This window comes from Antechinus flavipes, chromosome 1 (assembly GCF_016432865.1).
Source record: "Antechinus flavipes isolate AdamAnt ecotype Samford, QLD, Australia chromosome 1, AdamAnt_v2, whole genome shotgun sequence".
In the NCBI taxonomy this organism is placed as follows: domain Eukaryota; kingdom Metazoa; phylum Chordata; class Mammalia; order Dasyuromorphia; family Dasyuridae; genus Antechinus; species Antechinus flavipes.
This window is the reverse complement of record NC_067398.1, coordinates 163,461,729-163,533,817: the sequence shown is the minus strand read 5'-3', so window position 1 is coordinate 163,533,817 and position 72,089 is coordinate 163,461,729. Positions and strand designations below refer to the sequence as shown.

The following is a 72,089-nucleotide window of genomic DNA, read 5'->3' as shown; positions in this document are numbered from 1 at the left end:
ACAAATATTGAATAAAAGCTACAAAGAGGTTATAGCACATATTAGAAAGAATATTCCCTATGAACTAGCAAATTTTATGCCAGGAATTCAAAATTAGTTCAACATTAAGAAAACTATAAGTAGTTTAGACCACATTAATAACAAAAACAATAAAATCATGTGATTAAATTAATAGATGAAAAAATTGCCTTTGGAAAAATGTAATAATCATTTATTCTTTTTAAAAATAGCTTAGGAATAAATGGATCTTTCCTTAATATTGTAAATAGTATGAGAGAATTGAGAGGAAGAAGACAGCAAGTGGATAATTGTGGGAACTGAGGAAACTACACTGAATCCATCTTGTGACTTAGTTATGGAGCTAGCTTAGTTTCTATTTAATTATAAATCTAGTTCAATTTCTATCTTGTGAGAAAATATTATCTGATTGTGGGAATTGGGAGAAAACCTTACTGTATTGTTTGACTTTGGCTCTGCATGTCTGGGAAACTGGATTACCTCTACCTGCTGCTTAGAAACCCTTCACTAAGAACCTAGGTTATGCTGACCTGAAATCTAGTCAGCCCCAAAGATTACAATTGTACATCTCAAAAAATCCATATGTCTTATCATAAAATGACCCCATACTTATCAATTATTGCTTCCATTTTCCTTTAATTATTTACTGACACTTGGGGGCAAGGATCTCAGGAAATTGCACCTGTTCACTCATCCCCTCCCAAATTGAAAAGTCCCTAGTTTTTCCTTCAATTAGAAATCATACTACTTAATTTTGTATCTGTGCTGATTGTTTTCATTAATTGGCCTTATTTGGCTAATTGTTTTTAATAAATCAATATGCTTAAAAGATTGAATCTTTGTGCAGTCATCACTTTTTACCTGCCACAATTTTTGGCAGTCATCCAAATTGAGTCAGAACTCAAAGACCCCAATGGACAGAATTCCAGAAAAATACCCTAGAAATCAGTTAAAAGGGATGGATGTTTTCATGAAAGATAGCAGCATCCTGAGGTCAGACTCCTCTCAATTCCTATTTCTATTGAGCTAAAATTAAGATTTAGGTTTATATAATTTGCCCCAGGGATCAGAATGATTTAGGTTTAGATTAAATTTGCCTCAGGGAGTAGGATGGTTTAGAATTAGGTTTTAGTTTTTAGATTAAATTTCCCCCAAGAAATAAAGAAGATGGGATCCAATAGTAGTATGATATCTGTGGGTCCACCTTTGGGTAAATTTTTGATAGTATGGGACTAGGGGATAATCCTCAATCACAGAAATAACTAAAGAGTACACAATTAGGGTATGTGGTTGTTAGCATAAAACTGTAAGAGATTTAAGTGATAATTTGTCCTCCCTCTTATTCCCCATTCATTGAAAATTTTAAAAAATTGAAAATTTAAAAGGAAATTAAGACTAGCCATTTAAAAATCTTAGTCTTCTCAAATGGACTTTTGATTTCTTATATTTTATCTATGTTTTTGTCTTTGTAAAATTCAAGAAAATTTTTGTCATATTATTTTAGTCTTGCTTTAGATTCTGTTACCTTAGAAAATTGTATAAAAGGAAAATGTAGCTAGCCAGAAAAACTGCTAAAAATCTGCAAAAAGTTTATATGCTGGAAAAGATTAATGAAGTTTTATACTTGAAACAGTTGTATCAGTAAGCATAACTAGCTTTCATTTTAGGCTTTCAGCGAGAGATTGGGTTTAAAAAAAAAAGTTGCTAACATCTAAATAAATTTTGGACATTTGGAGATTATTCATTTTAAGATTGTAGGGAAGAACTCCTGGGACTTTGGGCAATAATGGGAACGTGTCCCCTTCTGAACTATCTTAGTGAGTTTTAGGATCCCACTCTGAAAAATCTGTTTTAAGCAAAATAAGAATTATATCCTGTCAAAGTTTTAGGGTTAAAATAGCACTTAGGTAATTTTTCCCCCATAAGATTGATAGACCTTTTACTTTAGTGTAATGAAGGAAGGCAGCTAGTTTTTTTTTTTTTCATTTTTTTTCTTTTTATTTTCAAAACATCATTTGTAGAGGTTTCTATATAATTCTGCTAAAATCTTCCAGTAGAATTCACTTGTAAATCCATTTGGCCCTGGAAAGTTTTTTCTTAGAGAGTTCATTAATGGCTTGTTCAATTTCTTTTTTCTAAAATGGGATCAAGTAATTTATTTTCTTTTTTGTTAATTTGGGCAATTCATACATTTGCAAATATTCATCCATTTCAGTTAGACTGTCAGATTTGCTGCCATATAATTAAGCAAAATGGGTCCTAATTATTGCTTTAATTTTTTTTCATTAGTGATAAGATCACCCTTTTCATTTTTAATGCTGATGATTTGGCTTTTTTCTTTCCTTTTTCTAATCAAATTAACCAAAGGTAACTCAATTTTGTTGTTTTTTTCATAAAACTACCTCTTAGTTTTTATAGTTTCAATTTTATTAATCTCTCCTTTGAGTTTCAAAATTTCAAATTTGATATTTAATTAGAAGTTTTTAATTTTTTGGTGGTCTGCCCAATTCATTAATCTTTTCTTGCTCTATTTTATTCATATATCCATTTAGAGATATATAATTTCCCCTAAGAACTGCTTTGGCTGCATCCCATAGGTTTTGGTATGTTGTCTCATTATTGTCTTATTTAGAAAGTGAACTCTTTTGTCTTGTAAAATTATTAGACAGGTACTTTAAAATGGAAAAATGATTTCACTTTCTTTATAGTTATCAACAAAATTTTATATGTAAAATTCTTAACATAATTTTGAAAACTTATTAAAACAATGGTGGAGTTTCTATGGTAGAAACATCATATATATTTTGTAGAGAAAATAGTCTAATCCTGTTGATTTCTCAAAATTTACTATTACTTTTATTAGAAAATTTTTATATTGTATCTTTGTTTTATTACTTTAGTGGATCAGTGAAATTAGATATACATGGCACAAAAATCAAGCCCTTTAGTAATCTAGTATTTTATAAACTTACAAACTCTAGCTTCTGAGATAAGAACTCACTTTGACAAAAGTGACAAAATTTGCTAGGAGACAAAATTTGACAAAAATTGCTAGGAGAATTTGAAATTAATATGTCAGAAACTCAGCACAGACCAATATCTCACACCTCATACCAAAATTAGGTCAAAATGGTTACAATATTTGGGCATAAAGAAAGATAACATAAGAAAATTAGGAGAACAAGGGATAATTTATCTATCATCTCTGGAGAAGGGAGGAATTTATGACCAAAGAACTAGAGAACATTATGAAAGACAAAATAGACAACTTTGATTGCATTAAATTATAACGTTTTTGCACACACAAAACCAACAGAAACAAGATTAAAAAAAGAAGTACAAACCTGGAGGAAAAACTTTACAGCCAATGTTTTTGATAAAAGTTTCATTTTAGAAATCAGTGAAATTTATAAGGATACAAGTTATTCCTTAATTGGTAAATGGTCAAAGGATACAAACACACAATTTTATATGATAAAATTAAAGCTATTTATAGTCATATGAAAAAATGCTCTAAATCACTATTGATTAGAAAAATGCAAATTAAAACAACTCTGAGGTACTACCTCACATCTCTCAGATTGGCTAAAAAGATAAGAAAGGTAATAATAAAAGTTAGAGGGTATGTGGGGAAACTGGGATACTAATGCATTGTTGGTAGAGTTGTAAAATGATCTAACCATTCTGGAAAATAATTTGAAACTATGCCCAAAGGGCTATCAAACTTCATACCCTTTGACTCATCCACTATTGTGTACCTCAAAAAATCATAAAGGAGGGGAAAAGACCACATGGGCAAAAATGTTTGTAGCAGTTCTTTTTATGGTAGCAAAGAATTGGAAAACGAGTAGATGCCCATCAATTGAGGAATGGCTGAACAAGTTATAGTATATGAAGGTAATAGAATATTGTTCTATTAAAAATGATGAACAAGCTGTTTTCGAAAGGCCTGGAAAGATTTACAGGAATTGGTGCTGAACAAAACAAGCAGAACCAAGAATATATTGTGCACAACAGCAAGAATGTGTGATGATCAACTATGAAAGATTTGATTCTTCTTAATAGTTCAGCAATCCAAGGCAATTCCAATAGATTTTGGTAGAAAATGCTATCTGCATACAGAAAAAAAAACTAGGGAGACTGAACACATACTGTGTTCACTTCTTTTTTTTTCTTTTTTTTTCCCTCTTCCATAGTTTTCCCATTTTGTTCTGATTTTTCTCTCCCAACATGATTCATAAAACGATGTGTATTTAAAATAAATAATTTTAGAAAGGAAAAAAAAAAGAAAATGAACTTGTCTTCTAAAATTATTAGACAAGTACTTTGAAATGGAAAAATGATTTCACTTTTTAATAGTTACCATAATTTTATATGGAAAATTGTTAATACAATTTTGAAAACTTAATAAAGCAAACAATGCTTTAGTTTCTATACTAGACACATATATATTATATATATATATATATATATATATATAATGCATAGAGTTGTTAGATAAAACAGTCTAATCCTGTTGCTTTCTCAAAATTTACTATTTTATTTAATTAAAAAACTTTTACTTTGTCTTATTACTCTGTCTAATTACCTATTTAGGATGATAACAATCCCCATGTTAGAGTTTGGCCACAAATTAAAATTAAAATTGTAAGATTTTTTTATATCCTTTATCAGAGATGTTACAGTATCAGTCTGTTAAGTAATAAGTACTTTCAAAAAATTTTACTGCTTACTTGGCCTTACTATAGGAATTTGCTATAAAAGGAAAAGGAAGGACATAGTTATAACAATGTCATAATAGGAAGAAACTCACTTAGTTCTGTTTGACTCCAAATATGAATCATACCTGATAGTTGTAGCAACAAGGTATCAAAAGCAAGACTCAGGATTAACTAGATAGGAAAATTTCCTGTTCAGAAATAAAATAGCCCAACCTGGAAACTGCTTCAAGAAGACTTTACTTTGCATCAATTCATACAAGTCTTCCCTGGTTTCTCTGATACCGTTTCTTCCCTAAGTTTTATTTTTTGTTTGTTTGTTTTGATTTGTTTTTTATGGAGGCAATTGCAGTTAAGTGACTTGCCCAGGGTCACACAGCTAGGAAGTGTTAAGTGTCTGAGATCAGATTTGAACTCAGGTCCTTCTGAATTCAGGGCTGGTGCTCTATTCTCTGCATCACCTAATTGCCCCATCTTCCATAATTTCTTGCAAAAAAATAATATTCCATTACATCCAGACACCATAGTTTGTTCAGTTGTTCTCCAATTGATGGACATATCCTTAATTTATATTTCTTTATATCATAAAACTACCACAATAAATCCCTTTGTCGTACAGAGCTGGTAATAGTATTGCTAAGTAAAAGAGTCATAATTTGATAACTTTTTGAGCAGAATTCCATCTTGTTTTCCAAAAAAAATAATTTTTCACAGAGATTAAACTAAGAGTGGATTACCTTTTTGCTGATCAAAGGAACAGATATAATTCTTTTGTTTAAAATTCACAAAATGGAAAGGAGTTTATTAGAAAGAATAATTAGTTTCTCCAAAAGTATGGACCCACATCAGTATTGATTTCTCTACTTAGTAATTACTGATAAATGATGAATATAGAGAAGTATAGGAAAACTTACAAGAGCTAAAGCAAAGTGAATGAAGCAGAATCAAATGTTCTAATTTTAATTGAAACTGTGTATTTTTGTTTTACCAAACAACTGTTTGGATGAAACTGTGGAGTTTCAGCTTTTCTTTCATAATTACTTATGAAAGGCAAATTCTGATTTAACAAAAAGAGGAACTCAGGCATAAAAACTTTCTCTAAGAAGATGTTAGTTCATTTTAAAAAGAATATGTCTTTAATAAACTTGGGTAAAAAATAAAGTAGATTGTTTTTATTTCCATCATCCATTTTGTGTTTTAATTTATAATTGATCCTTCCTGTTAACAGATTTGCTGCTACAAAATAACAGATAGGAATTTTGAGACCTTTAAGGTGAAAACAGCCTGTATCAGATTTGATAAATCAGATTTGGAGCTGAAAATTAGAAAGAGCTGTATTCAAATCCTTCCTCTCACATATGCTGGCTGTTTAACCCCAAACGAATTCATTTAACCTCTCAGCATTTCAAGCAAATCTTTAAATTGCTACTAATTATCTTTTTCAGAGTCTTTCCTCACTGGGCGTTTCCTATGCCAATAAAATCATAGGACAGATTAAAAAAAGATATAGCCACTCAAAGCAAATAAATTTGTATTTGGGTAGATGGTGTTAGAAGTCTTTTATCAAAATTGTCATATGCAAGAAGAAGAAGAAGGATCATCCTTCCTTAGTTCCTCACCCAAGTTTTTCCCCTATGTATTGCTTAAAAGATTGAAAGTAAATATCTCCATCCTCTTGTTTAGCTATATTTACTTCCTGTTGCCTAACTACCCATCTCCAACATCAATAATGGCCTCAAAGCTCTTGAGCCCATTTATTTTCCATCTGTTGCCTGCCTGCTAACAGCAGTGTTAATGTGCCCCAAAAGAATTTGTTCTTATAAATTATAGCAGGAAAAAAAAGCACTCAAAGCCTTCGAGGTGTAATTTTCTTCCTCTGACTCTCATCTAGTGAATGGTACTGCTGCCACAAGAGGATACTGAAGTATTATCTTGGCCCATTGGGGTCCTTTGCTCAGTCCAGGTACACACCTCTCAGTTATCCAGGAGGTAATAGGCATTAAGATTGTTGCTACTATTGCCTGGTAGTAATAACAGGAGATCAAAAAAAAAAAAAAAAAAGTAATAACAGCAGATCAAGTTTATCTCCCAACCTAGAAGAAAGAAAGAAAAAGTCAGACTTCCTAGTTTTATCGCCACATGTAATGGCTGTTTAATGAGGATCTGTTGACATGGAAGGCAATCAGTCTTACAAGAGAGATTTCGGTCTTCTGGCCTAGCCCACTTTTAATCACTGAAGGAGCAAACTTCCCTCCCCCTTTAACTTGTACCCTGATAGTATCCATGGTGACCAATAAGCAGCCAATCTTTCTCAAGAGAGCGGTATCTCCTAGGACCCAAATAAGAAGATCTTTGGAAGAGAAGGATGTGTTGGTCACCAGTGTCAAGCTTTAGGATTTTGGAGTAGTTGGTAAATTTTAAATTCTTAAGTAAAATGACTAATGAGCAAGAAATTAAAAACTCAGGAAAAGAAAATTTATAAACTGAGAAATGGGAAATTTGGGGAAAAGATGATAGGAATATAAGATTCAGAGCTGGAAAGAACTTTAAAGATCATTTATTCTGACCCTGTTGTTTGACAAAAGAAAAAAAAAAAAAAAACAACTGATCCACAAAGAAGTCAAATGTATTGCCCAATGTCATACGGTCTAATTGGGATTTGTTCAAGATTCTCTAGTTTCTAAATCCAATGCTTTTTAGGCAGAAAGAAATTCACTGATAAATCCAGGGAAGCAAACTAAGGGAATGGTGAGAAAGATTGTGAAGCAGAGATCAAATAGGAAACCATACGTGGGCACAAGAATTAAATACAGAAGACTTTAAAACAGCAGTTGCCCAGAAGAGAAAGATCTGGAATTTATTTACTTTTTATATAAAGGAGATTTAAGGGTGAGAAGGATTTTCCCCATAATCCTTAACATTTAATGAATTTTCTTTTATTTTACAAGTGAGATTGTTTCTAAATTATATCAAGCTACCAATTATAAGTATTATGAATGAAGAGGGAAGTAAAATCATCTTCTTCCAAAATTTTAAAGAATAAGGGGTTAAGTTTTTAATTGATTAAAATGGGAATCATTTATACAATGGATGGCACCAACCAAATTAAAGCCTGTAGTTGGTTTGATACTTTATACCTTTTCTCCCCTTTTGCTATTTTGTCATCATTTCAGAAGCAAAAGACTAGGACCATTTTGTATTTTTCCCATTAATTACAAGCTGATTTACTTAAATGGAGAGCAATGACTTTTCAAAGTTCCTTTTAACCTTGTAAAACTATGATTTCCTAGGTTAGAGGATCACTAGGCTAGTTCTTCTTCCATGACAATCAAGTACTTTATTAAGGACCTTTGAAGTTGACTAGCCTTGAATTCCTTTCTAACTTGGGTCCATCTCCCTGATATCTAGCACTTTTGAAGTTCCATATATTATTATTGCATTTGATCCTCAAACAACCCTTTGAGATAGATACTGTTACTATTCCTATTTTACAAATGAACTGATTCGATGAAGACTAAGTGACTTGCCCAGTATCACATAGCTAACAAGTATTTGACGCAGATCTTCCTGACTCTAAATCTAGGCTTTATCAATTATACTACCTAGCTGACTATGTACCTGACAAGCTCAAGGTGATTTTCAAAAATTTTCTCTTTAACAAATAGGCTCTTTTGTGTGCTTTTTTTCAGATAATTTGATGAAATATTTTGACAATCTAACGTAAAGAGTATGAACAGGAGTAACCAAGATTGTTATAAGGAGTCACATAATCAACTCAACAAAGTTAAAGAATGAAGACCTTGTTCTGATTTTAAAGTTACCTTTTTATGTAAGATGTCACAATATCCATTAATACCACTTTAATATAACCTAAGATGTCTCCTCTAAAGGGGTGAAATACACAAGGTCTTCCTTATCATAGGTATTTTTTTGGTCCATTGACCACTCATTGAGGATAATTATCATCAGGTCACAAATCGAGAGCTGGAAAAGATCTTGGAGACCACTGAGTTCATATAACTAATTTTACAAAGGAAGGAACTGAGGCACACAGAGAGAGGGATTAAATGAATTGTTCAGAGTCACATAGCCAAAAGTTTGATAAGGGCAAGATATGAATCCAGGTGTTCCTGACTTCAAATCCTGGTGCTATCTATTATACCCCTGAGCCAAGCTGTACCCTAAAGAGAAACTTTGCACCATTGTACATAGAAGCAACAGTATTATATAATGATCAGTTATTCTGATCAAGAAAATGACCCAACTCAGTTACAAAAGACCCATAATAAAAGATGCTATCTACCTTCAGAGAAATTACAGATGAAATCTGAATGCAGATTAAAACATCCCTTTTATTTACTTTATTTTTTTTCTTTGTGTTTTCTTTTGCAATATGGCAAATATGGAAATGTTTTTCATTACTTCTCATGTACAATTCATATCAAGTCGCTTGCTTTCCCAGGACAGGGGGGAAAAGTAGGAGGGAGGGAGAAAATTTAGAACTTAAAAAAAATTTTAAATGATTTTTAGAAACTGTTTACATGTAATCAGGAACTATGTAACAAAATGAATAAAAATATCTTTTTTTAAAAAAAAGATTGAGACCAGAGAAAAAAATAGCAGATTTGACCATTATTGTTAACTGTAGAGAATAGTTTCAATATAATGATATATAAAAAAGCAGAGTTCAGTTTGAAAAAGGAAGGATATATATAGAATAATCACTTGAGTGGATGGTATAGTCAAGTATAGTGGCTAGGTTGGCATGTTTGAAAACAGTAGGAAACTAGTAGATAAAAAGAAATTGAAATACAGAAAGATTAAAAGAATAATTGGGAGCAATTTTCTAGAGAAGAAGTGGGCAAGATCACTTGTTGAAAGCTTTCTTTAGCAAAAAAGGCCACTTCATCAAAGAGTGGAGAAAAGAAGAGGATAATGAGTGATGATAGAGTTTTGAGATTAAACATAAGGAAGAAGAGAGAATTCAAATTGAATGGAATCAATTTTCTTTTTTTCCCTTTTTTTATTAAAGCTATATATTTTCAAAACATGCATGGATAATTTTTCAGCATTGACCCTTGCAAAACCTTGGGCTCCAATTTTCTCTACCCTTCTCCCACCCTGTCCCCTAGATGGCAAGTAATCCAATATATGTTAAACATAGTAAATATATATGTTAAATCCAATATATGCATACACATTTATACAATTATCTTCCTACACAAGAAAAATGAAATCAAAAGGAAAAAAAAAGAGAAATAAAATAAAATACAAGCAAACAACAGAAACAGAGATCCACACTCAGTTCACACAGTCCTCTCTCTGGGTGTAGATGGCTCTCTTCATCACAGTATCATTGGAATTGGCCTGAATCATCTCATTGCTGAAAAGAGTGAAGAGATTAATGAGGGACTATGAGAAATTTAAGGACAATTGATATATATGGTTTGAAGTCTTATAAAGTGCTTTACATATGTTGTTTCATCAAATGTCTAGAAATAAACTTGTGAAATAAACAAGGCAGGTATTTTCTCTATTTTGCAAGTAAGGAAAACTGAGTGTCAGAAACTTAATCATGTTTACACAGTTAATACAATAGTTAACATTTGTCATAGTACTATAAGGTTTGCAAAGTATTTCACAAATATTATCTCATTTAATCTCAACAACAACCCTGATTTACAATTATAGGATCATAATTGGCAAAGATACTAGGGTGATTAGCCATTTTCTTTTCCAGATCAATTTTCTTTCTCATTTTACAGATAAGAAAACAGAGAAACAAAATTCAAGTTAGTTCAAAATCTGGGTCCAAAAGATCTAGCAAAGCAACTATCCCAGCAAGATGATTCACTTGATAAGGAGCAATATAAAGAAATTATTAGAGATATTCTTGACACTGAAAATCAGATATTGAGGAAAATTTATTAAAGAAGAATCTTAAGAAATCATCTGAATGTTTCCTCTTTGGGAAGAGAAATCTCTGAGCACAGAAGTAGAAGAAACTTTATACTTGATAGTTTGTCACAATCCCTCCCTCTAGAGAACAGATTGGTCTGTTTCTTCCCTGGTTCTTTCTGATAAACTCATTACATGTTTCCCTTAAATATATATATAAACATGTTCCCTCTCCCTCATTGTACTTCCCATGTCCAAAAATGGCAGAAAACGCCTCTTATGGTGTGTGTTGTTTAATAATTCATTAGCTTATTAAGCAGATGCAACAATGATTTGGTCAAGTTAGATCACTGACCCCAATTAGTTTGGTTTGGAAAAGCTCTTATCTTAAGTTTGTGATTTTTCTCAAAACCTGATTGGTTGAATCTAGCTGTGCCTTTCCTAGCTCCCCAATTCCTTGTTTGCTCTAAGGCTTCTATTGCTCACTTAATTGTTCTATGGAATCAACCTTCCTTAACCTCTTACATTCTAAAAACCTCTGTCAGTGAAACCCACTTTGTCAGTGGTACCCATTATATCACACTATTTTGAAATTTGCAACACTGTGGAAACCCAACTTTTCAGCATTTCTTACAATATCAGGAGAGGATGTTAGAGTATGAAAATTGGCTGTTGATTACTGATTCCTTAATAATTAAGATTTTAGGAAACACTGACTAATTTTTAGGGCTTAAATTGGAATTTACTTTATACAGGCTTTAGCAAAAAAGTTTATGAGACAATGTACCCAAATGAATATGGTCTTATCCCTTGGAGAACATTAGAAAGATGGATGGAAAATGATAAACCTAGTCAAGAGATATTTTGTCTGATACTGGCTCTCTCTGCTACGTGGATAGAAGGTATCTGATGGGAGATTTTCCAGAGGATGTTGGTCAATTCTGTGTTTTCCCTGTTACTATGGAGTTTGGAGACACCCCCCCTTTTTAAGTCTGTTATTATGTACCAATCACAGCCTTAGTTTAATTGAAAATAGTGGACCTTATATAATAAACATATGTAACCAAACTGTATAAAAAGCTATTTTAATTGTAAAAGCTATTAAATTGTAAAGTAAATTTAAATTGTAATATTTAATTGTAAAGACAATTGTAAATTGTCTTTGGTCATTTAGGGGCCACCTGCTAGCTTTGCTAATTAAAAAAAAATTATGACAAAAGCTAAATGGTACAGTAAATAGACAGGTCCTAGACTCAGGAGTACCTCAGTTCAAATCAGGCCTCAGACACTTAATCTTCCTAACTGTGTGATCTTGGGCAAGTCACAATCCCAAATGCCTCAAAAAAAATTATGCTCAGACTTTTGTGATTCAGTTTCTCTTCATTGCAGATTTTTATCTCGATAGAAGTTTTGCAGAATCAAAGATGTATGTTATGGCCAAAGATGTTCCCTATATTTGTGAACTCTGTGTCCACTTATGAGAAGAGGTATATAGGGAAGGTGTTTTATTTCTCATTGTGCCGTTTTAGGAAATGTCCTTGCTTTGAATTAATAGTGTCAACTGGATGATTTAGAGGTAAACCCAATTCTAAAATCTTAAGAGCTATGGTTTTAAAACCATATTGCTACTGGAATCTGGGATGTTGTTCTCTCTGAAAATCCAATGTACAAATGTGAATGAGGAGAGAGGCAGTGTTGCTCAGAGAGGAACTACTCTGTTCCTATTTTTCTTGCTGCACCGTTTCAGCAAAAAGCTTTTGAAGTTAATTGACTCAACTGTTGAAGTCAGTGAAAGCTTATAGGCAATAATTTTAGGAGTGTAGACTCACAGAATCCACCTTGAATACAGGGTAATCATCCTAAGAAAAACCTAACCTGTAAAAATGAGTTTGAGAGGGTAACTCATCTAAGTACAACAGAGAATCCTGAGCATCACTCAAATTCTCTCAAGTCATTATTTGAAGATGTTCTAAGTTATATATTTAGTCAATATATAACTCCATAGAGCTGGCTTCAGAGACAGCACTTGACACATAATGGGCAAATATCCTTAGGCAGATTATTTAAAATTGATACATCTTGGTCCTTAATTCCAGTTCTTTTAGTATTAACTTTTAAGTGTTTTGGAGTAATTCAACACTCTTGATTGTAAAGACGTTACCAGCCTACAAAGATATAAAGAGTTTCCTCATTTGCAAATTCCAATATCATTTTAAAGCCAAGTCTACACCCTCTACCTCCAGACATAACCAGCAAGTGATAAACAAACCCAGAAGAGCCAGATAAACAAGCTAAAAGTAGGCTCTAATCTGCCCAAAGCATCTGAATCCAATTGTTCATTAGTCAGCTTCTATAGCCAATCAAGAGATTTGCATGTAAAGAGTGCTTTGATCAGCTGGACAGCAACTCCTACCACATTGAAAACCCCACCTCCAAACAAGAAAATCATTTTGGTTGCTTTGCAATTTCACATACATAGAATCCTGTCATAAAATCTGTTCCAATAACCAGGAATTTCCATTGCTGTGATATGTTTGCAGAGTTTGAACTTTATTTTTTACAAGCAGGTTTCTATAAAAGATTACTACTTTACCTTGTTGAGTTGCTCCGTAGAAATATTTGGCAAACCTTACATTGCTATCTAAATATAAATTATAATTTACATTGTAAATGACTTCCTGATGGTTTGCCTTGCTGCTCAGAATACTTAGGCAGATGGGAAACACTTGATCTTCTAGTTTTCTGATTTCTCACTATGTTATGTGATGCTTCTCTACTGACCCATCAGTCCTTTCTAAAATAATTAAGTACAATGAGACACAGGAGAGTGTGAGCCTTTGTTTTAGAATTTAGAATAAAGAGATTTTTGTTAAATATCTTGTTTTATATAAGCATGTTCTTTAATAGAAAACCAAAAAGAGAAGTACCAAAATTTCATTTGTATTTATAGTATATTCAAGAATAGGAAGACTGTGGGATGTGGGCAAACTATCAGCAAATCCATGACAACTGGGGTATTATTTTAAGAAAGCACTCCTGCATTCATTCAACAACTTCATATTGAGTGTCTGCTATAGGAAAGATGCAGTATTAGGCAGTTTATATAAATCAGGCACCGCTTTTGCCCTCAAGGAGTTGTTATTGTTGTTTTCCAGTGATGTCCTACTCTTCATGACCCTGTTTGAGAATTTTTTTGGTAGAAATGCTGAAGTTCTTTGCATTTCCTTTTCCAGATTATATATGGAGAAACTGAGGCAAACAGGGTTAAATTGCTTCCCCAGAGTCATACAGCTAGTAAGTATCTGAGGCTGAATTTGAATGCAGGTCTTCCTGACTCCATTCTATCAATTTTATCCCCTAGCTGCCTCAAGGAGTTTACAATATACTAGTGATAACAATCATTGTAACAAATTATCTGTGTGTACCACTTTAGGACTTTGCAAAATCCTCATACCAATCCCAGAAACATAAGTGGTATATTTTACAAATTAAGAAAGGAAGATATAAAGTTATTAAGTGAATTGTCCAATATCATAAGGATACTAGATATGATTGTGCAAATGTCATTAGTGCTATGATAGATATTTTAGCCTTTGTATATTGAATTTAATTCTATAAATAGGCTCAAGGACTTGGTCAGACTTTAAATTCACTTTTCCACCTATTGCTTTCTAATTATTTTGCTTTTGGCAAGTTCCTGCACCTTTTATCTTGTTTCCTTATCTATAAAATGATGATAAAGATACATATCCTCAATAACTCGTGGAGTTTTGGTAAGGTTCAAAAAAGATCACAAAAAAATTTTTGCAAGGTTCTGTGAGAACATGAGTTTCTTATATGCCTTTATTTTAAGAATCTTTATGGGTCAGGTAGGTTCCCAGTAGTGATTTCCTAGAATCATAAATCAAGACGGAATCCCAGATTCCTCATAACCTAACTCCCTCATTTTACAGATGAAGTAACTAAGATCCCCAGGGAAGTGACATTGACATGACAAGGTCAGGGAAGAAAGCAAATTTGGGTCAGAAATAAGATTTAAATCTAGGTCCTTGGACTCCAGAGCCAGTGTTTTTTCCACTGCCCTACTGGTTTAGGAACAACTGAAGAGGAAAACCTCTCTACCAATATGGATCAGTAGTTGTTCTGCAATTTATAAGCTGGGAGCTTTATATACTGGGAGCCTTGCCTGGGTCACCAAGAAATTAAGCAACTTGCCTAGTAGTATTACAAGTCTAAAAATGTCTGAAGTAGAATCCAGGTTTTCCTGACTCTGAAGTTAGGTTTCTACCCACTATACAACATCCCTTCCATTTTGGGGGGAGGTATTATTTGGTCATTTTTCAATCATATCTGACTCTTTACGACCCCATTTGGGGTTCTCTTAGCAAAAATACTGAAGAGATTTACCATTTTCTTCTCCATCTCATTTTACAGATGAAGATACTGAAGCAAAGAAAGTTAAGTGACTTGTCCAGGGTCCCACAGCTAGGAAGTGTCTGAGGTTGGACTTGGAACTTCCTGACGCTAAACCCAGCACTCTATACACTGTACCACCTAGTTGCTTAGTTACATAGTAACATTTAAATTTTGGCCTAAGAAAAACTGGAAACAAAAAATTATACCCTGCCATAGGATCACTTCCATTGTTGCTCCTATGGCAGCCTTTTGAATTGAGAAGCTACTCAATGAAAAACACCAACAAGCATATAGCAAGATGGCATAGAGATCTCATAGAACATGGGACCTAGACTTTTCCATAATTTCCCTCAATTTTAATTATATAAAACTAAATTCACCCTCTAACTCCTCTCGCTCTGGGATAATGCATTCCAAGTTCAATCCTGGAAGGGGAACCTGTTTCTTCCCACACTGCCTCATTGTGTTCTCCGCCCAGAGTAAAACTCTTGAAACAATCATTTAAATAAAACTTTGCTTTGGCTCATGTCTAGGGTCTCCTCAAAAACAGATTTCTTTTAAAAAAGGTATTCAAAGTACAAAATAAATCAAAGACAAAGATTTATTTCTCCTAGCACAAAAGACAAGACCCATAAGCACACATTGACAAAGCATGAACAAGTATTCACTTTTACCTCCAAACTGCCATCTGAGGAGCTCACTTAGGTCCATATCTTCTGGTAAACCAGGGCATGGCTTCAATTTTTCTTACTCCTTTCTATCTGTATTATCCTGGTAGCGGCACTGAGAAATTACTTTAAAGTTCACCTCTTGCTGGACAACCAGAACCTAAAACTAGAAGCTCTTGGATTTTCAAGGTTGTCACCAAGGCTAGAAACATCCATCTTCACAGGATTGCAGCCAAGGCTAGGAACATCCATTTTAAGAGAACTACTCAGTCAATGCTCAGAGAAAGAAACAAAAAGCCAAAAAGGCATCCAGAGATTAAAATTCTAGTATCAGTAATATACTTACTACCTTTTATATTCACATGGGTGAAGATGTTCAGGTGGGAGAGGAACAAGAAATTCTCGTTTTCCAACACACACCTCAAGAAGTCCAAGGCATGGCTATAAGATTCATTTTCAGAAGATAGAAAAAAGAATATAAGTTACCTCTCTTTTTCTTTAAAGTCTATCTAGTTTTAGCCAGCTATGATACAAGACCACCTATTAGCCTTGTATCTAATTCCATCATGAAAAAAGCAAAGGGATAATACATCATATAGAACCAACTAAAAATTTCTGGTTGGCAAAGAAAATGAGATATAATATATCTTGCTAGAAGTTTCCAGGCCCTACAAACTCACTACTATAGATAGATAGATAGATAGATAGATAGATAGATAGATAGATAGACAGAAAGATAGATGGATAGAAAGATAGATAAATAGATAGAAAGATAGATAGATAGAAATATATATATATAATATGTAATAATATATAACAAGCAATCCTAGCAGACTGCTTTTGCCTTTAATATTCCCAGAATTTTTAAATGTACCTGAAACATAGTAAATGAGTAATAAACTCTTGTTCACTGAATATTTTATATATTTTAAATTGATAAATTTAAATTGATTTTATATATTTTTAAAATTAAATGTTCAAAAACAAAATTTCACAATCTAGCTTCTTTCACCGTTTTTAAGGTGACATAATTAGAGTTCTAAATCCTCTAGAGGTACTTAGCTTAGGAGCTGATTTTTTTTTCAATATTTTGATAATTGTATTTCAATATAATTGGCTTCCTTTGTAATCCTATGTTTCATTTTATGCATTTAAAAACATCATCTTAAAAAGGTTTCCCCAGACTGACTCCCAAAGAGGCCTATGGTGAACACACACACACACACACACACACACACACAAGATTAAGAATATTGACCTAAATGTTGTTTGGTTTGATTTGGTCATTATTATGTGATATCTCAGACAAACATCATTCTGGTCTCTTTGTGCTAAAAATCAACCTACATACTTCAATTAGTTAATTTCAATGGAAAAAATGATATGGATTCTTTAACTTTTATTTTTTGATAAGAACTCCCTTAATAGAATCACTTTTTTCAATTTAGAATCATTTTCTTTTTTGCCTCAATGTCAAAATGTGGACCTTCTCCATATACTTCCATTCTTTCCCTCTCCACTTGGTTCCTTTATGATCTTCTCCTTTTTCTACAAACATTGTTCTACAAACTAAAAATGCTTTCATTGACCACTGTCAAGCCCCAAGTTAAGATCTTGTTCTATTCTTGTTTGATTTTCTCCTTTCTTACTCAACTTCTGCTAGTTCCCAGCCAGAATCGTGGAGAGGGAAGGGATCGCCTCAAAGACCATCTGATAATACAAGTTGTACCTGAAAAAAATTTTCACTATTATATTTCCAATACTTGATTAACCAGTTTCCATTTAAGGACCTTTATTAAAGGGGAATCTATCACTTTCCAAAGCAGAAACCATTACACTTTTGGACAGTTCTAACCAGTAAGAACTTGGAACTAAAATTAGCCTTTTTTTCATTACTACTCACTACTTCTGCTTCTACATGACAGTCCTAAAATATATCAGAAGAGCAATAAATGTCTCTCCCTTCAAGTCTTCTGTTCTCTGACCTAAATATCCCCAGTTTCTTCAATCAAATCTCTTATGATGTGAACTTGAGATCATTCTCTATTCGAGTTGTCCTTCAACATTCTCCAGACACTGACACCCTTCCTAAAACCTGGTCAGAAATGAAACACAATAACCTTGGAATTGAATACAATATTCTAAAATTTACTCTCCAAATTCAGGAAAGCTGACAGTACTTGTAAACCTCCATAAGTGTAAAAACAAACTTAGCACCTAATTTTCAAGGATAACAAGTTAAAATTGGAAGCTACCAAGTAAATATCTGCTGCACTAAATGTGAGTATCCACCACAACCCACTTTAACCCCCTCTTCCAGGGGTATGACATGGCCAAATCCTGAGATCTCCAGGAAAGTCTTTTAGAAATGCTTTCTTCCAATTGAGTTCTGTGAAGGTAAGTTTGCCCTGAATTGGAAAAATAAGGGAGATCCCTGACCAAAACTCTCTTAATGCAACCTTAGGTCCTAATAGGTTTTTTTGGCTGCCCCACCACACCACGGACTTACATAGAGCTTGACAAATCACTAAAGAAAGTCAGATTTTTTTAAGCTAGTTTTTTTCAACTAACTATGTATGTCCCATTTTGTACCTGAAAAGTTGGTTGGTTGAAGCACTAGTATAAAAATTCACATTTTTCTCTATTCAATTTAATCTTTCTATATTCAATGCAATGTCCTAACCTCAATGTTTAAGAACTTTTGAGAATCTGTCACCTATATTAGCCATATTCTTTTTGACTTATCTTCAAATGTGATCATCATTTGTCTTGGGTCAGAAGTTGACCAAACTGGTCTAATGGTGTGGTCAAATATTGGATACTTGTAGTCCATTTAACAGTTAACAAAAGATTTGCTTAGCAATATGTGGCAAGGAAAATATATTTCTTATGGATACAATTTAGTTGAATTTACTTCCTATTCCAGAATTGGTCATTCTCTGTTCTGCAGTCCAAAGACTGAGAGAAGAAAGAGCTCTAGTCACTTATGTCATGGCTATTTTTGTTCTCATGCTACTAGGAAGTTATATAAATGGCCTGGATCTCAGTCCCTTGGGCCAATTCAATCTTAAAGATATTGCAACACATCAAAGAGATCCCTGGTTTGAATCCAGACACTCCCTCCAAAAGCAACAAGTAAATCTAACTCCCATCTTTAATCTCTCCACCTACACCCCCCCCCAAAAAAAAGCAAAAACAAAAAAATTTTAATACCTGAATATCTTAATACCCTTTTCAAGGAAAAACCCACCTAACCTGCCTGAAGAGGAACTTGAGAATTTTGCTTCCACTCAGACCATTCTGACCATAGTCATCCTAGGCCATTGATAAAATAGCAACAGGTTCAAGTATAGATCTACAGTCCAAAGGAGAGCTCCTTTCAGGTAGGAACATTTATATAGTGCCTTTATGCCAAGGGCATTTTACAAATATTATTTCATTTGATCCTAACAACAATCTTTTGAGGTAAATGCCATTTTTATCTCCATTGTGCAGTTGAGGAAATGAATAAACATAATTTAGGTGACTTGCCCAGGATCACACAACTAGTGTCTAAGGCTCAACCACTAGCTGCCTCTAAGCTTATAAGGTGACAGTGAACCATTGTCCCCCAACCACTCTGTTGAAATAGTTCTCTTTGGATCACCAATAACTTCCTGATCCCCATATTTAATGTTCATTTTCTGGATTGTCACAGCATCTGACAGAGTCGACTGGTTTCCTTTCTTCACTTTCCTATCTTGACATTAATGACCATACACTTCCATGGCCTCCTTCCTATTTCTCTGACCTTTCTTTTTCCATTTCTTTGTTGATTTCTCCTCTTCTTTTCTGCTTTACTTTTCTTAAACTTGGCATTTCCCTGGCTTCTGTTTTCAGCCTTCTCTCTTCCTCCTTACTGCCTTAGTAATTTTAACTATTCCCAGAACTTCAATTATTATCACTATTTAGATAACACTTAATCCCTTTGATTTACCCTAGTGTCTCTTTCAAAATCTAGACTAGATTTCTTATTGCCTTCTGGACATTTCCCTACAGATTAATGTCAACATCTTAAATTTAACATCTCTAAAACTGAAGAGTCATTTCCGTTCCCTGGAAAGTCTACTCTTCTTTCTGACATCCCTGCTTTTATTTTTATTTTTTGATTAATTTATTTCATTTTTTAAAAACTGTCTTTTTAAAAAATAAAAACAGAAAAATAATACAAAACAAAACAGAACATTGTCAAGTACCCAGCAGAACATCAGCATGCCTACTTTTATTAATAGTACCACCATACTCTCAGCAGCCCAAACTAAAAACCTCAGACTGAAAAATTCTCATCTCTTCCATTTGTCACCTCCATCCAATCATTTATTGAATTATACTATTATTACCTTCAAAACTCTTATATTTATTCTTCTCTGCTAGCATCTTAATTCAGATCTTTGTTATCTTTCTCCTAGATTCTTCTATTCAATAGAAACCATGTCATTTCTACCACTTCCCATCCAACTTTACACATTGTCAACAGATTATTCATCTTCCTGATGCACGGCTTTAATTGTGTCCATCCCTTCCTCCAAATCTTCTAGTTGATCTCTATGATCTACCAAATATAGCCCCAGTTCTATAAGCTAGCATTCAAGGTTCTCTTCAATTTAATCCCAAACTACTTTTCTTATGTTATCCTCCATAGATCCCCTTCATATTCCTTATGAACTAGTTATCATTCTCAGAATATTTGCCCTTTGCTATAAAAATATGCATACCCTTTGGTCCAGCAATATCACTAGTAAGTTTGTGTTTCAAAGAGACCATAAAAATGGAAAGGGACCCACATAAACAAAAATGCTTATTGTAGTTCTCTTTGTGGTGGTAAAAATTGGCTCATCAATTGGGGAATGGCTGAACACATTGTGGAATATGAATAAAATGAAATGCTATTTTTCTACAAGAAATGATGACTAGGCTAATTTCAGAAAAACCTGGAAAGACTTATATATGAACTGCTGAGGCAATTGGGATTAAATAATTTGCCCAGGGTCACACAACTAGGAAGTGTTAAGTGTCTGAGGCCAGATTTGAACTCAGGTCCTCCTGACTTCAGGGCTGGTCTGCCCCTAAATAATTTTTTTAAAAGAATATTTACTCATTATTATCTTTATCTTTGCTTTTCCAGTTGCCTGGGATGCTCTTCTCCATCAGTTTGACCAGCTTAATATATCCAAGGAGCCAGATTGGTATTATGGAGAGAGTCCTGGATAGTCTACAAGATCTGAATTTTTAAAATCCTGCCTCAGACTCTTGCTAGCTGTGTGATCCTGTGTAAGGTCTCAATCTACCTCAACTTCAGTTTTCTCACCTGTAAGATAAGAATAATAATAGCATCTATTTCACTGTGTTGTCACAAGAACCATTTGAAATAATGATGTATCAAATGCATAGCTTATAGTACTATACAAATATTTTAGATCCAAAGTCCGACTTAAGTGCTAACTTTTCTAGTGAAATTTTTTCTGTTCCCCACAGTCAGAAGTCATCTCTCACTGCTTTAAATTTCCACATACTTTATACTTGTCTCAGTGCAAAAAAGAACATTGCTTTTATTACAGTTATCCTTTCCACTTATTACAGTTATTCTTTCCACTTCGCAACTTTCCCCAATAGGCTTTTGATAAATCACGGGTCAGCATAAGAAATCAAAAGGGAATTTTGAGAGAATTTTGTGCAAACTGCAGATGCCCTGTGAAGGTCAGCAGACATTACAGAAAAAGTTTAGAAACTCAGAAATACATAAAATATATATATAGTATTATATAAGATCAACATATTTTATCTTTTAATATCACAAAAATACACAATTTCTTCTTCTCTGGCATGAAGGGAAAGCTAAAAAGTTTTATGCAGATTTTCCAAATCATAACAGCACTATGCCCCTAACCTCTGTGATAATGAAGAAATAACTTTATAGTTATGTGTGTATCAGAATCAAATATAGATATACAATTCTCTAAGATTACATATTAAAGAATAATTATCAATCTGTGCTAGTAGAGAAAGCTTTCTCATTAAGGATTCTCTATAGCAAAGCTTCTTAAACTGTGAATTGCAACCTCATATAAATAACTAAATGTGGGGTTACAAAATTATGATTTATTATCAGTAAACATTTGATTTGTATACATATTTTATATGCTTATATATCTGGGGTTGTGAAAAATTTCTCAAGCAAAAAGAGGTCATGAGTGGAAAAAGTTTAAAACATTAATGGAATCACAGGTCCAGACCAAGAAAGCTAAGGTCTGTCATGTGTTCCACTAGAAAATAAATTTCATAAAAGGGAGAAGCATATGTCAAGATCTTTTTGTACCCCCAAAGCAATCCCAATAGGTTTTGGACAAAAAAATGCCATCTGCATCCAGAAAAAGAACTAAAGAGACTGAATGTAAATCAACACATGCTATCTTTACTTCTTTTTTCTATTTTTTTATCTCTCCCATCGTTTTCCCTTTTGATCAGATTTTTTTCTCCCAACATGATTCATAAAGTAATGTGTATTAAAAATAAATAAATTTACTAGAAAAAAAAAGATCTTTCATACTTTCATGGCTCCTAGCACCATGCCTTCCTTTTCCATAGTAGAGACTTAATATGGGTTGATTTTTAATGAATGAATTACCAAGAACTGGAAAGTGTTTATTATAGTGACTTCTCATATGAAGGAGGTCTCCCCTTTGTATTGTTACAATCTTTAGAAATTCAGCTGAACCTAAAATAAGAAAGGAATTGTTTTATATTGTCTAAGACTGAACTCCATGCTTCTCCCAAATTTACCTCCTAACTTTCTGCTTCTTTCTGCTAATGGCCAAATCTAATGGATTCTGTCAGTTAGAAAACTGAAGCCCATATTCTTAGAGACTGTTGAATAACTCTTGTTTTTCAATACTCTCTTTTTTCAATAATATTTTAATTTTCCATATACATGTAAAAATAATTTTTAACATTCATTTTTGTAAGATTTTGTGTTCTAAATTTTTCTCTCTTGCTCCCTTACTTCATCCTCCCCAAGACAGCAAGAATCTGATATAGGTTAACATGTGCATTAATATTCTCCTGTAGTTCTTGTTCCCTGAACTAACCTTGTTCACTTTCTAACTCTCAAACTGCTCTTTCTTTGTCTTTTTCATTGTTTCCTATTCTGTTTCCTACCTATTGAACAAATACAAATAGTCTTCAATGTTCTGTCCTTGACCTTCACTTTATGATACTACTACTTTAGCAAGCCCATCAACTCATCTCTAATGCCTTCTGCAGATGTCTCCCAAATCCTTTCCCTGACCTTTCCCCCGAAGTTCATTCCAAAAAATTTCAAATGTGCACCTCATGCTCTCTACCAAAAAAATGTAGCCCAAATTCCTCCTCTTTACTTCTTTATTTTTACTGACACCATCATTTTCTCAGTCACTCAGGCCCCAAAGTTCAGTTATTTTTTGACCCCTTTCTCCTCCCTCATCCTATATTTAAAATCATTTGCCAATTCTTATGATTTTTTTGCCTTTCATGTTGAAAAATCCAGTCCTTTCTTTTGAATCCCAGAATTGCCATCTAGAATTTTGATCCTGATTGTTATAGCAAAATAACTACACTTGGGCTAGGATTGAGTCTTATTAGATCGCCTTCTGATGGGAAAAGGAACAAAAAAAAACATGGTCAGAAAGTCCTCACACAAGGAGATATCAAAGATACTAGAGTTGATTTTTTTTTCCTATAGCTGTTTTATTTGTATTAGGCTCAAACTCGAAACATATCAAACAATGACAATAAACTATGATATAACATTTAAAATACACATTTATTTAAAATGATAAATAAGAACATGGATAGAGTTGGTTTTTAAGAGGTCATACAGTCACAGAATTTCATGGTTGGAAGTAGACATGTTGGTAAATATTAACAAAACTAACTCTGCAAAGTACAACTTGCTTTTAAATCTGATCTTCGTTGTTAACATTTTCTCCACCACTTTCTTGATTTAGGTGATCAATAAAACAAGAAATCAAGCCCTGGTTTATAGTGTTTGCCGATCTCTGACATATACTTACACGACGAAATTGTAACAATCAGCTCTTATGAGCCAGTTTGAACTGACTCCTGTATATCACTGCTTGGAAAGGATTTCAGAAGCCATCTAGCACATGAGCTGGGGAAGGTGGGAAGGAGAGGCGAATATATTTTATATATGTGTGTGTATCTGTGTGTCTGCATACATACAATGTGATCCTGGGCAAGTTATTTAACCTTGTCTGCCTTAGTTTTCTCATCTGTAAAATGAGCTGGAGAAGGAAATGACAAAAAAAAAAAAATAGTTTCTTTGCCAAGAAAACTCACAATGGGATCGCAGAAAATCAGATATGACATGACTGAAATGACAATAAAAAGATAGATATGTGTATGTGTATATATATATATATATATATATATATATATATATATATATATATTTATATATATACACAAATATAAACATTACAAATCAGGCCTTAATTTATCATTTTATTGATTGAGCTTAACAAAATAATAGATAAACTATTAATAATACAAATTAACCTTCAAAGTATGTGGTACATATATATTTTTGTTAATACTTATTATTAGTTAAATACTTATTAACATTTTCTTGACTTCAACTTAAAAAATATTTTTAAGGGACAGCTAGTTGATGTAGTGGATAGAGCACCAGCCTTAGTCAGGAGGACCCGAGTTCAAATTTGGCTTCAGACACTTAATACTGCCTGGTTGTGTCACCCTAGGCAAGTCACTTAACCCCAATTGCCTCGACAAAAATAAATAAATAACATTTAAAAATTTTTAACCATGCCTTTTCTCAATGATGCAATATAGCAGTAAATCAGAAAATACAAGAATTAGGACACGTAAACCAGATGACATGGAAAAATGCCAAGTGAACGTAGGTACAGGCAATTCTGACATAATGTGATATATGCATTTCTTTTAAAAAAAAAAAAAAACACCTGCTACACAAAACTGCATAATAATTACTTACAGGGAAAACAGAATTAGGTGCACAATTCTTAAAAGCTTCATCAATGACATTAAAAAGAAAAAAGAAGATAGAATCTTATGGAAATGGTAGTACAGCAGATTGAAGCATTATTTTTTTTACTTTATTCTTATAGTTTTTTTCTCTTTTGATCTGTTCTTTCACTACTATGATTAGTATGGGAATATGTTTTACATGATAGCACATGCATAAACAAACTGTCTACCATTTTAGGAAGTGGGGGAGAAGAAAGGAGGAAGAAAACTTTGGCACTCAAAATCTTATAAAAATGAATGCTAAAATTTTTCTTGTCATATATCTAGGGAAGAAATAAAATGCTATTTAATTGTAAAAAAAATTTAAGGTAGCATGTTATTTTAGACATGTTAAATGATTAAGAAATACAAAATCACTAAAATAAATAGTGAGGTAGCTGGTTGTACAGTGGATAGAGTGGTGGGCCTGAAGTCAGTAAAACCTGAGTTCAAAACTAGCCTCAGACACTTATTAGCAAGTCACTTAACCCTGTTTGTCTTAATTTACTGAAGAAGGAAATGGCTAACCAATTCTGTATCTTTGCCAAGAAATGGCATTGATAATATGGTCCATGGGGTTATGAAGAGTTGGACATTAATGAACATCTGATATGGTCAACTCTGCTGTTTCCCTTGTCCCCAGGGTTATTCCAGCAAGGCTGAAACGCCAGGATTGAAGAGGGAAGGAGGCTGCAGAGGAAGGACCCTTCCTGAGGGAGGAGTGTTAGACCAGTCTTTCTCTGCTCACAGCAGCAACTTTATCAGAAAATACACAATAGATATGACACTTTACCTTGACAAAGACTAAGAGTTTGCTTAAAATAGATGTGGAAAGGGCAGCAATTTGTTATTGTGCAATGATGTCGTTTTCTGCCTTTTCACCATTTCTCAAGGAAGCAAACCAAAATTCAACTATGATTAAAATTTTTCCAAATATATTGATCTTTGGGACAAATTTGATTGAAACACAATTTAGCAGAAATAAACTTCATGCTATAGAATGCTCTCTCATGGAGATATGGAATAAAAGAGATCATCTGTGACTAGAAAAATTTTTTTGTTGTTGTTCAGTCATTTTCAGTCTTGTCCAATTCTCCATGACCCAAGATCCATCTTGGCAGAGATAACAAGAGTAATTTGCTTTTTCCTTCTCCTGCTCATTTTACAGAAGAGTAACTGAGGCAAACAAGGTTAAGAGCCTTGCCCGGGGTCCCACAGCTAGAAAGTGTCTGAGGCTAGATCTGAACTCAGAAAGATGAATTTTCTTGACTCCAGGGGTGGCACATTATCCACTGCACTACTTAGCTTCCCCTGGAAAAAGGAGTTAGGCCATCCCTATGGCAACAGAGGAATAACAGATTTAAAGCCTAAATGTTGCACTGTTCTACTCAAAATAGAGCCAGGAGAAAGTCTCTATAGGGAAAGCTTATATGGTAGATTTGTAGGGAAATGTGAACACAGAATGAGGAGACATTGGTCACAATAAGCAAGAGTAGTAGAATATTGAATATATATTGAATATACCCATATTGAATACCCATATTTGCACCTGAATATATTAAAAACTAATTTGTCATTATAGATACGGTTGTATTTTCTAGGTTATATTGCCATCCCATCTGCAAATAGTATTTTGACCTTTTATTATGCAAAATTAATACTTTATAATTTTCTTTTTTAATCTTAGTGCAATTATACTTGATCTACTGAAATTGAAGTAAATATGTATATTTCGGGTTTGTGTATTATTTATGCATTTGATTAATGTATATTTTGACATTTTGGTTTAAAGTTCTCAGTTCCCAATGTTTTGAAAGGGGAAATGAAAATGAAGCTAAGATGAAGTTGACTAAAACAAAGGAACTAGTCCAGATATAAAAAAAAGAAATTTATTCTGAAGGTCTCACAATTTTGGTGAATTTTAAAATGTTATTTTTATTCTGAATTTCACAACATTCTTTCTGAAATCATCTTTTTTGTCATTTCTTATATCTATATTACATTCATATACTACATTATAAAAACAGTTCACTCAACTGATGGACACCCCTCAATTTATAGTGGGTTTTTTTCTTACTAGTATATCAGTTCAAAGGAAAAGTGCAATAAATATTTTGTGCATATTGGTCATTTTCTTCCTTCTTTGCTCTCTTGCGAACATAGGCCTAATAGTGGTATTACTGGATCAAAGCTATACCCAGCTGAGTGACTTTTTTGTGCATGGTTCCAAATTATTTTCAGAGATGACTAAGTAAATTCACAGCTCTCTCAACAATGCATTCATAATTGTGATTGAAACCATTTTGGGGGGTTTGTTTTTCTATTCCCTTCTGACAAAAGGCTCAGGATCTATAAAAGAGATTTTAGTTGATCTCTTATACTTGATGACTTTTCCAAGTTAGGAAACAAACCACATGAACCCACCAGGATCTCATGAGTCCTTCCTTCCCCATCTCCCGCACAATCTAATTAAGATAGTGTTATTAGAGAAAGGAGTTTTGTTAAACATCGGGACTCTTCTGGCAAATTCAATACCTCCATTGTTCTTTACTTCTGGTCTGCTCCTGAATAAGGATTCTCAAAATGTATTCTGGAGACCCTTTCAAAGGTATTGAATATACAGGTATTTAGGTATTCAAAAATATGATATCAAAATTAATTTTATCATATTTCTAAGACATTTTAATTTCTAATACAGTAAATATCAATAAATATGACCCACATTAGGGGAAAGTCTTCAATAATTTTTAAGAGAACAAAAAGTCAAAAAAATGTGAAAACTGCTGTACTAAAGCAAAGTCTCAGAAGGAAGCCTAATGAAGGGAGAAGTTGAGAAAGAATGCCTCCACCCACACAAAGGTGAGGGCCATTTAAGAGGGAGTAGCTCCATTTTTGGTAATCAGATAATTGACTGCAGAAGCATGACTCTTAGCTATCACATCTGTCTGCTTGGCAAAGACATTGAAGGTGAAAGTGATTTCTGAGCTCTTTTGCCCTCCTGGCTATGGTGACTGTTTTTCATCAATTAAACATTTGCAGGACATCGAAAGAAATTTCACAGGATGAGAGGGCACAGATGGATGCAAGTTACATCACTGGAGGGAGTATTCCAATCAATGAGATTAAAGATCAGTCAAAATATCTTGTAATATTTCTCTCTTTGCCTTTTTAAAATAACATGTTTTCTTTCCATCAGTGGTTTATTTGTACAGGTCAAAGTGAAGTATATGCATGTAATATTTTATTGTGTTTTTCTGATTTGATGTTACTTTTGATCTTTTCTCTGAACTAGCTGCTAGTAATGCTGCATACAGATAACTGATTCTGAGATGGCTTCCACAGTCAATTACTATTGGTTAAGATATAATCAGTGTTTGTGTGTGTGTGTGTGTGTGTGTGTGTGTGTGTGTGTGTGTGTGAGAGAGAGAGAGAGAGAGAGAGAGAGAGAGAGAGAGAGAGAGAGAGAGAGAGAGAGAATTGATTTTGGTCAGTGTTGATCATAACTAGTATGTTCTGAATCTCTTCTTAAAATATTCATGATATATAGACATGAGGTTTTTGAATAATCCACTACTCTTTGACCTTTTCATTCCTGGAACCTAAAATATATTTATTTTCTAAGATGCTTTTTATCCATCCTCTTCTAGCACCATTAAAGGTGCTCTCTTTGCTCTCTTTGGAACATAGGCCTAATAGTGGTATTACTGGATCAAAGCTATACCCAGTTGAGTGACTTTTTTGTGCATGGTTCCAAATTACTTTCAGAGACGACTAGATAAATTCACAGCTCTTTCAACAATGCATTCATAATTGTGATTGAAACCATTTTGGTCAGCATTTATCTTGTCATATTCTTTTTTTTCTCAATCCTCTTTTTTTAAATTTTATGAAAGCTTTTTATTTAAAAAAAAATATGCATGGGTAATTTTTTTCAAATTGACCCTTGCAAAACCTTCTGTTCCAAATTTGCCCCTCCTTCCCCTCACTTCCTCCCCTAGATGGCAGGTAGTCCAATACATGTTAAATATATTAAAATATATGCTAAATCCAATATATGTATACATATATTGTTCTCTTGCTGTACAAGAAAAATCAGATCAAGAAGGGAAAAAAATCTGAGAAAGAAAATAAAATGTAAGCAAACAACAACAGAGTGAGAGTGCTATGTTGTGGTCCACACTGTTCCCATGGTACTCTCTCTGGGTTTAGATGGCACTCTTCATCACTGAATAATTGGAACTAGTTTGAATCATCTCATTGTTGAAGAGAGATAGGTGCATCAGAATTGGTCATCATATCATATTGTTGCCTTGTATAAATATCTCCTGGTTCTGCTCATTTCACTTTGCATCAGTTCATGTAAGTCTCTCCAAGCCTCTCTGTATTCATGCTGGTCATTTCTTATAGAACAATAATATTCCATAACATTCATATACCATAATTTATTCAGCCATTCTCCAATTGATGGGCTTTCATTCAGTTTCTAGTTTCTAGCCACTACAAAAAGAGCTGCCATATATTCTTTATATAATTTCTCTTTCTCTTCCTCCTTTGCATCAGATACTTGTGCAGAAATTATTTTAAAATTCGTCTCTTTAAATACTACTTGAATCCTGTAAGATGATATGACCATTTGTCCTATGAAATTATGTTTCTTATTATATTTGGGTCTATGATGAATGACTGAATAAAAAGGCAATTATTGTGCTTATTATATACCAGGCTCAGCCCATGGAACACAAATATCAAAATGAACACAGTCCCCAATCTCAAGGAACTTCATTCTTATAGAAGAAGACAATATATATAGAGGAAAGTGGCCAAAAGGATTGCTTTGGTCTGGAAAGAAAAAGGGATTTTTTTTCCCTCCTTGTTTTTATTTTATTTTATTTTATTTATTTTAATTATTTTATTTCATTTTATTTATATTGATATTGATAGGATTTTGTTTTTTCCAATTACATAGAAAAATAGTTTTAAACATTCACTTTTGTAGATTTTATTTTTTCCAATTACATAGAAAAATAGTTTTAAACATTCACTTTTGTAAGATTTTGAGTTCCAATTTTTTTCTTCCCTTATTCCCTAACCTCCCCCCTTCCCAAGACAGCAAGCCATCTAACATAAGTTATATATGTATGATTCTTTTAAACATATTTCCATATTTGTCATGTTGTGCAAGAAAAAGCAAAACAAAAAGGAAAATCATGAGAAATTTTTTTAAAGATGAAAATAGTATGCTCCCATCCACATTCAGTCCCCATAAATTCTTTCTTTGGATGCAGGTGGCATTTTCCATCACAAGTCTATTGAAATTGTTTTGGATCACCACATTGCTGAGAACAGCTAAGTCTGTCATAATTGATCATCACACAGTCTTGCTTTTATTATGTACAACATCTCCTGGTTCCACTCACTTTACTTAGCAGTAATTCATATAAGTCTTTCTAGGCTTTTCTGAAATCAGCCTATTCATCATTTCTTACAGAACAATAATATCCCATAACATTCATATACCATAACATATTCAGCCATTCTCCCACTGATGGGCATCCACTCACTTTCCATTTCCTTGCCACTACAAAAAGAGCTGCTGCAAACATTTTTGCACATGTGGATCCTTTTCCCTCTTGACAAAGGGATGTTGAGTGGAGTAATGGGTCAGTTGATTTCCAAAATTTTTCCAAAGATGTTATTGTTGATTTCGTTACAATTCTTATTTAAAGGTAGAAAGCAGAAAGTAAGAGACAGAGAAGGGTAAATAAATTGTGACAAGATGGCCAGGGAATAGCAAACATGGTAGGTCTGATTGGAACGGCATATAATGAGGACTCACCCATCAGAAACCTAGGATTTCAGGGGAGGAAATAGTGCCAGATTGTGTAGGCAGACTGGAGTACAGAATCATGGTAGAGCAGCAGCATGATAGGTTTAGATAAAATCAAGGCCTTTTTTGTTTACTACTGTTTTGAATACCCAAGAGCCATCCTTCTGTTTAGCCACATCCTTTGGTCTCCTGATTTCATTTCATATTTTACCTCTTCTGGAGGCATATCAATGCCTTGATTTTGAACAAAATCATCAGTTTATAGCTAATAAGATGGTCTAAAAGTTGCTTGATTTTTAACCTTTTTTCCTGTTCTACCACCATCCTTGTGAAAGCAAAAAGGGGACCACACAGGACTAAGGATCATATAAAAATCTGTATGAAGCAGGAAAAATCTTGATTTTGAAAAAGATTGAATGTAGACAGTAGAGGATGAAATGGATGGATACTTGAGCAGAAATTATTTTAAAATTCTTTTTTTTTTTTTTAATGCTCTATTCTGTAAGAACTCTGTAAAAACTTTTTACATAAAGTTGGAAAGGTTTCTGGAGTTGGTGATAGAAGGACCTGAAATGCTACGATCCATGGGAACACAAAGAGTTGGACATGACTGAATAACAAAAAGAAATGAAACAGGAAATATTTTTGTTAAAAGAAATGCAGTTTTAGTGTCACTACCGGGTCTGTATCTCAAAAAGATCATAAAAAAGGGAAAAGTATCTATATGTACAAAAATGTTTGTGGCAGTTCTTTTTGGTGTTGGAATGGGTAACTGAGTTGAGGGAATGGCTGAATAAGTTATGATATATGAATATAATGAAATATTATTGTTCTATAAGAAAACTGATGAGCAGGCTGATTTCAGAAAAGCTTGGAAAGACTTATATGAACTGATGCTGAGTAAAGTGAGCAGAGCCAAGAGAACATTGTACCCTGTAACAGCAAAATTATGTGATGATTAATTGTAATGGCCTGACTCTCCTCTCTCAATATGGTGATTCAAGGGAATTCAAAGGCAACTTGGTGCCATCCACATCCAGAGAGAGAATTATTGAGCCTGAATGTGGATCAAAACATAGTATTTTCATCTTTTTGTTTTTTTTTCTTCATGGTTTTTTCCCTTTGGGTCTAATTTTTCTTGCACAACATGACAAATATGGAAATATGCTTAAAAGAATTGCACATGATTTAACCTATAAAAGATTAGCTCATGGTATAGATCTTTGTTAAATCCCTTTTCTGGAGGTTTTATTTCCCCTGTAAAGACTGGCTCATGGTATAGATCTTTGCTAAATCCCTTTTGCTGGGAGAAAAAAAATTTGGAACACAAAGTCTTACAAAAATAAATGTTGAAAACTATCTTTACTTGTATTTGGAACAATAAAATGCTATTGAAAATTAAAAAAAAAAAAAAGAAATGCGGTTTAAGCAATACATTTTGGAATAGCAAAAAAGGCGAAAAAAGCAGATGTCCACTGATTTGCTGCTGTTAAGTTTATGTGACCCCTGGGCCAAGTGCCCATGAGGTTTTTTTGGCCAAGATATGGAATGGTTTGCCATTTCTTTCTCCAATTTTAGGCAGCAACTTGCCAGATTAAGTGACTTGTGTAGGATTACACAGTAAATACCTAAAGCCAAATTTGAACTCTGGTCTTTCTGATTCCAGCCAGTGATCTAATCACTGTTTCACTTAGCTGGCTACCAACTGGAGAATGGCTAAATAAATAGAATGTAATCAAATATTTGTCATGTTAGGTATGACTATGAAGAAATTCCAAGAAGCATGGAAAGTAACATTTTCTTTTTTTGTTTTTCCTTTAATAGTATTGGAAGAAACATTTTTTAAAAAGAATAGTTTTATTACTTCCAAATACCCATAGTAAGTAACTCAAATATAAAGTTTCCCTGATCTCTGATGATTAAGGCCCCCAAACTCTGACTAGATATACACCTGGAGAAGGAAAGGATCAGAAGGTGTTGTCAAGGATATAGTTGTCATTGACTTTGCAACAGCAATTTGTCATCACAAAGTACTGTCTGTGACAGTACTTCAGGCAACTCTGTAGACCACCTGAGCCACAGGTGGCTTCCTCAGGAACACACCCCACAGAGACAAATACAAAAACACACAAGCCAAAGTCATTTAAGAATAATAGGTTACCAGTGCTCCTCTATGAAATCACATGTGACTCACTTTCTCTCAACAGCAGTAGAATGACGTAGTCTTATAAAATATCAGCCCAGATGTTATGCTTCAAGCTGCTTTTATCTGCTGCCCACAAGCAGTATTGGAGAGGAAGAGATGTAGCAGAACTCAAGATTGTTGGTAATATCTGCTGCTTTATCCCTCCCACAGCTTAGTTAGGGAGGCTTCCTTATTGTAGTACAAGGGAGCCAAACAAAATGTTAGGGAACTTTGTTTTAAATGTCTTTAAGAATCATTTATGATCAATATATCAGTTGCATGTAAATAGTTCTTCTAAAGAGACTGAGGGTATATGAAAATAGATTGTTCTAAGTATTTTCATCATTTCCCTTTGATCTCTTTTGTAATTTTATTCTGTAGTAACTATGCTATTATTTAAGCCAAGATAAACATTAGATCAGACCCTGTTTTAATTCTCATATATAATGAATTAGTCAAGCCTAAATTGAGTCCAAATGATTACCAAATGATCCTTCTGAATTAGTATGTTATTATACCTTTCCCATAGTAACTGTCCCAAACCTCTTTTCTCTATCCTCAAACCCAATTCAAACTCATAGCTGCATTTATGGCTGATGGTATGGCTTCCAACTGAGGTGATAACCGATATATGACAAGTGCTCTTTCAATCTTCACTGCTGAAGTTTCTGAAGATCATCACCAATTTTTCTTCTTGCCTATCTCAGAAGAAAAAGTATTCCTATTCTTTTCTACAGTTAATCTTTCTCCCTGAATATTTTATTCTATTTTCTCCTCCTCCTCCTTTCTGGTCTTCAAATTCTTCCCTCTATATTAATTCCTCTCAATCTGCCTACAAACAGCCTCCTTCCTAAAACAATCTTGTCATCTTGGGATCATCTCAGTTTTAAGTAGCTCTTTTATTCAAGTGGCCTTTCCTACAGCACCCATCTCTGGTTGGGGGTCTTCAGAAACCCCGCCTTTACTTATCTGATCAGAAAACCCAGTTATGATGTCAAAACTGAAGGTTTTATTTCCCCTGTAAAAGATTGGCTCATGGTATAGATCTTTGATAAATCCCTTTTCTAGAGGTTTTATTTCCCCTGTAAAAGATTGGCTCATGGTAGAGATTTTTGATAAATCCCTTTTCTGGAGGTTTTATTTCCCCTGTAAAAGACTGGCTCATGGTATAGATCTTTGATAAATCCCTTTTCTGGAGGTTTTATTTCCCCTGTAAAAGATTGACTCATGATATAGATCTTTGCTAAGTCTCTTTTAGAGTTAGCCCCCAGTTTCTTCCTTCCTCATAGTGTGTGTCTTCTCACCCTTCCTCCCACCCCAAATCATCTCATGGTGTTTTTCTCCATATTATAGCTAACTCTCCTAGAGTGCTAAACTCACTATAGATTTAGCCCACAGTCAATGGTGTATTCCCACCTCATGGCATATTCCCTATAATGGCATCTTCCTTCAGGTCAATGGTGAGTTTCACTAGGGAACTTTCCTTTTCCCTTGTTAAAACCCCTTTCCTTACTAAGTCCTTGTTAATTCACATAATAGCACTCCTTTGTAACCTCTGATAGATGTCTCGTCATGGTTGCTCCATGTCAAGAACTGAATCTCTAATATGCTATTTTCATCCATTGTGCTTTGTAATCAATTGCTCTCTCAAAACTGTTTCCTATTTACCATTCCTGATACCCATTTTTTCTCTTCACTACTACAACTACCGCCATCATCACCTAGTATTAGCCTCCAGTCTGGGGATGATGATTGTATTTCTTTAGCCTTCTACCATACTTGCCAAGTTCACGTAGTTTTTATAGGCTAATACAGGAATATGCTGGTAAATGTTTAACAGCAAGGTTGGGGTAGGGAAATGTAGACACGCACACACTTTTAAAAGTTTATTCTGCATTATTAACACTTTCTTAAAACTAGAAAATCAACAACAACAACAACAACAACAACAACAACAACCCCGCAGATTTTTAAAGTATAAATTCTTACACTGAAAATTTAGCAATCAGCTCTTTCAAGCGGAACACTATTTATGTAAATCCTATTTTCCTGTCCTTTCTCTTACAGCCTACCTGAGGATCAGCATGTTTAAAATCCCTCTAACTGATCTAATCGTACCTTTCTCTTTAATCAGTAAATCAATCATTATCACTTGATAATCAAGTGCCTACTATGTGCCAGGGGCTGTGCTAAGATAAAAAAAGAAGCAAAAGAGTCCCTGACTTCAAGGAGCTCACAATCTAATGGGAGAAACAAACAAAGCAAGCTATATGTAGAATAAATGGGAAATAATCGATAGAGAAAAGGCACTGGAACTAAGAGTCGGGGGAAAGGGGGGATATTTTAGTCGGAATTTAAAGGAAACCTGCTCTGAGCAGAGTAGGGGGGGAGAGTGTTCCAGAATTGGGGGACAGATAGAAAGAATACCTGGAGACTGATAGATGTCTCGTCATAGTTGCTCCATGTCAAGAACTGAATCTCTAATATGCTATTTTCATCCATTGTGCTTTATAATCAATTGCTCTCCCAAAACTGTTTCCTATTTACCACTCCTGGTACCCATTTTTTCTCTTCACCACTACAACTACCGCCATCATCACCTAGTATTAGCCTCCAGTCTGGGGATGATGATTGTTATTTATTGCTTTAGCCTTCTACCATACTTGCCAGTATGGTAGTGTCTCATTTGGGAGACTGTGCCTGGATCAAAGAGTAGGTGTGAGGAATGAGGTGTTGTGTGAGAAAGCGACCAGTAATCCAAAATAATTCAAATAGATGTTTCTCGGAGCCAGAGCAGAAAGCAGTTTATTCAGATCCTGCAGGAAAGGAGAGTCACCTTCACCAGTATACTCTAGCAGAGGTCCTCAAACTTTTTAAATAGGGGGCCAGTTCACTGTCCCTCAGACAGTTGGAGGCCGGACTATAGTAAAAACAAAAACTTTGTTTTGTGGGCCTTTAAATAAAGAAACTTCATAGCCTTGGATGAGGGGGATAAATGCCCTCAGCTGCTAAACTAGGGCAGGGGTCAGCTTTCTGAGCAATCCCACTTAGTGTGAAAAGACTGGGAAGGTAGGAGGGGCCCAGGTAAGGAAGGGCAAGGAGATGAGTGCCAAATGAAATGTTTTGTATTTGATTCTGGAGGCACTAGGGAGGTACTAGGGTTGATTGAGTAGGGAAGAGAGACATGAATGACATGATTGAACCTGTGCTTTAAGAAAATCACTTTAGCTAAATGATGAATTGTAGTGAGGAGAGACTTGAGGCAGATAAACTCATCAATTGCTATTGCACTCATCCAGGTTTGAGATAACGAGACCTTGAACTAGATCAGTAGCAGTGTTAGAGAGACGGGGTCCATAATTAGAGAAAGGGAACTTGACAACAGATTTTTTTTTAAATTTCAGCTTTATCCTGTTTCCTCTTAGTGGTTTGCTACAGGCTTGGAGCCTCCCCTTATGTGATTTAAAATGTTCCAAAATAGAGTCTGGTGCTCCATAAGAGTTATGCTTAGGAGAAGAGAGAGGGGCTTTGCCCCAAGCCCAAGATTGCCTAAGGGCAAGAGACAAACCAGTGCTTTCCTCTGAGGAATTAAAATGGAGATTGTGCCTGGAGAAGAGTCGAGAATGGAGCATGGCCAGTCCTCAGTAATAACAAGATGGTGAACAGGAGGCAGGAGTATCTACTCCCACTGGAGGAGCAGCTTGAGTCAGAAGCTGAGGGGAACCAAGCTCTGTTGTTGTGCAAGAGGACAAAAGAGAAAAATATCCCAATAACAGAAAAACAGTCATCACAAAATAACTGTTCTAAATTCAGATGATAAAAAAGTTATATTAATTCATATAAGGTCCAAAAGAATTTGACAGTAATGAGATATTTAAATGGCTTTCAAGGCAATGTGATGAATGTAACAGCATAAATGCAGGATTTAAATTCAGAAGATCTGAAAATAAAGCCAGGTCCTACCACTTACTAGGGCAGCTAGGTGACAGTGGACAGATTGCCCTATCGGGAGTCAGAAGACTCAGCTTCTGGCCTCAGGTACCTACCAGTTTTGTGACCCTAAGCAAGTCCCTTGGTTCTGTCTGTTTCCTCATCTTTAAAATGATTTGGAGAAGAAAATGGCACATTAATCCAGTATCTTTGCCAAGAAAACCTCAAAGAGTTGGACACAACTAAAAAACGACTAAACCACCATCACTTAACTTTCTCAATGAATAAACAAAATATTTCTCAGTTTTTTCATTTAATGTGTAAAGTATAAAAATGTCTTTGTCAGATATAACATCTTACATAGCCCCTCAGAATGACTTACCTGGACAGCCAGGTGAACATTTCAAAAGGACAAAGCAATTGGAAGCAAGACTTCTTGAGTATGTCATCCCTCAGAAATTCCTTTGGAATCTGTGCTATCTCAAGACTTTTAAACTTTCCTTGGGGGTAGAGTGAACTTGGGGCGGGGGCAAAGGTGTTCTGGTAAATGTTCAACAGGTGGCTCTACAAAAGGCTTGATATAATTTTAAATTTAATCTACACCTCTGTTTTCTCCATCTCTTTAATTAAAATTAACAAAATTAAACCCTGATTTTTTTTTTTGGAGGAATAAATTCTCACACTGAAAATATAACAATTAGCTCTCCCAAACCAGTAGGAGCTAGCTCCCAGAGGCATGCCTGGAAGGATCCTTCCTTGATTTAATCTACATCTGTTTTCTCTTTCTTAACATTAACAAAATTAAACCCTGATTTTTTTATTTTCTTGTTTTTTTCTGAGGGAATTGGGATTAAGTGACTTGCCCAGGGTCACACATCTAGGAAGTGTCTTGAGATCAAATTTGAACTCGGGTCCTCCTGACTACAGGGCTGATGCTCTAATCCACTGCACCACCTAGCCACCCCTACCCTGAATTTTTTTGAGGAATAAATTCTCACATTGAAAATTTAACAATCAACTCTCCCAGACCTGTAGGACCTAGTCCCCAGGGCCATGTCTGTAAGGATCATTCCCAAAAGATATTTAAGTCATGCGACAAGGGGGTGGGTATGTATTCAAAAGGGAAGTCAAACTTTAACCACCAGGCTGAGAAAGTACTCAGGGGTACTAGGTTCTATTGTCTGCTCGGAACCTCAGTTTCTTCCTTTGTGAAATAAGAACTGAACAAAGCTGTATCTGAGGCCCCATCTAGCTCTAAGCCCCTGTGAGTCTTAGGAGATTTGAGAACTACTTTGCCTCTGCTTTAGCCCAGCTTCCATTCCGACAACAAATCTTCCTATGTGACCTAGGGAAGTGAGTCTCTCTCTCTGGGGCCTCATTACCCTGTAGCTCCCTTTAGGGACTCCTGTGTAACATCAAGATCCTTTCCAATTCTACAATGATACTTTGACAGTTGGTAGTGGGTGGCTTCAAAAGCCACTTCTTCAAAAAGCCAATTACATTGTGAGTTCCTCAAAAACAGGGACTGTTTTAGGGGGGTTGTTTTTTGGGGGTGCCTTCCTTGATATCCTCAGGGCTCAGCATAGTACCTGGCACCTAAGAGACACTGAAGAAATGCTTGTTGACTTGATTTGACCTGATCTGTCTACCTCAGGCTTCAAGAATCTTCCTGTAATCCAAGTTTGAAGAAATAAGTAATGATTGTTAATCCAGGCTTCAAGAATCTTCCTGTAATCCAAGTTTGAAGAAATAAGTAATGATTGTTAATCCAGGCTTCAAGAATCTTCCTGTAATCCAAGTTTGAAGAAATAAGTAATGATTGTTAATCCAGGCTTCAAGAATCTTCTTGTAATCCAAGTTGGAAGAAATAATTAATGATTGTTAATAACTAGGTGCTAAAGTCAATTTAAATAGGAAACTATCTGCTCCGAACTTCTTCTGGGTGAGCTGCCTCCCTAGCAGTGACCTTGTGATATGTCCTGATATCTTTCTATTCCTTCTATTCCTACTTAATCCTGCCTTTCATTTTGTTATTTTGTTTTCCCCAATAATTACCTGTGTTGCTTGCGTCAGCACAAAAATTCCGATAGTGTAAATATATGTTTAGAAGAATTGCACATATTTAACTTATCTTGGATCACTTGTTGTCTAGGAGAGGGAGGTCAGGGAGGGAGAAAAATTTAAAACACATGGTTTTGCAAGAGTGAATACTGAAAACTATCGTTGCATATGTATTGAAAATAATAAAATAAAATTATAAAATTTAAAAAATAATAATAAAATTGATTGGAGCCTAACCAAGAGCTCACTCTGATGGAGAATCTATAGTGTGAAAATAGACACACCTGTGCTCTCCCCCAGATTCCAGACCCGAGTCTGCAGTTAGTTAAAACTGTCTGTAGTAAAACATATATTTACTATGTCTTTTTAAAGACAGCTTTTGACTGACTAAAAAAGGACATCATAATATCTAAATGAGATGCAGGAAGAGTGATTATGACACTTCCTGAGCAACTTCCAATCAGGAGGAGGGGCACAGCATGTTGACATGTAGCAACCCTATAAATACAGCAGATGACACTTCCAGGCCCTGATACCTTTTTGATACCAGGAAGGGACATGAGACTCTGGCATTAGCTCGGTGCTGAAATCCATCTACAATGGCTAAAGCAGTGAAGTCCAGTGAAAGTGAAAAATCTAGTAGCACATGCCAAGAGAAAAAGAAGAAACCATCCCAGAAAAATCTCCTTAACAGAAACTACAGCCTCTACACTCATAGAGTGCTGAGAGAAGTGGTCCCCAACCAAGGTCTGTCATCCAAAACCGCTGACATCATGAACCGCATGATCAATAACATCCTTGAGCGTATTGCCGAAGAGGCCTGTAACCTCTTGTGTTACAAAAGACATTTAACCCTTAGTCACCAAGATCTCCAGATGGCGGTTTACAGGCTACTGCCCAATGAGCTGGCCAAGCATGCTGTGGCTTTTGGCACAAGAGCTGTTACAAGTTACAATGACTCCAAGTCTCCTATCAACCTGTGACCGAATTCAGGTGAAGTAGAACGAGTCTTTTTATGCGTGTTTCTTTAACAGCTGAGACGTTTCCAGCCCTAAAATGTTCCATATTCTGCATTTGGTGTTCAGAGTGACAGGTAGCCTGATGCTGTATATTGTATGTGTATATATATGATTCTATATGGTTCTATATACAAGGGTTTAATAAGTATATTTGCCCCATCTTAATCCTTTGTAGTGAAATAATTTTGCTAGATAGATGGCCAAATCATGCTTCAGTTACTATACAAAAATGAACAATGTCACCCCAAAAATGAAGAAAAATGAGTTTAAGTTGAAAAAGCTGTTCTTCTAATTTTTAATTTACATTATCACGAAGACAAAATCCTTTATTTCAATGTACCTTTTTTACTCTAAAGAATGTATAATTTCATTAATTTTACATGGTATATACATTCTGAACCAATAAAGGAAGCTATATAATCCTATTTTTAGAGAAATTGTTTAGTGGAACAGTACAACAAATGCTAGAAATGTATGTTGCTAAATTGTACTAAATCAAAACTTTATACTAATTGAGAAAGAAATTATTCTTGGAGGTTTTATAAACATATATTCATATAATGTATATATGCATATATCAGATGAATGTTATATAATTACATATAAACCATATAGAAGTATATATAATTCATATAGTTTTTTAATATATATACACATACATGTGTATATACATATATGTACACATATATTTATGTGTGTATAGGTATATTTTATATCCACATATATTTATATGTCTATAGGTATATACATGCACAATATATGCCTATATATGGATATAGTCTAAGACTTTCCAAACTTTGTAATTAAGGACTCATTACCTTCAAATTCAAATTCTAAAAAATATTCATTCACACAACAAAAAAAAACAAACTGGACAACAATATGAGTGCTTAGACTATTTATTGTCAGCAGCTGCTATGTTGATTAATCACCAATCAGAAGTGGAGAGGATGTCAATTAACATTACAATATAATTTTCTCATAGTCTTTAAGAGAAAGTACAAACTTTGAAGTGCTATCTGAATTATCACCTACTCATTTTTAAATTTAATTTTTTAAACTAACAAGCATTTTTACTCTCACTTCTACTCACTAAAAAAGAAAGAAAATACATAATTCATTTCTTAGGATCCATTTCTCTTTTGGTCTTTCCAAAGCATTAACAAAGATAGATAGATAGATAGATAGATAGATAGATAGATAGATAGATAGATAGATAGATAGATAGATAGCATTTGTCCATCTCAATCCTTTTTTATTAGAAACATTTTGGTTGGTCATATTTGGATGGTCAAATTTATAGATACTATACAAAAGTTAACATTAACAAACTCTCCCCTCAAAATTCTCTTCACATTAAGAAAAAAATATTTGCCAGTATTTTGGAAAGAGTTTGAGTTGAAAAAGTGTTTCTTAATTTTTAATATGCATTATCATGAAGACAAAATATTTCAATTTTTTACACATGTATCATTTTATTAATACTACAGCATCAGAGCTGCCATATACATTCTGGACCAATAAAGAAAACTATATAATCCTATTTTTAGAGAAATTGTTCAATGACATCTATACAAAGATTATTTAAATGTTTATGTTAAATTACTGCTAAACTTTTGTGCTAATAGAGAAATGAGTTATTTGGGGGAGGTAATGTATACATACCTAACATAAATAACACATTCCTTACCTAACTTTAATCATTGATTGGGCTTTGCCTCTGTCAAACTGAGACTTGTTAAAGACCTCACTTATAAAGGCCAATGTCTCCCACTGCATCCAGGGCCATCTCCAGTCTCTTGATCTCTATCTTGCCACTGGACCCAGATGGCTCTGGAGGGGAGAGTGAGGTAGGTGACTACCTCACTTAAAATTCAATTTACTTGCATGTCATAGCATCACCCTCCTGATGTCATTGGTTGTTTTCAAGAATAAAGGACAAACAACAACAACAATAAACACACAGGACAATGGGATCATTGTGTATTGTCAACTAGCTTTTATTTGATTTTAAACTCCATTTTGTGATTGTGACACATTTTACATATTGTTGTTGTTGTCTGACAAGCCATACCAGAAATCTGAGCAAAATGGGCGATGGGTATTCAAATCACAGGTGAAAAATCAGTTTTCTACACTGTCTATAAACTGAGGAGGATTTTAATATGATTAAAAATCTGAAACTGGTTGGGAAGGGGAGGGGAGAGATAGGTACAGTGTCTGAAAGACTTCAACACCATCAACAGGTTAGGAACGCTGCTGCTGGTTATAATACAGATTTTCAAAGAAGAACCTATCACCAAAGTGGCTATCTGCTTTGGAAAAGAACAAGAAGAAACTAAGATTCCCCCCCATCTCCGCACCCAAAATGATGTTTTCAAGCAAAGACAAAAAGCCATCAGGACAAAAAAATTTCTCCATCAAAGTCTGTATTTCAAAATGCTTAGCATTGTTTATAATTTGAGCAGCCTGAGCCTTAAAAATCTCATGGAAAGAATCACAAAGGAGAATCTTGTGTTTATGGAATATGTATGATAACACCTGGGTTTTTGTTTTATTTTGTTTTGTTTTTTTTACTCAGAAAGGGTATTCAAAATTCTAATATGTGACATTAGGCTCTATATTTCAATTTTTTTTCAAATTTCTTACTTAATAATCTAGACTTGCAAGGGGAGCTTCACCAAAATGGGATAAGTAAGTATCCCCTTCCCTTCAATTCCATAAAAGAAGCTTGGCTGCCATATCTTACGTATCCCCCCCTCAAACTTTTTTCTCTCATCTCTCTGTAAATGGATAAGGAGTCAAGAACCATAGGACTCTTATTCTTGTGAAAATATAACAAGATCTGTCAGTGACCCTCAACCAGTTATTGTTCCCTCTATGGGCTGGCTTCTCAGTTTGTAATCACCTCTAGAAGTACTGGGTTTGGAATCAGGAAAGACTCATGTTCATGAGTTCAAATCCATTCTATATGGCTATTTTACCATTTTTAACCATTTAACCATTTTGCCTCAGTTCCTCCTTTATGGAATGAACTAGAAAAGGAAATAGCACACCATTCCTTTATCTTTGCCAAGAAAACCTCAAATAGGATGGAGTCATGAAAAGCTGGATACAACCGAAATGACTGACAATCATCTATAAAATAGTTATTTCTACAACCTCTATCCATTTTAAAGAAAAGAAGGGGAAAAGTGTTTAAATTAGAAAAACAATATAGACATTTACAGGGATTATGACCAATAAATTTGAAAGAAAAAAATAGATTTTGGAAAATATAAGTAGCTTTATTGCTTTGTAAGCAGGGTTAAAAGAAAAAGGAGTTTTTCTATTTAGCCATTTTAAGAATCCATTATTAAGTTATTTGAAATTTAATTATATTTCAGTTGAATCACAAATGCAAAAGAACAGTAAACTAAGGCAATTGAATGAGAAAATGGAGCAGAATGCATTTGATAGATTTTATGCCGTAATTTTAATGACATTGGGATTTAAAGATTTTTTTTTAAGAACTCTTGCACAACAGAAGAACTACTGCTATTTAACATTTTAACACAAATGCAAAGAGATTGATAGGATAAACAAGGGATAAACCAGCCTAAAAAAATTCCCCATCTTAAAATTAATTTTTAAAAAAGATTTTCCCCCTCCATTACAGGGAAGGAAACAAGCATTTACTAATGACTAGTATGTGCTTACAATGTGTTCCTAACTTTATCAATATTATCTCATTTGGGATATAACTTGAGAGATAAGATATTATTATCCTCCTCTTAAACTTTATGAAACCGAGATGCAATAGAGTGATTTCCCAAGGTGTATTCCTAGGCATGTTTAAGATTGGCTTTAAGATTGCCTCCAGGCCATGTGTTACTCAATATACACTGGTTCATCTAACTCTATCTCTCAATTCCTTTTTGTTCATTTCATGTCCAACTCTTGGTGAGTCCATTTGGGATTTTCTTGGCAAATATACTAGAGTGATTTGCCATTTCCTTCTCCACCTCACTTTACAAAAGGGGACATTGAAGCAAACAAGAGTTAAGTGACTTGCCCAGGGTCACACAGGCCTAATGTCAGAAGCCAAATTTGGACTCAGGAAGATGAATCTTTCTGAATCTAGACCCAGCACTCTGTCCATTCTATCATCCTTATCTGTATGTAAAATACTCTCCTGTTATCTTTCTGATAACACACATGTCTGTGTGTGTATATCCAGCCCCCAACTAAATTTATTGGACATCTCAAATCCAACACACAGAAAACAGAATTGTTTTCTTTCTCCTCAAACCTATCCCTTCTACTGCATTTGAAAGCAAGTCGTCTTGGTTCATAACTCACAAGGTATTTGAAATTTCTCATTCTTTTCTTCCCACATATACATCAGCATCCTGTGCTTTTAGTATTACACAATGTTTCAAATTCAGGTCCCTAAGTTTCCTCTTGGATTTTCATAGATTCCACTCTCCTTCATTCCAATTTTAAGATTTCAAGTAACCACTAGAATAATGTGTGTATGTGTGTATTTACATATATATGTCCATTTCATATATATTTTAATATATTTATATTTATATTCATATTTATATTTATATTTATATAAACTCCCTTGGCTTTTTTTAAGCTTTTCACAATTGAATCCAACCCTGTCTTTCCAAGACTAAGTAGTATTATCCTCCATTCATTCCTACAGTAAACTAAAGAATTAAATCTCATTCCTGCACCCTTTTGCAACCCTTAACTAGAAATCTATAATCTCTACATTTCAAGGCACAAAACTCAAACATTAAGATTAACCTTTGCCTTAGTCCCTCACCAAAAGCTGGGTGATCTGAGACTTTAATTTTTTGTCTTTTTAGGGAGGGAAAGGAAAATAAATATTGTGAAATACTATTTCACTTAGATCCTTACAACCCCGTAACAATAGGTGCTATTATCCCCATTTTGCAGTTGAGGATATTGAGGCAAACAAGATTAAATAATTGCTCAGATGTGGTTACTGGTAAGTGTCTTAAGGTCCAATTTGAACTCAGGTTTTCCTGACACCAGGTCCAGAGCTCTATCCAGTGCTCTACCTGCCATCAATTTGCCCTTCTCGGAGCAATATTTAAACAAAGTTAAACTTTATGTGTTATAAGATTGTCTGAAAACAATAAATTCAGGCAATACAAAGAACTGACCAGAACTTGGCAGTAGGCTCAACACTATTTTAAATCCCCAAATGTCCTCTACTCTGATGACAAATACAGTTTTTATACTATTTTGTTAATGCAACACAAGAGTTTTTGTGGAGAAAGAGCAGAGTTCTAAGAAAAAGACAAATTTATACACACACAAACATAGCCTAAGGTGAGATTTGAAATCATATCTGAAAAACTAAAATTTTAGAAGTTCAAGAACCAGGAGTCTGATGTAGTTCAATCATGACAGAAAAGTATATATCTGAACAAATCCCAAATTCTCCTTGTCATTGGTTTCATATTGAACATTATTTTCAAATTGCAATGTACTCTACCCTTCTATAGGATTCTACAGTTCTATTGTACATTCTTTTCTGTAATTTGAAATTAATTTTTCCTGACTTTGTGACATCTGCAAATTTGATAAATATATGTGATTTTATTTTTTTAACCATTAAAATTATTTTTATAATGAAATTGAAAACTATCAATGAAAATGGCCAGAAAATGGGAGATTATACATAAAACCATGAATCATTCCTTTTATTATAATAATTACTAAATTGAATGTTCCAACATTGTCTTATATGTGTGTTCTAGTAATTCTCAGTCACTTGTATGTATTGTTTTTAAATATTTAATATTTTTAAATGTCAAAAAAGAATATTCTCATAGATACAGCAAAACAATAAAAATTGGGTTCTACATGAAACGACTCTCCATTTCATATTTCTTGCTTTAAAAAAATTGCATACTATTAAAACTATTATATACTATTAAAACTATTGTTTGTCTGCTTCCTTCTATTTTCTGTGCATTTAAAAAAAAATTACAATAGCCTGATTTTTTAAAAAATCTATCTTATTAAAAAAAAAAGAAAAGAATACTTAATAGTTGAGTATCTTCCACCAAGGGCCCTGCAAAAGAAAATACTTTGGGGGTAAGGAGAATTCTCAATCAGAAAGTCTCAATCCTCTACTGTAAAACCTTCACACAATTGTTTGAATTTGAGAAAGTCCTTAGTCCCATGAGAAGTCCCACGAGCAACCATAGTTAGTAGTATCAGTGGCCCCAAAGAAACCAGTGGGCTAATGGCAATTTATCTGTATTATAGTGTGGTTGAAATGCACAAAGAACAAAATAGACACTGAAAAAGGAATCTTCAGGACTAAACAAAGATACTAAGCCCAGAAGAGACCCTATTGGGGGGTAGGGGTGGGAGAGAGAGACATCATGGGAGAGGAAAAAAACTCCAAATAGGACATTCACGATGCCCTATACACAAACAAGTATTTAATGTAGTCTTGTTGACTGATTCTATTTCAAATATTTGGAACTTACACATTTGTGGAAACCTTTCCAAAAATTTACCAAACCCACAGTGAGGTAGTGGACTTTGTAAATAAGACTCCCATCATTATATACCTCAACAACAATACTGTTTGAAGATGTATTCTGATGGAAGTGGATCTCTTCGATAAAGAGAAGAGCTAATTCAGTTTTAACTGATCAAGGATGGACAGAAGCAGCTACACCCAAAGAAAGAACACTGGGAGATGAATATAAACTGCTTGCATTTTTGTTTTTCTTCCAGGGTTATTTATACCTTCTGAATCCAATTCTCCCTGTGCAACAAGAGAACTGTTCAGTTCTGCACATGTATATTGTATCTAGGATATACTGCAACATATTTAACATGTATAGGATTGCTTGCCATCTGGGGGAGGGAGTGGATGGAAGGAGGGGAAAAATCGGAACAGAAATGAGTGCAAGGGATAATGCTGTAAAAAATTACCTTGGTATGGGTTCTGTCAATAAAAAGTTATTAAAAAAAACATAAATAAGACTCCCATAGGGATAAGGAAAAAAATTTAAAAATTAAAACTTTTGAAGCCTGAATTATATCAGTAATGATTATATTATCATATGATTTAAGTTGACTTACAAATCTTCAAAAGTACCTATGCATGCATTTTCCAAGGCAACATGTTTCTAAGAAGGAGACAAAATTTTTAAATTTATGACTAAGGTTGTGTCATTTAAGTCAGAGATAGCAAACACACAGTCCAATCTCCAGTAGTGACTAAGTCAGAATAAAAGTGAACTAGGGAAATATTTTTTTAATAAAAATATAATAAAATATGAGTAGCATTATATTTTATTTAACTATCAACATACAGCATGCTTGGGATTGTGTTTACATTGGTGCTATCCTGTGTTTCCTCACTTCACATCATCTTCATTTCATCAATGAACATGTTTATCAACTGTCTAGTTCCAGTTGCAAGGATTTGAGGAAAGTTTCTTGGCCAATTAAGTTGAGTTTTAAAGAATGAGTAAGGTTATAAGCATACTAGAGAAGGAAAAGTGTGAGCAAGGTTGGTAGCTAACATTAAGCCAACATATTAGCTTGGAAAGTTTATAGCAATGAGTGAATGATACTGATCATCATGTATATTATATTGGATAGCATTAACTTTAATATATTAATACAGGACAACCCACACCTGATGGTTAGAATATTTGTCAAACTATTGAAATTTCAAATAGTTGTGCCTGGGAAAATTGATTAGAGTATCAAACTATTGAAATTTCAAAAAGATTGTATCTAGAAAAATCAATATTTCCCATAACTTTGGGAGATAATATGGAAGGCAAAGATCTAATTCCCCTGCTAACTTAAAAGTTCTTTTAAATAAAATAAATGGACAGCCTGTTTTGTGGAGGTCATTCACAAAATAATAGACACATAGATCTGTTCCCCTTTTATCTAGAGTACATTGGTTTTTCAATGACTTAAAAATATTCAATATTAATCCAAAAAATAAGTCATATTTCTGGTTACTGAGAAGCTGGAAAATTTAATTCATGAAAATGTATGCTAATTTCCCCCCAAAAAAGGTCAACAAGATCACCTTTTAGAAAATGAATCTTGGTATGAATTCCTTTGAATATTTCTCATCATAATGAAATAGTTCATATTGATTGTGTGGGCATTGGTGGTATATTAGGAGCCCAAGAGCAGAGCAGATTTATCATCACCCCCACCTCCAAACAAAACACAACTCTAAAAATGCCAGAAGAAATAATTATTTTAAAAACGGCCCCCACCATCCCAGGGAAATAGTTATGAGCTCCTCCACCCATTGCAAGACTTTACCATAGCACCATACCAGAATTTTATGGAAGCTTTGAGCAGCTATGTTTGGAAGGTAAGGAAATATTAAATACCCAAGGCAAGAATCAGGGCCAGGGTTTCAAGCAGGAGTTGGGGGGGGGGAGTTATGTAGATAATCCCACAGCCCAAATCACAGCAGGAGAAAGGACTAGGGCAATACTTAGAAGTATTACAAGAAATACTATATTTAGTATCTGGAATCTCAAAGGAAGCCTGCTATCAAAAAGAACATTTGTTTGGGCCACATCAAGATCACAGCAAGTCACTAAGGCATATGGGAGATCTCAGAAAAGTCAAAACTAACTTCAGGTACAGGAGACTGAGCCAAAGCCCAGGAATCTTGCTTGAAGGACGACTAATTTTAGTCAACACAACTCATGAGGTCCAAACAAGACCTGTCATCGCCATCAAAGTCATAAGAAATATGGACAGTCTTACCTAAGTGAGCACAAAATTCTTTATCCAGAAACTCTGAGAAGCTGAAGACTCAGCAAGTAATTCAAACACAATGAAAAATGAAACTTTAAGTGAACAGAACAAAATGTCAAACACAATGAGGAAGTACGTAGAACTAGGAGAAGCCCAAGAGCTAAGACCAGAAAAATATAGTAAATCTCAAAGTCAAGTAGGGACTCAGAATAAAGAATATTTTAGCCACAAGGACTTGTAAAGTGTACCTGGAAGAAATTTTAAGTCAGTCCTAATGAAAAACAATGTTAGAAGAAATGTCACTAGGAAGAAAAAACATGTCAAGGAGAATCAATAGCTCAGAAAAGATGGTAGTAAACATTATCCAAGAATTGAATACAATGCAAATTAGAAAGATCCAGACAGAAGTGACTCCAAAGAAATGAAGCAAGAGAACAAGATCAAATAAATTGAAGCAAAGGTTCAGAAAACAATATATACAGAAAAGCTACAACTTATGTAAATGAGGGAAAATAACACCAAATAAAAAGTAGTGAATGGTGTGAAATTATGAAGACCAACACTGTGTTATTTTGTATTACATTTTGTAGCTATGATCATTTATTTTTATCATTTTTTCTTTTTTTTATAAAATGCTTTACTTGTAATAAGTCTAGATAAAAAATGCAACAAAATCCAAAGTGTTAAAGATATCAATTAAGGGGCAGTTAGGTGGCACAGTGGATAGAGAACCAGCCTTGAATTCAGGAGGACCTAAGTTCAAATCTGTCTTGGGCACTTAACACTTCCTAGCTGTGTGACCCTGGGCAAGTCACTTAACCCCAATTTCCTGGGGGGAGAAGGGGAGGAAGTTAGAAATTAAAATATTATTTACAAAACAATCAAGATAATTGAAACAAACTGTAAAATATTAGGTAAATTGTTATTCCATCAAAAACTACTGAATAATTTTGAGAATTTTTATAAAGAGTGAAATGAGCAGAATTCTGCAAGAGTTCATTTATGCAACAGCAAAATTTAAAAAAAAAACTTTGAAAGCTGTATCATACAATGACTAAGTTTATGATTTCAGAGGACTGGAGGAAATATGCTATTCATTATCAATGATAGATGATGTGATACGGAATGAAGCAAATATATATATAATGTATATATATGTATATATGTGTATATGTATATGTATGTGTATAATATATGTATATATAATGTGTATATTTTATATACACATTATATATACATATTTTTTCTGTACATTAGGGGAGCGAGCTTGTTTGACTATATATATTTGTCGCAAGAAATTTGATTCCCCCCTCTTTTTTTTAATGGGGTAGGAAATGGGAGAAAAAAAAATCTATTTATATAAAATTGTATTGGATCATCTTTCAAAGTTTTTCCCCCCTATATTGTTGCTTGTCCTTTGGCAAAAATTGTTCTCTGCTTTTCTGCTCACTTCTCTCTGTGTCATTTCACTGCTATCCAGGATCCTTTAAAGATCTCTTTTTTCATTTCCCATAATATGGATAATGTACTAGATTAAACAATTTGTTCAGCCATGCTTCAGTTGTCTTAACAAGAGAGTATCAGGGAAAAGCTAAGCTAAAAACATAGCGGTTCTTTCAGCCATTTCTCTGTGATTCCCAGAGACTTCATTCTGGTTACCCTGGATTTCATTAGTTTGTCAATATTAGCGCTCTAGATTGAGCCAAAATTGGTTTAAGGATTACAGCTTGTCAGATTGAGCTTCCTTTCCCCTGATTTATATTATTTAAAAATTTGACAAGCATTTTTTCTGACTTTATCCAAGGTATTTGTGGGAGAAGAAAGAAGGATTAAGGGAAATGTCTTTTCCCCCAAGTGTTTTGATTAAGGATAGAAGATAATCACATAATAGATTAGTCTATTTGACAATCAAAGTATGAACTAAAATGGTGACTTGTAATATCCGGACTAGCTCCCTGGAGGACCTCGGGATCAGTGGGAGTCCTAGGTCTTAGTGGAAAAGTGAAGGAGGCAGAAAAGGGCCACAAGGGTGGTCAGAGAGTCTGGAATCTGGCGTCTTCTCTTGTGTCTGTGGCTGAGAGAGCCTTCTGTGTCTGAGACTCCCTTAAATACCTCAGTACGATTACATCATTACATCACTACAACACACTGAGCATCCATGACATCACCATTATCTCACACTGAGTAGGTGCTGTACTATTAGCACCATGCTGACCTAGATTCAAATACACCTTTTCAGAGCTCAAGCCCTCTACAGTGACTCTTAGAGTTCAGGACAGAGAGGTAGATGAGAGGAGTCAAATGGAACAAAGATACAATATTAGGAAGATAGAGTGCCTATGTGCTTCTAAATGTGGCAAGAGTACAGAGTAAAAGAAATGTAGATGATTACTGGAGTCCCACCTGGGCCCAGCGGGGCATGATTTATGGAGGAAAGTAGCCACAGGTACCTCAGCAAAGCTCAGTATTTTTCTCAGTACATAATATATAATGATGAAATGTGCTCACCAAGTGGACAGACACCTCCTACTAGGTAGACACTAAGCCAGGAAATCAAAACTCTTTAGGTATACAGTTTAACCAATTGTAAATCAAGATTATAGACTATGGCAGAGGTTGGACACCTATAGCATGCTGCTCATGTAGTCCACATCATTCCCAAGGACAGCCAAACCAGATTAAAATGAAATTGGAAAATATTTAACAAGATAATATATCATATTTTTAACACTGTCAATACTGTGACTATTATGGTAGGGATCCTTGTGTGTACAGTTTAGTGGCTCCCATTTCTATTTGAGTTTGACACCACTGCTTTATAGCATTCCTTGATCTCCCACTAGAATTATCTTGTCCAAAAATTTCTTTCAGGTTTGATTATACATCATATAAGTTGTAAACTTTCCATATTAGTAAATACTTTAAGTTTATTTTGGGGAGAGTACCAACTATTTTTTAGTATACCACCAAGTTTAATAAATACCTTAACTTAGCTTAAAGCTAATGGCTGATTTTTAATTGGGAAACACTTGTTAAGGCTTGTGTACTCAATAGCTATTTATAAAATAATCCCTAGAACCTAAAGTAGCAGCTGCCCCCTCTGGGTCCCAAGTTCTAGGTTTAATTGGAAGTAGCAGAGAATCAGAAAGGGATGCTATTATGTAAAAAATTCTGCATAAAGATCCTATAAGACCAAATTGGTTCACCTGTAGTAGAATCTAGTAGATTTTAAAACCATAGATTTTAAGCTATAAAGGGACCTTAGAAATCATCTAACTCTCATTTTACAGATGAGGAAAAAATGAGCCTCAATAAAGTTAATATCACAGGTAAAATCATTAACAATTAAACATATAAGTTCTGGGATTTGAAGTGAACCATTTGATTAAAAATTCAATTCTCCTTCCAACACATCAGACTTGCTGTGTACCCTCTTTGTGTCCTTAAGTCTTGTCTTCAGGAACTTAGTCTTTTTTGCTATAACTACAAAGTTATATGCTCTTTAAAAACGTTATAGAGAGAAGAATGGAAATTGATGGCGATGACAAGTGTCTGATCTGGGGCAAAGTAAAAGTTGTGGAGAAAAGCAAAAATTTCATAAGCAGTGGTCAAAATCTAAGTAGAGAGAATAATAATGTAGGAGTTGGTAACACCCAGGAAGAGAGAAAGAAGTGGAAGATCTGCAGGTAGAAGTATAAGAAAAGGCCAAAGGGGGCTTCTTAAATTCATGTAATCTAAAAAAAAAATTTTTTTAAATCATAAAATTTTCATTAAAAAATTCTTAACATTTAGTGAGAGTGGTGCTGTATCTATTTTTTTTTTGTACACCTAATACAATACAATAGAAGAAGAAACTAGATTGCTTCCAAGAATTTTGCAAAGGACTATCAAGGGCAAAATGGGGAATCAGGCTTGTACTTGGCCCCAGATGGAATTCTAAGAGAAAAAGGTAAGATTTTCTTTTTTTTCCCCAAAGATCAATTTCTTTTTTATTTTTCTTTTGGTGTTATACACGTATATTAACTTTTTAAATACACATTTCTTTATGAATCATGTTGGGAGAGAAAAATCAAAACAAAAGGGAAAAAACATGAGGGGAAAAAACAGAAAAAAAAATGAACATACCATATATTGATTGCCATTCAATCTTTATAGTTCTCTTTCTGGATGCAGATGGCGTTTTCTATCCAAAGTTTTATTGGGATTGCCTTGGATCACTGAACTACTGAGAAGAACCAAGTCTTTTATAGTTATCATCACACAATCTTTATTGTTACTTATTATTCCTGGCTCTGCCTGTTTCACTCAATATCAGTTTGTGTAAATCTTTCCAGGCCTTTCTAAAATCAGTTTGTCCACCATTTTGGGTAGAAGAATTTTCTTTTACCTTTATATACCATAACTTGTTCAGTCATTCCCCAATTGATCGGCATCTACTCATTTTTCAAATTTTTGTCACAACAAAAAGAGCTGCTACAAACAATTTTGTACATGTGGGTCCTTTTCTCTCCTTTATGATTTCCTTAGCATACAAACCCAGTAATTGTACTGCTGGGTCAAAGGGTATGCAAGTTTGACAACCCTTTAGGCATAGTTCCAAGTATAGTTGGATCATTTCACAACTCCGCCAACAATGCACTGGTGTCCCAGTTTTCCCACATCTCCAACATTTATCATTTTTTCCTGTCATCTTAGCCAATCTGAGAGGTGTGTATAGCAGTATCTTATATATTACTATATTATTTTAAATTTGCATTTCTCTAATCAAGAGTGATTTAGAGTATTTTTTCATCTGACTAGAAATGGCTTTAATTTCATTATCTAAAATTGTCTGTTCATATCCTTTGATCATTTATCAATTGGGAAATGATTTGTATTCTTATAAATTTGATACAGGTTTTTATATATTTTAGAAATGAAGCCTTTATCAGAAATACTGGCTATAAAATATTCTCCCCAGTTTTGTACTTCCCTTTTAATTTTTTTTTTTGTGTAAAACCTTTTTAATGTAATTGAAATTGTCCATTTTTTTCATAATGTTCTCTAATTCTTTTTTAGTTATAAATTCCTCACTTCTGCAAAGATCTGATAAGCAAACTGTCCGTTGCTCTCCTAATTTGCTACTGGTATCACCCTTTATGCCCAAATCATGTTCTCATTTTGACCTTATTTTAGTATGGGGTATGAGATATGTATGTCTATGTTGAGTTTCTGACATTATTTTCCAATTTTCCCAGCAATTTTTGTGAAATACTGAGTTCTTATCCCAGAAGCTGGAGTTTGGAGGTTTATCAAATACTAAATTACTGTAGTCATTGATTATTGTGTCATGTATATCTAACCTATTACACTGGTCCACACCATTTCTTAGCCAGTACCAAATGGTTTTGATGATGAGTAGTGCTTTATAAAAGAGTTTTAGATCTAGTGCTACTAGGCCACCATTCTTTGTAATTTTTTTTTCATTAATTCCCTTGATATTTTTATCCTTTTTTCTTCCAAATGCATTTTGTAATTTTTTTCTAGATCTATAAAATAATTTGTTGGCAGTTTGATTGGTATAGCACTGAACAAGTAGGCAGAATTGTCATTTTTACTATATTAGCTCAGACTACCCATGAGCAATCGATATTTTTCCAATTGCATTTAGATCTGACTTTGTATTAGAAATATTTTATAATCGTGTCCATATAGTTCCTGGGTTTATCTTGGCAGGTAGGTGCCTAAATATTTTATTTTGTCTGGATTATTTTTAATGGAATTTTTCCTTATATATTATTACTGGACTTTGTCAGTAAATTATAGAAATGCCAATGATTTTTGTGGGTTTATCATATATCCTGTAACACTGCTAAAGTTAACTATTTCAAGTAGGGTTTTGGATGATTTTTTTAGGATTCTCTTAAGTATATCATCACATCATCTGCAAAGAGTAATAATTTTATCTCCTCATTGCCTATTGTAATTCCTTTAATTTTCTTTTCTTATTGCTAAAGCCAATTTCTAGCACAATATTGAATAATAGTGGTGATAATGTATAATGATGAAATTATAATATGATAATGGGCATTCTTGTATCATCTCTGATCTTATTGAGAATGTGTTCAACTTCTCTCCATTATAAATGTCTGTGTTTGATGATTTTTAGATGATGTTTCTTATTATTTTAAGGAAAAATTCCTTCATCACCATGTTCTCTAGTGTTTTTAATAGGAATGGGTGCTGTTTTATCAAAAGTTGTTTCTCCATCTATGGATTATCAAATGATTTCTGTGGTTTTGTTATTGATATGGTCAATTTCTGATATTGAACCAATCCTTCATTCCTGGTATAAGTCCCACTTGGAAATAATATATTATCTTGCTTTCTGATAAGTTGCTGTAATCTCTTTGCTAATGTTTTATTTTAAAATTTTGCATCGATATTCATCAGGGAGATTGTTGTGTAATTTTCTTTCTCTGTTTGGGCTCTTCTTGGTTTAGGTATCAATATCATATTTGTGTTATAGAAGAATTTGGTAGGACTCCTTCTTTATGTATTTTTCCAAATAGTTTACATAGTATTGGAATTAATTGTTCTTTAAATGTTTGGTAGAATTCACTTGTAAATCTATCTGGTCCTGAAGATTTTTTTCATAAGGAGTTCACTGATGGCTTATTCGACTTCTTTTTTTCTAAAATGGAACTATTTAAGTAATTTACTTCCTCTTCTGTTAATCTGGGCAGTTAAAATTTTTGTAAATATTCATCCATTCCTATTAGATTGTCAGACTTGCTTAGCATACAGTTGGGCAAATTAGCTCCTAATTATTGCTTTAATTTCTTTTTTCATTAGTGGTAAGTTCACCCTTTTCATTTTTGATGCTGGTAATTTGATGTTTTCATTACCTTTTTCTAATCAAATTAATCAAAGGTTTATCTATTTTGGTTGATTTTTTCATAAAATCAACTCTTAGTTTTATTAGTTCAACAGTCATCTTTGTTTCAACTTTATTAATCTCTCCTTTCAGAATTTCTAATTTGGTATTTAGTTGAGAGTTTTAATTTGTTCTTTTTCTAGCTTTTTAGTTGCACAACCAATTCATTAATCATCTTTTTTTCCCTATTTTATTCATGTAACTATTTAGAGATATAAAATTTCCCCTAAGAACAGCTTTTGGCTCATCCCATAGATTTTGGAGTGTTCTCTCATTATTGTCATTCTTTTGGATGAAATTATTGTTTCTGGGATTTGATGTTTGATCCACTCATTATTTAGGATTAGATTTAATTTCCAATTGGTTTTTAGTCTATCTTTTCCTTTTCCCCCGACCCTTTATTGAATATAATTGTTACTGTGTTGTGATCTAAAAAGGAGAAAGCATTCACTATTTCTGCTTTTCTACATTTGATTATGCAATAAATGGAATTTTTATGCCCTAATATATGTTCAATTTTGGTGTAAATGTCATGTTGTGTTGAGAAAAAGTTATAATTTCTTTTTGTTTTCTCCACAGAATTATTATATCTAGTTTTTTTGTTTGGTTGGTTTTTTTTTTTTTGGGGGGGGGGGATTCTATTAACTTTTCCTAGTTTCTTTCTTCTTTATTTTGTGGTTAGATTTGTCTTAACTCTGAGAGGGGAAGGTTGAGGGTCCCCGACTAAATAGTTTTGCTGTCTATTTCTTCCTATAACTGACTTATTATCTAAGAATTTGGATACTTTACCACTTGGTGCATATACATGATGTAGTTTCCTTCTTATCTCTTTTAATTAGATCTATTTTTGCTTTTGCTTTATCTGAAATTAGAATTACCATCCCTGCTTTTCTTACTTCAACTGAAGCACAACAATTCTGCTCCAGCCTTTTACTCTTACTCTGTATATATCTCTGTTTCAGATGTTTCTTGTAAACCACATATTGTAAGATTTCAATCTACTCTCCTATTCACTTTTGTTTTATGGGAGCATTCATCCCATTTACATTTAGTTATGATTACCAGCTCTCTATTTCCCTCAATCTTATTTTCTCCCCTCTATACTTTTGCTCTTTCTTCCCTGTCCCTCCTTTGTAGTGTTTTGTTTTTAACCACAGCACCTGTCCTACCTTTTCTTACTCCTTTCTCCTAGTGTTTCTGCCCTCCCTTTTATCCAGGTCCTCCCTTTTCTTTTTCCTTTCTCCTCCTACTTCTTTAATAGGGTAAGATAAATTTCTATACCCAACTGAGTGATTTATTCTCTTTGAGCCAAAATTGATGAGATTAAGCTTCAGACTAGAATGCTCAATCTCCCTTGTTTCCCTCTATTGTAATAGGTCTTTTTGTGCCTCTTCATTTAATCTAAGCTTCAGACAATGCTCATATCCCTCCCTTCTTTCCCTCTCTTATAATAGGTCTTTAGTATCTCTTCATGTAATCTAATTTGTCCCCATATACTTCCTTTTCTCCCAGTATAATCCTTTTTCCCCATTAATGTCTTTTTTTTATTTAATTACATCAGAATCCATTCACAACCACACCCTCTATCCATGTATGCCCCGTCCCTTCTTCTTCTCCCAGTACAATCCTTTTTCCATCCTTAATGGCTTTTTCTTTGATATTATTACATCAGCGTCCATTCATAACCGTACTCTTCATTCATGTATGCCCCCTCTAATTGCCTCTAAAGAAGATACAGTTCTCAGCAGTTACAGATATCATTTTCCCATTTAGGGATGTAAACTGTTTAACTTTTAAATAATGTATATTCTTTTTTACACCCTCCATAATACATTATGCTCCTTCTAATTGCCCCAATAACAGATACAGTTCTCAAGAGTTACAGATATCATTTTCCCATCTAGGCATGTAAACAGTTTTAACTTTTTAAATAATATATTCTTTTCCCTGTTTACCTTTCTATTCTTCTCTTGAGTCTTATGTTTGAAAATCAAATTTTCTATTTAGTTCTGTTTTGTTTTTTTATAGAAGTGATTGAAAGTCTCTTACTTCATTGAAGATCCATCATCTCCTCTGAAAGATGATGCTCAGTCTTACTGAGGATTTAATCCTTGGTTGTATCCCCAGTCCTTTGCCTTCTAGAATATGGTATTACAGGTCCTCCAACCTTTTATTGTAGAAACTCACATATCCTGAGTAGTCCTGACTGTTGCTCCTTGATGCCTGAAGTTCTTTTGTCTAGCATCTTGCAGTATTTTTCCTTGAGATTATGGTTCTGGAGTTTTGCAGCAATGTTCCTTAGGGTTTTCCTTGTGGGATCTCTTTCTGGAGATAATCAGTGGATTCATTCAATGACTTATTTCTCCCTCTTTTTCTAGTATATCAGGGCAGTTTTCCTTGATGATATCTTGAAGAATACTATCTAGGTTCTTTTTTTGGCCAGGCCTTTAGGTAGACTGATAATTTTGAAATTGTCTCTTTTGTATCTATTTTTCAAGTTGGCCATTTTCCCAATGAAATGTTTTATATTTTCTTTCATTTTTTCATTCTTTTTAGTTTGTTTGACTGATTCTTGTCAATGACTCTATAGGGTCATCACTCTGAGGCTTCCATTTGCCCTATTTAATGTGTGAGTTCTTCTTTTTTCCTACTTAATTCTATTTTTCAAGACAGTTTTCTTCAGTGCATTTTTTTTTTCATTTGACCAATTGTATTTTTTAAGAAATTGTTTTCTTCAGTCAATTTTTTCCCTTTTCCAAGCTGTTGAGACTCTTGCATACTCCTTTTTTCTCATATTTTCTTCTACCTCTCTTATTTGCCTTTTTAAATTTTTTATGAGCACTTCCAAGAAGCCTCTTTGGGCTTTCATATCCCTCTGAGATGGTGGACATTTTGTCCTCGTCTGATTTATTGTTTTGATTTTTCCCTGTCACCACAGTAGCTTTCTATGGTTAAGGTTCCTTTCTGTTTCTTGCTCATTTTCTTTCCTTTTTTTTTTTTTTTTTTTTTGTATTATCTCTTTTGTGGTGGTTGAGCTCTGCTCCTGGGGTAAAGGGGGCAATGCCCCAAGCATCCTGTGTAGCACTGAGCCATGGCTTTGAGCACAGGGGCCCCTTGGGTTTGGGTCTTGCACACAGCAGGAGGTAGCCCTACCTGCTCTTTCCAGGAAACATCCTGGTTTCCCAGAATTTCCCTTCTGAGCTGGGACTGCCCCACTGGTCTGCTCTGCTACTGAGCCAGGACTGAGAGTCTCAGTTGCTGATCTGCTATGTTTAAGACCCCTAATTGGCTTTCTTAGACTCTGCTGGGCTGAACACCACTTTCACCCCAATAAGACTGACATTTCTTGAAGTTCTTTCCATCTATCTTGAGCTTTAAGGGTTTCATTCTATCAGATTCCATTCAGATTCCTGGTTTCATGTGGTTTTGGAGGGAACCTGGGAGAGCTCGGGCAGCTTCCTGGCTTCACTCCACCATCTTGGCTCTCTCCCTGGAACTTAAAAAGGTAAGATTTTCAAAGTCTGATCTTTTTTTTATTGTTTTTTGTCCTTCATTCTTGAAGAGGGAATGCTATGATGTGCAAGTGAATTGAATTAAAGTAAGGGAGGGCTGGGCATGGCCACTTGACTCATTTTCCCCTCCAGAACCATCTGGGTCCATGGCCAAATACGGATCAGAACTATAGGAGATGGCCCTGGATGCAGTGGGAGACTTGGCCTTTTTATTAAGCTAAGATCTTCAACATGTCTCAATTTGACTGAGAGGCCATTCAGTGATTGAGGATAGGTGGCAACTGAGGCAAAGATTCACCTTTTGAATGCCTTTTTTACTTAATGAAAAAAAAATCTAAATAAATGAATCAGGGAGGGTAAGACCCCTCAGAATTTCTGGCCAAAGCAGGAATGACTGCTATTTACATTGAGTCAATCAGGACCCAAACGATGATCAAATGGGGCTTGGCCCACCTATTGTTGGCTAATCAGTGAGAATCAGCCTGGTTTTGGTTTTAAGCATGGCCTTAAGAAGGAAATCTAACTCGTAAACCCCCAGATATCTTAGGAGAAAGACAATGGTTGTGGGGGAGGTATGGGGATAGAATCTTCCTTACAGGAATGACCAGCAGGATGAATACAGGGAGGACTGGCGAGACTTACATGAACTGATGCTAAGTGAAAAGAGCAGAGCCAGGAGATCATTATATACCTCAACAATGATACTGTATGAGGATGTATTCTGATGGAAGTGGATCTCTTTGATAAAGAGAGCTAATTCAGTTTCAATTGATCAAGGATGGACAGAAGCAGCTACACCCAAAGAAAGAACACTGGGAGATGAATATAAACTGCTTGCATTTTTGTTTTTCTTCCCGGATTATTTATACCTTCTGAATCCAATTCTTCCTGTGCAACAAGAGAACTGTTCGGTTCTGCACACGTATATTGTATCCAGGATATATTGTAACCTATTCAACATGTAAAGGATTGCTTGCCATCTGGGGGAGGGGGTGGAGGGAGGGAGGGGAAAATCGGAACAGAAGTGAGTGCAAGGGATAATGTTGTAAAAAATTACCCTGGCATGAGTTCTATCAATAAAAAGTTATTAAAAAAAAAAAAAAAAGAATCTTTCTTCCAGTTGAAATTATCTGAAAATAGAATGGACTCTGTTAGAAGATTTGGAAAATTTTCCTGTAGACTTCAAGCAAGGGTTGAAAGATCATTTGTTAATATTAGAGAGTGGATTTTTTTTTTTTTAATTAAAGCTTTTTATTTTCAAAACATGCATGGATGATTTTTCAACACTGACCCCTGCAAAACCTTGTGTTCCAAATTTTCCCCCTTTCCCCCTACTCCCTCTCCACAGATGGCAAGTAATCTATGTTAAATGTTAAATCCAATATATGCATACATATTTATATAATTATCTTGACTGCATAAGAAAAATGAGATCAAAAAGGAAAAGAAATGAAAAAGAAAATAAAATGCAAGCAAACAACAAAAACAGTGAAAATGCTATGTTGTGATCCACACTCAGTTCCCACTGTACTCTCTGGGTATAGATATTCTCTTCATCACAAGATCAGTCACTGGAACTGGCCATGTTCATCAGAATTGATCATTGTACAATCTTGCTATTGTTGTGTACAGCATCTCCTAGTTCTGCACATTTCACTCAGCATCACTTCATGCAAGTGAGAGAGAGGATTCTTTTAATAAAGTTCCTGCACAGATTGAACCTATGATAAGCGGCTGAGGATTCACTCACAATTTTTTTTTTCCCTTGGGTAACAAGAATCTCCTATAAATGTGTTCATGCTGCTATTATGAGAACATCGGGAACTAATACATTTTTAACAGTGGAAATGACATAAAAATAGAGGAGATTTTATCATCTTTGCAGCAAACTATGTATTTTATGACTATGTATGTAGTTTTATGTATGTATGTATTTTATGACTATGTATATGTAGTCTTATGACTAAAAATTATGAGAGTCTTCCATCTGACTTTGTGGCTGAAATCTTCCTATATGTTCCTCCCCCATTAGAATGTGAGCTCCTCTAGAGCAAAGGCTGTCTTTCTGTTTTTATGCTCAGCACTTAGCACAATGCTTACATAGTAATCTTTTAATAAATGTTCATTCATTCATGAGCAGACCTCCATTCAAGATTTCTTTTTCTTTTTAACTTGTAAATTTATTTTATTTTTAATTTATGAAGCAAAGCAAACATTTCCATAACATAGTTTTTAAAAGATAATTGCACATGAAACTGCAAATCTCTTATGTACAACTTTAGCTATTCCTTTTAAATATGTAAATAAAATATTTTAAATATTCCTTTTTAAATATTTAAAAAAGTTATGCTAATTTCTTTTTTCTTTTCCCCCCAACAAAGATTTCCAAAGCATGTTTCCCACAAGCATTTTAATTTTTCAGTCTACTATCCCTTCCAAATTCATTCTAGCTAAACCCATTGAGCACTCTAAACTCTTCTATAATCCCTTAAACTGATTCATCATATTCCCCATATTCACACTTTCACATCTCTTCCTCTTTTCTCAAGAATTAACCCCTGCTACTTAACACTCAACAGAAAATCTGCCTCTTTTTTACTAAAAATATTAGTTATCTGACATTGAGCTGAAACTCTCTCAACTTCCCATCTCAAAGTAAAAACTTACCTCCATGCACTTACCCTATTCATTCCTGTCATCCAAATCAGTTTGCATAATACTTTACCCATACCTGAATAAAAATATCCCTCAATGATTGATTACCAATTGGTTAATTGAATCAATTAATCTAGCTTTTACTTGGAGATGTCCAGTACACCAACTACTTCGCAAGCAATCCAATCTAACTTCAGAGAACTGAAATTATTCAGGAATTCTTCCTTGCCTTGAGCACACATTTGTGTGTCTATAATTTCCATTCACCACCTGCTCTTGATTCTGTCTCCTGGGGCCAACCAGATTCAAAGCGAATGTCTCTTCCTCTAAAAACCTGATGGACTCAGTTTACTGAGTGACATCATCTCCCCTGATTTTGTACATCCCCATCAGTACAACAAAAAATCCTAGTACTGTATCAGGGAACATGGTAGTAACATCAGCCATTTATGAAATGTTTAAATGAAATTAACTTAGACACTATGGTGAAAATAGATCTTTTATGTTGCAGAAATGGGAGAACTCAGCGTTGCATTACCACACTGCAGCAAACTCTACTATTTCTACAGTATAAATAATAGGTTCTTGTCCTCAGGCTACGCTGACTGTTAAACATATGATAACAAACTGCTCCAGATTAAGTGTCATCTCTGTGCCCACACGTGCTGTTCCATTGTAAATTGCTCAAATTAAACAGTTCTCTCTCCAAGTAGGATATTCAGACTTCAAGTAAGAATAGTTTCCATTTCAAAGGAAAAAAATAACATCAGAAATAGTAGCCAATAATGCCTTATATGAAATTTCAAAGCCCCGCTTTCACCTTAGTGCCCGCTTAGCTTTCATCACCCACATCTGGACTGGACTCATACCTCTCCACTACCACTGGGTCATCTACATCTACATCTTCCCCTTCCCACAACTAAAAGTGACCTCTCTAGATTCAAGTTTGTCATAACATTGTTATCTGAACTTCTCTTTTGTACTTAATACTTATGTCACTCTCCCCTATAGAAAACATTAAATTTTGTTACCTATTTTCTCTCTTCCTCCCATCTCTTTGTCTCTTTATGTATATATATATATATATATATATATATATATATATATATATATACATACATATGTATTCGTGTGTGTGTCTATATATATATATATTTTATGTATGTATATGTGTGTATATTTATATATATTATATCACTAAGAATGATGGACAAAAATATAAATTTTTTTTGTCTCAAAGACAGAAAATTGCTTCCTCCTTTATACCAAATGTGTTTTTAAAAAACAATATTTTTGGTTAATATGGAAATATATTTTACATGATTTCACATGTATAATGGATCTCATATTTACTGCTTTCTCAATGAGTCAAGGAGGGGCTGGAGGGAGGGAAAGAATTTGAAACTCATTAAAAAAAGGATGTTTAAAAATAAAAATAAAATATACAAAATTTGATTGAACCAATGTTTTCAAAATTAATTTGCCTACATAATATTTTTAGTCCTAAATATACATTGGTAAAAGTCATGAATATTGTCTGGGAGATCTGGAGATGCTACATCTTTAAGATAATAGAGTTTGGGGAAAATTTGGGAGTGAAATTTTAAAAAAAAACCTATCTAGATGTAAAAAATTCATCACACATGATATGCATATAGTTTCATGCTTCATATTTTCATTGAATGATTATCTTACTTTTTAAACATCACAAGTATATAAATTTGTAACTATTTACAATTTAAATGAATTTCAAATTGAATGAAACTCAAAATGTGTTTATTAGCTATTTTCTATGCTCATTTCCATTCTTTGCCATTCACTTTTATATAATATATTCACTTACATATACCTGTATACATACACATACACACACGAGTGTATTTTCCTTTTTATAAGGTATGCACTGTTTTGTACTACTTCTTAGCATATATCATGTCTTTATAAGTTCAATGACACTAGATTTTCTTTTTCACACAGAACCCCTTTTCATACTGTGTAGACAGAATACCAAGACTTTATGGAAAATAATTTGTGAAATAATAATGTGTAAAATTCATCACTATGAATGTGTGACACTTCATATCAGAGTAATATTTAGCACAAGCTTCACTAAGTTTTTGAACAGTCACTGTAAGAGGACCAAAGAAGCCCAGTTAATCATAATTTCACAGTAATTGGTCAGATGGTGAAGACAACATCAGAAAGCTTAAAGCACTTGTGTTTAGAGCTGAAAGGAAACTTGAAGTCATCTGGGAGAGCACATTAATTTTACAGATGAAAAAACTCATCTCAGGGTTAAATGACCTTGCCCAAAATCACAAACAGAGGTAGTAAGTCAAGAAGTCAAGAGTCAATTCTGATTCCTCTGACTCTTGTAGTAAACCGCAAAAGAATGATCCTCTGTGAAGAAGAAACAGTGTTTTAAAAACATATTATTTCAAATCCAGAATGAGGGCAATCTAAGGAGGAGGGAAATAAACATAAGTACCTACTATGCCAGGCACTGTGCTAAGCACTTTACAATATTATCTCGTTTGATCCTCACAACAGCCTTGTGAGGTAAGTGCTATAATTTTCCTCATTTTACTATTGAGGAAACTGAGGCAGACAGAGGATAAGTCACACAATTGGGAAGTGTCTCAGACTAGGTTTGGCCAAGTCTCCCTGACTTGAGATCATGTTCTATCCACTGCACACCCAGATGCCTTCTGAATGATGACAAAGACAAAAACCCACTATCCAAAATTCTCCCTACGGATAATGGTGAAATAAAAGTTTGTGGCTCTCTTCTTTTCTCCAAGTTTTTCTGACACTCAACAAAAAAATCTAGGCAAATATCACAATTTGTAGTTGACTTTCAAAGATGCTTAATAATTGTAGCCCTTCAGACACTTCACAATTGTAGCCCTGCAGCTTATTTAATCACTGTGGAAGAAATAATCAACTGTTGGCAAATGGCGATTGTCCTTAGGGCCCTTCCTGATGTGGGGCATCCAGGGGACTGAGGGTGAGCCCTTGAGGCCAGAATGAAGAGAAAAAGACAAGAGGGAGACTGATGTGGGGGAGGAAGGCAGCCATCCTAAAGCTACAAAGACGGAAAATAGTATGTTGAGTCTAAAAAACAGCTAGCAAACTAATTTGTTTGAAAAGTGAATTTGCGTGATGAAATAATACAAAACAAGTAAGTCAGAGCTGGATTGTAAAGGGCTTTAAATACTGAGTTGTTTATCCTAAAGTCTGTTGGATCCAGGAAGCTTTTGGAGCAAGAGAATAACATGGTCTTTGTCTTAGTGCGGTATTAGTTTGGAGTGACATGACTAATCTTTGTCTTGGTGATGTATTAGTATGACAACTGTACAAAAGATGGATTTTTGAAGGAAAGAATTGGGGAAAAAAATTGGGAGGCTAGTGAGTCATAGATTCATAGATACAGATCTAGAAGGGACTTAAAAACCATCTCATCCTAGCCAGAGGCAATAAGGTAGCAATGACCATACAAGCAGATTAAAGGAAGATGAAGGAACTGTTTTAAAGAATCAACAAGACTTGTCAACTAATACTGTACTAGAGGAAGAAGCAGGCAAAGGATGACTCTTAAAATTATGGATCATGCCTGACAGTGACACACTCAGTAGAAATAGGGAAATTTAGATGGATTGGGGGCAGGATGAAAAGATTAAGAGGAAAGATGATGCATCCTATTTTAAGCATGCTGATTTTGAGATGTCAATACGACATCTGGAGGGAGATGTCCAGCAAGAATAGTTAGTAATATGAATCTGAAGTTCAAAAAAATAATTAGTGTTGGATATATGGAGCTAAGAATCATCTATAAAGAGAAAATATTTGAACTAATAAGAGCTAATATGGTCATCAATGAGACAAGAAATGAGAAGGCCCACCTTGGGAACACACCTACTCTTATTGGGCAGGAATAAACAGCAAAGGAAGAAGCAAAACAAAGCAGGTTTTCAGAAGCCAAAAGAGGAAAGTGTCTCCTAAAAGAGAAAGAAGATAGTATTTCAAAAATATTAAGCAAGTATCAAAGAATGAAAATTCAGAAATGACCATTGGACCTAACAGTTGATTATTGGCAACTTTGGAGAGGACAAATTCAGTAGAGTGCTATGGTTGGAAGCTAAATTAGATAAAAAGATAAGAAAAGAGATCATAGGTTCAGGGATAGAAGGAACCTCAAAGGCTATCTAGTCCAGTCTCATTTCATTTTATAGATGACAAATCTTTGATAAAGAGACATTAGGTGATTTGTGCAAGTTCATACAGATAGAAAGTATCAGAGGAAGAATTTGGGTCCTGGTCCTTTGCCTCTAAAACCAATATGCTAGTGTCTAATCATTGGTATTTGAGAAGACAGTTATGCTTTGTACTTCTTAGGTGAGCACGTTCATTCGACTCCATCATAAAGAAAATTGAGCAGGACTTTTGTTATGGAATGCAGCCAGGTGATTTGCTTCCCAATCCTACCATTTTGGGACTGTTATGCTTTTGATTGTTATATCCCTGAAAGGCCTCTCTTTTCCTTGGATGTCCTCAAGTCATCCTACGGGCATAGCCAGCAGCTTCTCATTCATTCAAGCAAGAGCCTCGAAAACATATACAAGAAGAAATTCTTTTTTTATCACTCCTCATAACCTGCCATGCCACACAGGTGAGTGATTCACAGACTTTTAAGAATTTAAGTTTGCCTGATCCCACATCATTCTCCTATGAGAAATGAACACTGGGAATGGCAAGCAAATGACTAAAGAATGGGGTATTTTTTAAATGTTTGAAAAAGCACAAAGCACTTAATCCAGTAACTCATAGTCACAAAGCCCTCACATTTCCATCATCTCCCATGATCTTTAGGTGGGCAGGACAAATATTGTTTTAATTTTATAAATAAGAAACTGACAGATCCAGGGGGTTAAAGGGACTTGTACCCCCAAGTCACACAGCTTATCAGTGACTCGATCCCAGGTTTTCTGAGACCAAGGCCAATATGCTTATGAGACTAAACAGTGCTGCTCCCATCACACTTCTGTTTTCCAGTGTAACACACAGCCTTGGACATCAATTATCAAATAATTTACCAAATTAATTACTTGGTAAATTTCCCAAAATTTATGCCAAATTATTTACCAAATGAAAGTCTTTTTTAATCAATTGTTATTTCTTCATCAATTGTTCATCACTGTTACTACTATATGTTAGCCGTCAGCTTCCCTCCCTCTGGATTATTAATGGGCCCTTGTCTGGGAAAGCAGGCCTTCCCTGCAGCTCAGCTGATGTCACTCATCATTACTCCAACAATCGATTCCCTCACTCCATTTCCCCACAGCTTTCCTAGTTTGCCATGCTCTCCCACCATTCTCTAAAGCTGCCTCCAGCTTTTTCCCAGCATCCCGCGGAAAAGATATGCTTCTGTTGCCCCAGCTAGAAACCCAGCTCACCCTCCCGCTTCCCCTTCACTCCCAACAACAGCAGGCCTTCACAGCTTCCTGAGCACATTTGCTAGTGCCTGCTGCAAACCATATTCTACAGCACACAGCAGAATTTAAAATACTATAATAATATCTTTTACTCCCACAGTGTGCTGTCACTGAAAACATCGTTGAGAAAGGCACTACTAGTTGTCAATCAACAAAAGAGATGGCTTGCACAAAGTGAATTTTACTGTGTTTTTTAAAAATGTATATATACATATTTATACAAATTTTGTATACATAAAATGTACACACACACACACACACACACACACACATTTATATAGTGTTTTATAAAAGGCAAGGAGAAATACTTGCATTTTTGTCTTTTCTCTCACTTCTTTCATGGATTATATTCAAGGCCGTATGGAACTTCAAATATTTTCTCACTCAAAAATCTCATTTTTCATTTTAGCAATGAGGACACTGAGGTTCAGATAGGTTATGACTTGTCCACAGAGCTAAAAAGGCACAAATGTGGGATTTTAGGCCCTATTCTCTTGAATACTGCATCATCCTACTTCTCCTTCTCTTCCCTTTCTTTGATCAGATTTGATATTTATAAAGCAGCATAGTGCCTGGCATATAGTAGGTATTTAATAAAAGCATTTTTCCTTCCCACTTCCCCCATTTTATTTGTGTGTGAATGTATAAAGAATGGATCAGCTAAAATAATGATTAGAAAATGAGAATACTAAAAGAAATAGATCCCTGAGGCTATTAAAAAGGAATGAAATGAGAAGTGGATTGGGAATATTTAGTCAATGGCTCATATCAGTGGAATAATTGAACATAGTTTCATCTCCTCAGTAGCCCTCCTCTAATAATTTATTTGGCAAGGAGATAACCCTAGGGTCTCCCCTCACAATAGAGCCTTGCACATAGTAGGCCTTTAATAAACGTTGAATTGTTCAATTGAAGGATACTCCAGTAGAGTATTAGGTCACACAAACTCCAACAAGCTACTGAACTAGAAGGGTTTTAAACCTGGGACAGATAGCAGACTCTCTCTGTGTCTATATGGTGCAAGGACTCTTCCAGGTCCAAATCATTTTTGTGTGTCTTGGACCCATTTAGCAAGTTTGATTAAGTTATGAATTCTTTTCTCAGAATGTTTTTAAATGTATGAAGTAAAATACACAAGCAGCTAATTACATTGAAATATGACTATCAAATTTTTTTTAATAATTTCACAAACTCCAGACTAAGGGGTCTTGATTTCTAGATAATATAAAGAAAATGTACTAAAGTACAAAGTGGTTGAAATATATATTATTGTATCAATTCAATCATCCAAACATACATCTATTAAGCACTTCTTACAAGGCATCATGCTAAATTCTGAAACTACAAAGACAAAAATGAAATTAAGCTTTTTCTGAAGGAGTATACATTCTGGGGGGAGGCAGGATAAGGGGTTGTGTATGGAACAAAAGAAAACACAACTCAAGAGAGAGAAAGATAGTCATCATAAAGTCTTGTTGTGGAGGAAAAGGCACCCAAGTTGAGCCTTGAATAGAGCTAAGGATTCTAAGAAGTAGAGTTGTGAAGGCAATATATTCTAGGCAAAAGGAGCAGTTTGTTCAGTTGTACAGAGATGAGATATAACCTTTAATTTCAGGAAATGACTGGTAGGCCAATTGACTATAAAGTAAAAGTACATAAAGAAGAAGAATATGAAATATGTCTAGAAAGGTAGATATGGTTTGACCAAGGAAGAGCACATCAGAATTATGGGGTGTATATCTAAGGAGGGAACACGAGAGCTATATTCAGAAATTCCAAGGGCTGCCATGTAGGAATAGATTGAATTCTGCATGGCCCTAGGGAAAAGAACTAGGAGCAATAACTAAAAGTTGGCTCCAGAAAAGAAAGAATTTTCTAACAATTAAAGGTATACAAAGTGGATGGCCTGGGATAGTGAGGGGAAATTCACCTTATGACCATATGAGGTCTTGCAGCAAAACATTGAATATATTATAGAAAGGAGTCTTCCTCAAATTGAACTAACTGGCCTCAGATTTCTCCTCTAACTTTGAGATTCTGTAATTCAGATTTAAAAAATGTTACAAAGCAAAGGAGAGACTCCACGAGATATTCCATGAGAAGTCTCCCACCAAGTTGATAATTAGTCATTAATGGCCTATACTAGGATATGGAAATTCAACCACTTCTGACTAATTACATACATGATTCACACCCCTTCACCTTGTCCAAAGAATATGAGAAGAAACTTTTTCAAATGCTTTCTTGGTAGCTAAGTCAACTAGTCTACTTTATAGCATTCTCCGACTTGGCCAAACTATTAACACTGTCAAAAAATGAATGAGGCTAATCCAGAATAATTTTTTTCTTAATAAAAAATTCTTTTTTCATAGTAATCATCACTGCCATCCCTTTAGTAATTAATGTCTTCCAAAAATTTCTCAAAGATATTAATAATTCTGAAATGGAACAATTGTATTTGTTTTCTTTTTTTAATTGAAAATTTTGTCCTTTTCCAGTCTTGTTATACTCTTTCCATTCGCCACAATTTTTCAATTGAAACTCTACTAGCCTATAAAATACAATATACAAATGCCACCTTTTCCAGGAAGTCTTCCTTAATTTTGTCAATCAGTAATTAGAGAAGGAGAATGGTGGACAGTAAATAGTACAGTGCTGCCAACAAGTCTATCAAGTACCATCCAAGTGCTAGAGATGGTGCCATTTGATTTCTTCCATATTGATTAGGGTGTGAGGTCTTTGTTATCAGTAAAAGTTCCCTTGTATAATTGCTTTTTCTGTAGTTGAACCAATGGAAAAAGGAACAAAAGGAATCATCTGGAAAAATGAATTCCATGAGACAAATGAATATTTAAAAGCTTAAAAATTCATCTCATCAAAACATTCAGTACCTTGATGTAATTCTCCTCTAAAAAATAAACACATTGTTTTGAATAAAATAATAGTTTGGTTTTTTTTTTTCCTCTGTTCCGTTCCTTGTTTGTTTTTCTCAGCTGTTTGCTTAACATAAAGATTTTTTTCTTGTATGCATTTTTGGAACAATACACCATTTCTTCAAATATAATCTTTCAATTTGTTTCTAATTCTAAATTTGAAATAATCACATTCATCTCTAAAGCAACAGGCTTGCTATCATCACCACAGATTTGGAACTCTATATTAAGATAAAGCCTTAATATGACTAAGGAAAAAGAAAATTTTAGTAAAGAATTCATCTGAGGAAATGACTAAGGATATAAGAATGATTGATGTGGTTTTGTTCTTAAGTATTTGTTTTGACTTTAATGAAAATGGCTTTCAATCAGTAACAACTGTTTTTCCCTTATTTGGGCCCCAAATCTATTTTGGTCTTCACAGCCTTGTATTTTTATTTTTCTTATCTTCAATTTATAGGCATGAGAAGAGATGGCTTCACTTGGGGATGGAAATAAAGAAGCAAGGTGAAAGGAGCAATCAAGAAACCCACATTCTATGTCTGTTAATTTGCCCCTGGTGGCTAATCATCTAAGGTGTCAAAAAAAAGATGGTCATTACTTCAAAAAACTTTAATTTGTTCTTCTAATTTATTTCTATTGAAGAAAGCATGAAATTATCCCCAGACCTTCATAACAGAAGGAAGAGAGTCATGGAGGGCCTATTTAGGCCAGGGAATCCTGACCATTTCCTTTTTTGCCTTATTCCTTATTTTCATAACTTTGTTCTAACATTTTTTTCTTTTTACTTATTAGATAATTCTAGCTGTGATAAAATTGTTTTTGAGGTGTTGTTATATTTTTTTAAACTAAGTATTTGAAATCTAATTTAGAAATTTCACAACCTTTTTAAAATTTGCTGCTAATAGTATAAGGAAACAACATTTCTTTGGAATCAACAAACATTCTGGTGACCTCTCAGGTTCATTTAAATTTACATCCAAAGGTAATAAAACCCAGCACCCTAGTTTTTTAAAGTTCATGATCAAAAGATAAATTACATGTTTGTAAATAAAACTAAAACAGCACAATGAAGATAGAACATATAATTAGAAATAAAGAGATCTGGGTCCTAATTCTGCCTAACCTACTAACTAGTTCTTTGTCTTTGGGTAACTCACCCATTTGAACTTCTGATTCTAAAATAAATGAAAGGGTTTAAATACTCCTGTGGGAGAGCTAGGTAAGTCCTACTAAAAGGTAAATAAGAAAGAAAATATAGAGATAAAAAAATTGTAACAAGATTAGACTTAGCTGAATGGGAATACTATGAGTATACATATTTCTTCATGTCTTATTGTCTTTATAAAAATTCATCATGTACTGGGACATAAAAGCTAATGTAAAAGGAAGATGTAATAAGCCTTGTTTACAATTCATAATTCAGTAAAATCAGTAATGATCAAAGGAGACATGGGCAAGCAGTATAGACTGAAGACTAAGAATTGCCATCCTGAAGAATAATTAGGTTAAAGAAAAAAAAAATCACAGAAATAATAAATAATTATGTCAAAGATAAAGAATAAAAAGGAAATGTCACACACACTTTTGGGACCCAGTTAAATTAGTCCTCAGGAGAAAACTTTTATCTATGAAACCTTATTTTATCAAAATAGAAAAAGACACTTCACCAATGAAGTGAGCACACGATTAAAAATACAAAAAGATAAACATATCTATATGTATATAGATAGACATAGATATATTTATATCTATAAAATAAGTATAGAAAAAGAAATCTTGAAAATGAGGAAAAATAGAGAAACTAAAATACCAAAGACAAACTAATAAAGGAAAAGGCAAAGCTGGAAAAAAATTAACGAGTTCTATAAAGCATTACACCACATGATCAAGAAAAGGAGAGGAAATTCAAATCATCAAAATAAAAGAATAAAATTCACAGTGAAATGGGAAAGAATAAAAAGAATTACCAA

At 34.2% G+C, this 72,089-nt stretch overlaps 1 protein-coding gene across 2 annotated transcripts; it reads left to right on the top strand.

Annotated features, from left to right (window-relative positions):
* The first annotated feature begins 39,329 nt into the window (after positions 1-39,329).
* LOC127558978 (histone H2B subacrosomal variant-like) lies at positions 39,330-70,732 on the top strand. Of its 2 annotated transcripts, none has more exons than XM_051992414.1 (2): positions 39,330-39,795; positions 70,577-70,732. In XM_051992414.1, the coding sequence occupies exon 1, from the start codon at positions 39,402-39,404 to the stop codon at positions 39,783-39,785; it is 384 nt and encodes a 127-aa protein (XP_051848374.1). In that variant the 5' UTR covers positions 39,330-39,401; the 3' UTR covers positions 39,786-39,795; positions 70,577-70,732. The 2 variants fall into 2 exon arrangements, with proteins under 2 accessions (XP_051848374.1, XP_051848369.1); XM_051992409.1 differs by lacking the exon at positions 70,577-70,732 and adding an exon at positions 42,068-42,325 and having other exon boundaries at positions 39,333-39,795.
* Positions 70,733-72,089: the final 1,357 nt, after the last annotated feature.

Bases quoted from the DNA above. Each gene is read 5' to 3' on its own strand.
- LOC127558978 (XM_051992414.1), top strand. From the start codon at position 39,402: ATGGCTAAAGCAGTGAAGTCCAGTGAAAGTGAAAAATCTAGTAGCACA.